At 31.7% G+C, this 72,089-nt stretch overlaps 2 protein-coding genes, 1 non-coding gene and 1 pseudogene across 4 annotated transcripts; 1 reads left to right on the top strand and 3 right to left on the bottom strand.

Moving 5' to 3' along the window:
- Positions 1–17,035: 17,035 nt before the first annotated feature.
- LOC102661371 (protein LURP-one-related 15) lies at positions 17,036–27,754 on the bottom strand. 2 transcript variants are annotated; one of them, XM_041011711.1, is made up of 3 exons: positions 27,257–27,754; positions 26,758–26,991; positions 17,036–17,433 (listed from the first exon to the last, which is right to left on the bottom strand). In XM_041011711.1, the coding sequence occupies exons 1-3, from the start codon at positions 27,455–27,457 to the stop codon at positions 17,272–17,274; spliced, it is 597 nt and encodes a 198-aa protein (XP_040867645.1). In that variant the 5' UTR covers positions 27,458–27,754; the 3' UTR covers positions 17,036–17,271. The 2 variants fall into 2 exon arrangements, with proteins under 2 accessions (XP_040867645.1, XP_040867646.1); XM_041011712.1 differs by lacking the exon at positions 17,036–17,433 and adding an exon at positions 24,258–24,915 and having other exon boundaries at positions 27,257–27,587.
- Positions 27,755–28,626: 872 nt separating this feature from the next.
- Positions 28,627–31,892, bottom strand: LOC100795989 (protein LURP-one-related 10). Its single transcript, XM_003552244.5, has 3 exons — positions 31,306–31,892; positions 29,441–29,668; positions 28,627–28,907 (listed from the first exon to the last, which is right to left on the bottom strand). Exons 1-3 carry the CDS (start codon positions 31,582–31,584, stop codon positions 28,764–28,766), a joined length of 651 nt encoding a protein of 216 aa, XP_003552292.1. The 5' UTR covers positions 31,585–31,892; the 3' UTR covers positions 28,627–28,763.
- An 8,042-nt stretch (positions 31,893–39,934) lies between these two features.
- Positions 39,935–41,647, top strand: LOC100776498 (pentatricopeptide repeat-containing protein At2g38420, mitochondrial-like; annotated as a pseudogene).
- Positions 41,648–51,975: 10,328 nt separating this feature from the next.
- Positions 51,976–52,132, bottom strand: MIR164I (microRNA MIR164i). The gene has a single exon (NR_126718.1). It is a non-coding gene; the product is annotated as a microRNA MIR164i (primary transcript).
- Positions 52,133–72,089: the final 19,957 nt, after the last annotated feature.

Below are 72,089 nucleotides of genomic sequence, written 5' to 3'. Positions count from 1 at the left end.
GAGTCTGAATGCAGTTGTTGATTGGCAAGTGCAATGTGGTTATCTGGTATATGATTCTTATTTTATTATTCTTAACCTAAAATATAAACTCTAATTCATCCCTTATATTGTGATGATTTTTTTTCCCGTTTTGATCCATGTGACATTTATGCATTCCAGTATGCATCGGGTGAGATATCATCTATTATGCTATGGGATCTTGATAAAGAGCAGCTTGTTAATTCTATACCTTCATCATCAGATTTCTCAGCGTTGGTAAGTCTTACATACGTGTGATGTGGTTTGTGGTGGTAATTTTTATGATTGATTTAATTATTTTGGCATGATAGCTATGCAGATTTGGTACTTTAAGAGACATGTGCTAAGTTGTATTCTAAGACATTTGGGCTAATAAAGCTCCAAACAACACTGTTATAATAGGTAAAAGTGGGTTTCCATATCCTATCAGGCTATCTCTATAGAATCGCAATCATATTCTAATTATTTTGTGGTCTTGAACCAAAGGGTCGGCTCAATGTTTACGAAGAACTTAAACAAATTTTAAGATAAATTTTATTACTTTAAACAAGAGTTATATGTAAGTCTTTTTTGTTAATATATGTGATTTTTTGCCCACGTATGAGACCTTTTTTGTTTTTATAAAAACTAACAAATAATATTTTTGTCCGTGGACCTCAAAATTGGACTTTAACGGCTTTACTTTTGAGTTAATACTGGAAAAAATGACTTCTATGGTGGTCCAGCTTTGCAATGCTGCTATGGCATTCTATTAAGTATTATGCTCTAGAGTTCAATTCTTTGAATGCCCATGTGTTTGGATGGAGCAATTCAGTAGGAGAATTCATTTTTTAAGGAATTTAAAATGATTCATGATAAAATAGCTTGTTTGGATAAAATATTTGAAAGAAGATTTAAATTTTGGTATTTTTATGAATCATTTTGATTGACTAAAACAATGAGATTTCAAATTCTCTAAAAAAATATAGAATTTGAATTTTTTTTCTGAGATGCTCACTCTAACTCAAATTCTTGCTCGCGACTTTTTCTCGCTCAACACTCGCAATTATAAGTGACCAAAGTTTTTACGACAGACATCGACATAAGTTGTTTTTCACTAACATTGGACGAGGTTTTTTCGATCAGAATTTTTTTGTATCATGTCAACCAAAGTTATTTTTTTGTCAATATTGACTAAGATTTTTTTTAGATGATGTTGGTTAGGGTTATTTTCTCACTGACGTCAGTCATGGGAATTTTTTGCTAACGTCGGCCAATGATTTTTTTTGCCGTTGTCATCCAGATTTTTTCATTTGAGTTGACCAATGATTTTTTTGGCTGACGTCGGCTATATTTTTCCTATTCACATTGGTCATGACCAACTTTTGAGTAGACATATACTAGGGTTTTTCAGTCGGCGTCAACTAGGTTTTTTCAACCAACATCAACCAAAGCTATTTTTTAGCCAATATCGGCTAGGGTTATTTTCCAGCCGATGTTAGTTAGGGTGTTTTGACTGATGTCAACTAAATTTTCTTAGTCGACATCGATTATGATTTTTTTTTGTTGACATCGACTAGGGTTTTCTGGCTGACATTAGCCAGAACTATTTTTTAACCACATTTGCTAGGTTTTTTGGTTGATGTTGGTTAGGGTTTTTTCTGCTAACACCAACTAGGTATTTTTGATTGACAATGAGTATGGTTATTTTTAGTCGACATCGACTAGGTTCTTACCGTCGACATCCACTAAAATTTTTTCGGTCGACATCAGTTAGAACTATTTTTTAGCCAACATTAGCCAAGGCTATTTTATAACCGATGTTGGGCAGGGTTTTTTGTGCAACATTGGTCAGGACTATTTTTTAGCCAACTTCGACTAGAGATTTTTCGGTCAACGTTGACCAATGATGTTTTTCGATCGACATTTGGTAGGTTCTATTGGTCGGTATTGACCAAACTATTTTTTATTCGATATTGGATATATTTTTTTTATCAATGTCTACTAGGATTTTTTAGGCTAACGTTGACTAAAAATAGCCTTAGTCAATGTCGTTCGAAAAGACTCTAGCCAGTGTTAGTCAAACAAACCCTAGCTGATGTTGGTAAAAAACCTAGTCAACATCGGCTGAAAAATAAACTCAACCAATGTTAGCCAAAAAATAGTCCCGACTGATGTCAACTGATAAATATTCTTAGCATACTTTGTCAAAAAAATCCTATTTGATGTCGACCGAAAAATAGCCTTGATTGATGTCGATTTAAAAATATCATTGGTTCTGGTCAAACAAAACAACCTTAATTAAAATTATCAATATTTTGTATTTTTAAATTATTAAAAATTGAAAAATATTTTTTAATTAATATTTCAAAATTAGATTTAGTTTGTTTTCTATAAAGTTTAATATTAAAATTTCATCTATTTAAAATATAAAATTGAAATTTTGCATATGAAGGAAATTGAATTACCCTATCCAAACAAAAAATGTAAAATTCAAGAAATTTGAATTAATTTATCCAAACAAAACATTTGAAAAATAAAGAAAATTAAAATCAAAACAATTCAAATTTTAGGTATTTCAAATTCCCTAAAATTTTGAAATTCCTAATCCAAACACAAGGTTAGGGCATACCATTTTTGAAAATTATAAGTTAGCTAGGTTACCTTCTCATATGGACAATTCTTCTTCAAACATTCTCCCTTTGAAGAACTATGGAAGATAGTGTTCTTTACAATCTGTAACCAAGTCAAAATAGTGTTCTTTACAAACAAAATTAATTCCTTGATTTATAAACAAATTTTATCATGTGTTTCAGGCAGCATCTCAAGTTCACGGGAGACAATTTAAAGCTGGTGTCGTTGATGGTTCTGTCAGACTTTATGATGTCAGAACACCTGAAATGTAAGCACCTCATGAATTTCTTCAATCATGATGCAAATACGAACATGGTTATTAGTTCTCTTTAATTGGCACGACTGAACAACATAATATTATTTTATTTCTATATGATATTCTTTTGAAATGGTTAACTGCATGCATCTAATTATGAATTTAGACTTTAACTACTACCTTGATGAATACTAGTAGACAGTAGTAGTATTTCAATTCTCAAGTTTTATGAGGCTCTTAACATTCAGTGTCTCAGTAATCACTAATGACAATGATGCTTCTTAGGCTCGCCTCTGAATTAAGCCTTCATAGACAAAGAGTAAAAGAAGTTGTGGGATTGGCTTTAATTCAACCAGGATTAGACCAAGGAAAGGTAAGAGCATCTCTAATGGGGTTTATTGAAGGGTTTCTTATGTAAAAAAAACATCTTGCTGATTTCATATTTTTTTTTATTCAATGACTTGTAATTCCTAGAACTTGGTAGAAATCCAGTGACTATGATATATGAATTTGATTTAAAATGGATGACGCAATTATGTCTCAGGCTGGAGATATCCAATTTCTTGATATAAGAAATCATAGCAGTGCCTATCTTACTATTGAAGCTCATAGGGTGTTCACTCACAGCTTTAGCGGTAGATAGACATATATGCCCCAATTATTGCCAGTGGTTCAGCGAAACAACTGATTAAAGTCTTTAGTCTGGAGGGTGATCAGCTAGGCACCATTCGATACTATCCTACCCTAATGGCCCAGAAAATTGGTTCTGTAAGCTGCCTCAATTTCCATCCATATATATCAAGGATTGCTTGCTGCTGGTGCTGTAGATGCATCAGTTGGTATCTACGCTGGATAGCAGTTTCTGCAAATAATTATGTCATCTTTGTAAATGTGTGTAAATATCAGTTTCCACAGAATTGTTTTTAATTCCTGTTTTGCTTGCTATTCTCACCTTTATGGATTTGTAAATGTTTTAGTCAGAATTCATATAAGCTAGTTTGTTGACAAATGTGGGTGATTGACTCCTGAAAAATGGGGTTTGTATGTAACTTATGATTGTAGTTTCTGTTGGATTGGGGGACTCTTGTTTTTAATCAACATGTAATAATTGAACTCAAGTTTGTCTTACCCTGCGATCTTTATATCAATTCAGGAGGTCTGACTTTGATTCAATATTTGCGTGAGTCAGGTCCTAGGTCTTGTTTGGAGGTGTGATGGCATAGAGCTCATAACTAAATGAGACCATTTTTTTTAATATAGTAGTATAATAATTTTGTATATTATTTATGTTATTTTTATAATTAAATTAAAACCATTATTTATTAATTTTATGTATTTTTATTCAAATTAAGATATGAGATGTGATTAAATATATTATGTAAGAAACATATCAACATGTAATTGAATTCAATTATGATAATAGATTTAAAATATATTTTTTAATAAAATAAGAAACACAAAAAAAAATTCAAATTATAAATAAATAAAATTAATTTATGAAATACAACTAGCAGTTTGAGGATGTGTCCATCATTACAGAAGGCCTAGCAGTTTGAGGAGGAATTGGAAGAACTTGTAAAATCATCCGGTCAGGACGAGCATACTTAGGATTAAAGCCCAATAACTGACAGTCCTCGTCACTTATCCTTTTCAGAACACTAAGAACCATCAACAGATATAACAAGTCACAAACTACATCAGTTCCTGTATGTAACAGTAAACATAAAATAAAAAAGTGCTCGTACGATAAATTCAGAATTTAGATCAATCACCCTTTCTGCAGAAAGAGTCTGTTTTTTTTTCAAAGGGTTCAGGAAGCTGTTCTTGGTCATCACTTTTCTTCCTCTCAGCTTTGTACTCTGTATTTATTTTCATCCCTCAATAGTAATCTTTGGCTGCTGAGCACCGCAGCCACCACGACTCTTTTTAACCAGCTCCCCGATATCTTTACCATGAATGTCAATATCATCTCCCCCTTCACACTTGCTTTTGTTTTTGCAGGCATCCAGAATCTTTCTCATCCTATTTTTGGGATTCCGGATTCTTAAGGCTAGCTTGAACTTGTGATCATCCAGCATAAAACGTAATCAATTTAAAAACACACATAACATTTCACTCTCCTAAACTTATAAGTATAAACAATAATTCAGATAACAATTTTCACTCTAGCTCCTTCCTTCTATCTTTATTCGATCAATATTATGCAAAGTACCTCATTAGCTAGAATTTTAGAGCAGTTGAAGCAAGCACAACGCATTATAGCTAAGACTGATTGGCAAGGGAACATGAGGCCCTAAAGGAAAAGCAACCCACCCAAGTATTTGGCAGATTTCGTGTGAAAGGAATGAGCTGTGATGCCCTAGCCTCCAGACAATGAGAATAATTCTGTTAGGAGTAGTGCTATGCTTTTAGTGCCCTAGTGTTTTCCCATATAGCTGTACTGAGGTCATGAATGATAAGCAGAAAATTATCATCCTCTTATCCTTCTTCTTATTCTTAGGATGTCCTTTGTTCCTCGAAATCTAAGGAGCATTTCTCGTTTCCTAACAAAGACCGTCTTCAAAAACCCAATATGAAACATTGGCTTGGCAAGCTCCAAGTGGCCAAAATGGCCCGGGCACTCAGCTAGCCATACTTCCCCTACAAGTCTCACACTTAAGCTTTCTGTCAATAGTTCCAAGCCAAGGGTCCTTCAATCCTCCGAACTTCGGCTTCCCTCTCTTCGTTGTCTCACTGTGCTCGATTTGCACCACAGACATTTGCCTCTGAAAAACTCACAAGAACAAACAAATTCACAAACAAATCAACAAGCAGCAATTGCTTCATGATTAAAAAAATCATAAAACTGGAACGAAAGACTCAATTCCAATTCACAAACCAATCAACAAGCAGCAATTGTTTCGATGAGAGATTTGGGAATTGTAGAGAATTTTAAATTTTAGAAATTTCAATTGCTTTAATTAAAATTCTTTCATGGTAAAAATTTCTTGTTTGGATAAAGAATTTTTATTTTTTTTTTATCTTTACTTTACCAAATTATCCCTCTATCCCTTGGACCATCGTCTCCATCACCAGCCCACTGCCCCGTCTTGGACTTCAGAAACCCGCAAACCAACAGAATCCTACAAACCAGATGGCTCTCATACCCTCCACGTCTTAGCCTTGCCAAGCCTCCACGTAGCAAGCAATAGCAGCAATCGATGAGAATGACAACCGCGTTGCCTTAGAGACAGTATCCCACGATCGTGTTGCCGTAGAGACAGTACCGCACGACAGCGTCAAATAGATATGAGAATTCATCGTTGTTGCTTGATTGACAACGAAGACATCGTTGTTACAACAACCACAAAGATGTTGATTAGATCTGAGAAGTCACCACCATCGAATAGATCTACCGCGGTAATGAAGGAGAGGCCAAGAGTGAGGATCTACGAGAGCAAGCAAACAATGTGACATTGAGAGCATTTGAGAGTGAGAGCAAACAACGCGACTCGAGAGCGAGCAAGCGTCCATCTCTCTAAAATCACTAGGAATTTTAGAATTCCTTCATCTTTAAAAGAATTTAAATCTCTAAGCTTACAGTCAAAAACAAATTTCATTTTAAAATGCCATAATTTTAAATTAATTCTAAATGAGCATCAAAATAGATTATTTAGGGGGGATTTTAAACCGGATAATTACTTTTTCCATTTTAATTTCCTCATCCAAATACATTGTTCAAGAAGTATATTCTTAATTTAAATTTGCATAATTGTAGTTGTATATTTATCATATTGTATGCGTATGGTATTCGTGCATCATAGTATGGGGGGACAATAAATTAACCAAACCATAAAACTGGAAAGAAAGACTATTCCATTTCGATTTGAGAATTTCCGACACGGAGAAATAATCATATAAATAACAATCTCGTCAGGAATGAGAATTCCAAACTGAACCATGCGGACTTTGGCGACCTCAGCCGGAGAGAAAGGGAATCGAACATCCATAATGGTGACAAAGAAATGTCGGGGTTTTCGGAGTTCACATTCAGTGATATGCCAGTGTTAAAAGAGATCTCGGATCAGAGAATTTCTCCTCAAGAAACAAGAACGCAAAATGATCCCTAGGGTTGTTGTTATAGACGGAGAGCACTCGTATTGTGCGCGCGCAGCTATGTTATCGTGCATGTGCATGTGCATGCACCGCGTGCATACTATAATGCTGTTAATCACGCAGCTTATGGAGGATGGATCTTGTGTAGTGCAACTTATTTTAATCTAATTTACATTAATAATATTGCTAATAATTCTTTCAAAATAATGTTTATTGTTTCCTCTATTGTTGATAATTGTTGTCTTAGATGTTTTTTTTATACATAATAAGAAAACCTAAAATAACCTTATTATTATTAATTTAAGTTTGGTTGCATATCATTAATCTATAATAGATATAGTACAAGAATATTTTCAAAAAGGAATATGGGCACGCTGTATTTTTTAGAATTGTAAGCAAATCATTCTTTTTTAATTTTAATTTTAAATTAAAAATTGATTTATATAGTTAATATTATAGTAATATAATAAATACATACAGCAATATTTTTTGAAAGGAATATTGACACATGTCATTTTTCAGAATTGTAAGTAATTAATTCTTTGTTAATTTTAATTTTAAATTAAAAAATTGATTTATATATAGTTAATGAGTACCAATCCAAATGACATAATTAAACAAATTAATTATTAATTGATTACAATATATGAATTAATTTATAATCGTCGTAATCATCTAATTTTATAATTGACTAATATATTATAAATATTAATTCTATAAAGTTCAAATTAAATCAATAAAAAATTATGAAAATAAAAAATAAAAAAGTCATATTCAACCTCTAATTATTAAATAAATTGGTAGGAATATAATTACACGATCACATATATCCTTTTAAGTCTCTAATCCTCACCAATTCTATAACAGGAGAAGAGATCTAGCAAATTATAGAATTTATAACAGAAATTTTTTTATATTATTGTAATTAAAGTAATTAATAATTATTATAAAACATATTTTATAATTAATGACTATCAATTCAAACCACTAATTTTTTATGAAGTTACATCCTTAATTGTATTTAAAATACCTTGAATACTTATAGTTATATTATAATTCTATTCTATTGTAATTTTGTCATCGTTATTATAACAATTCATACATCCTTAATTATATTTAAAATATCTAAAAAAATTTCACAATATATAAATATAATAATAATAATAATAATAATAATAATAATAATGATTGTTAAAATTGATTGATAGCAATCAAATTTTTAATAATTTTTTTAAAAATAATTTAGAACACTTTTACTAAAATCGATGTCATAATTAAATCAATTTATAAGTATATCAATATTAATTAAATTGATGTCACAATTAAAAAAATTAAATTTTGGTGCAATGACTTATGTACACTTTCATTATTTTTCTTTTAAATTCAAATTGCAAATGAAAGTTCATACCATACACTCTTCCTCTCCCATTTTCACACCTCTTATTCCTCTTCTTCTTCCCAACTCTATGGTATGCTTTCATTTTTTTATGATATGATGTCATTTCATTCTCTTTTGATCCTCTCCTATTCGACTCTTTTGGTAACACTAACATATTCCTTTCAACTAATTTGATGTTTTTTTAATAATTTTTCCGTTGAGATTCACTTATTTAACCTATTAGCATTATGTTGTGCACATGAGTAAAGGGAGAGAAAGATGGAAACATTATGCATTGGAGAGAAACAAAAAACTAGATTTGTCTAAGAAGCCTTTATCGTCATACAAGATCAATGGATGATAAAGACATAGATGTTTCAGATTTACTAATTGATTTTTTATATTTGCAAATTGTTCTTTTATTTTGTCTCTCTTTTTGTTATCTAATAGAAAAACGATAGATCTAATTTATTTCTTTCTTTTAATAATTTTGTTATCATAATTGAACAGAAGAAGAAACAATGAAATTGTTGGGATCTTTTTCTTAGTTGACTGCTTACATTTTTTTCTTCATATTTGTCCGATGCTTCTCATTGCCAATCTATTTTAATTTTTAATTAATATTTTTTTTATTCTTTCATAGGACATTATAGAAATCTTAGGATTTGTTTGATACGATATTAAAGGTTTTGACATTTTGTACTCTCGCTTGAGTTTCAGGTTTTGCAGGAAAAGATGAGTCTTTTTGAAGGATCTAAGGATGTGCGATTGACAAACACATTTATCTTGCTATGTAACCTGATTTATTTATTTGTGACAAAATTATTTTGAAACAAAGGGAGCATCTTTTCCTTATATAAATCAATAGGTTCACCCCAATCAAAATACTATGATTTTTTTAACAAAATATTTCAAGTTAACTTCTATCTTTTTTTATTAATTAAAAAGCTTGTTTGACAGTTTAATAAACTAAGTTTTTAAGTAGTTTTTAGTGTTTTTTTAAAATGCTACTTAAAATAATATTTTTAAAACACTAGCTTCTATAGTTCCTAACTTTTTATATTTACTTCCTTTTTGTCCTTAAACATTTTTTATTTAAGGTAAAATTTTATTATTTTTACCTTTTATGTAATATTACATTTATCAACTACTTCAACCGATATTTTTATCAAACACTTATGATTCAATAAGATATATTAAGGATAAAAATTGAAAAAAATATAAAAAAGTTAAAAACTTGGTGAAATATCTTACCAAACATAATCTTTATATGAGAAACATATGACTAATTCAAACAGACCATTAAAAATAGGTAACTTAGTTAATTTTAATTGATAATGTCATAATTTAAATTTTATTCTAAAAATACTCATAAAAACAAATGATTAAAGTAATAGTATTGTAATGTTCGAGGTCTACAAAATATATGTGACAAGCTACGTGACACTCCAATACACACGTCAATCCTCCATGTCAGCCCTGTCACAGGAGCATGAACGTCTCGTCCTTAGTAGTCAGACTCCTAAACCGACAAATTATCTCTAACCACTTCATTATTTGAATATGTTGTAACATTCTTATCACGTGTCAGGTATTCAATTATTTATAAGGTACACATGATCTATAAGCTACAATCATCTATTAGCTATTATCTACAAGCTAGTAATTATCTGTAAGGATTGTCACAAAATCGTAACAGTCCTTACAAACAAGGACCTGCAGCTCCGACTCCACTCTACAAGTACCAGGTTCTATCTCATCCTTTTCATCACTCACTCTCACCTAACTCACATACTTACTTGAGCGTTAGAATCATTTGTTTTACAAGTCTCCCCTCTTGTTCTCCTTAAAAAGGATACTCTCAGTCCAACCTGCGAGATCATGAAACTCACCTTGGCCACGTCCACCCTGACGTCGACCAATTCCAGATTTTAGTAAGTACAAGTATTAATATTTAATGACACTATACATAATTTAATGGATATTTTTTCCACCAATAAGTGTGACTTGTATTGTTAATAGGGATTGAGTGTTTTTATTTGAATTTTTTTATTTAACACCAAAAATAGGCACAAACGTCTATTAGAGAATATGACAATTTTCGTTGATTTTTTCTATCTAACTTATGTCATAATTTTATCTTAATTGTATTTACTTTTATTTAATGAAACTGAACAATTGAACAATATTTATTAAGAAGATATTTGAAGTATGCATCCACCTTCATAGGAAATGATGATATCTCGTTAATAGACTTAATAATAAATTAAAAATATATATTAAATAAAAATAAAAATCAATACATTAGTAAGTGATCATATGTTTCTTGTATTTTTTTTATGATAATGATTCATATAAAGGTAAAAAAAAAAGAAGAGAATCATCAAATATCAATTATTACTTAGACAAAAAAATGCATTATTTTTTTTGTGAAGTAAAAATGTACTTTATTTCTTATATAAAGAACTAGAGAAATTAATAAATATCTCTTTCATATTTATTAAATAGATTCATTTCTTACAATATCTCCCTGTCAAATCTCACCATATATTTTATTTCCTTTTATATATAGGATTTAAATCCCGTAATTAGGAGATTTGATCAACTGGATATTTTCTATATATGACCAGGAATCATTGACCCTTAATTATAAGAATTGGCAGCGGGTACAATGATGACCATTAGGAGTTCCCCTTTTTAGATTACCATGTATTCTATTTAAGAGCACATGCTCTTCTATCAATATAATCATAAAATTATCCTTTGACTTGGAATTAGCGCTCAAAAATCTGTGGGAGCCTATGTAAACATGTGGCCTACACTGCCACACATTTTTTCTTCTGTTGCACGGCCTGCATTGCCGTCTTCCTCTCCCTTTGACGACTTATATTGCCTTTTTTCGGCCCTAAAACACCCTCTATGCCTTTGAATCTCACCCAACAAAACTAAGAATGTCTACAACAACCAATAACCCCACCGAAGTCGAAAATACCAACACTATTGAGCTGCAAAATATTTAACCCAACCTTCATCTCAATGGCAAAAACCACCTCAAATGATCTCACTTTGTCCAAACCTTTCTAAAAGGGAGGTGAAAATTGAATCATCTTACTGGGAAAGATGCCCCAAAATCCACAGCCAATACCTTTGGTACATGGGATAAAGCAGATGTAGCAGTGATGTTGTGGCTATAGAATTCCATGGGCCAGAGGTGAGCGATGCTTGCATGTTCATGAAGACCACCAAGGATGTGTGGGAGAGCTGTGAACAAAACTATTCCAAGGTTGGTGATGCTGCTTAAATTTATGAAATTAAGATGAAGATCACGACTACCAAACAAGGAGACCGATCCGTTAGTGAATATGCCCAGACTCTATAGACGCTTTGGCTTGAGTTAGACCATTATGAACTATTTGAAGCAACATGCACAAAAGATGCTGATTTACTAAAACGTTACAAGGAGAAGGGCATAATCTATAAGTTCTTGACAAGGCTAAATAGTGAGTTTGATCCTATAAGAATTCTGGTTCTAGGAAAGGAGTTATCCTCACTCAATGAAACCATGGCTGCCTTCCGAGCAGAAGAATCACGTAAGGAGGGGTGATGATGAAGCCCTAATCCACTGAAAGTTCTACCTTAATTGCAAAAAGAGAAAGAAGATTGATCAATGGCAGACCAATCAACTTGGAGGTGTAGCCCCCAAGATGGAGATCGACAAAGGGAAGAACAAAGATTCTTTATGGTGTACCTTTTGTAAGAAGCCAAGACACACCCAAGACAGATGCTAGAAACTTTATGGTAAGCCTCCAAATCAGAACTGGAATTGGACCACCAAAGGTACTCAATGAGGAGAACCAACACAAGCCCACCTAGCTCAGTCAGGTGCTGCAGCAGACAATCCTTCCAAGCCCCTTACAGATTATAATACAGAAGAAATTAAAAAATTGAAGGAATTCCTAGAGACTTTAGTCAAACTAAAAAATACAGGTAGTTCTTCCTTGGCATTCTCAGGTACTTCCCAAGCCTATGCTCTCAGTGTCCTACAATATACTGCACAAGGGACATGGGTTGTTGATTCTGGAGCTACGAATCACATGACCCATTCTTGTATTGAATTCATCTCATATAGACCTTGTCCCAACAATAAAAAAATTGCAACTGCAGATGGCACATTTGTTACAATTGCTGGAAAGGGAGACATTCTCCGAAGTCAAAATTTAATTTTGAGAGATGTTTTACATGGGCCTAAATTATCTGTCAAATTTCTTTTTATTCATAAACTTACAATGTTTAGTGACATCTTCTCCCACACTTTGCAAATTTCAGGATCAAGGAATGGGGAAGATGATTGGATTTGTTAAGGAAGAAAATGGGTTCTACCTTCTTGAGTAAGGTCGTGGGACATGCAGCACTAAGAGTTAACTTCCATTGTCTTTGTTATCAGAGTCACTTCCTTCCCACAATAAAGACATCTTGTTATGTAACTATCATTTAGGTCACCCTTCATTTAGTACTCTAAAAATTATGTTTCCCAGCTTGTTTCAAGGACTAGACATAGAAGTGTTTCATTGGGATAATTGTGAATTTGCAAAACACAAACATGTTAGCTTTCCTATTAGTAATAAAAGAATGCGAGTTCCTTTTTCCTTGGTACATAGTAATGTTTGGGGTCCATCCAACATTCCAAATATATCTGGGGCCTACTTGTTTGTCATTTTTATTGATGATTATACTTGGGTATCCTGGGTGCATCTCTTGAAACAGAAAAGTGAAGTCTGTCAAATATTCCAAATTTTTTTCAGATGATAAGAAACTAGTTTGGGACAGTCATCAAACGATTCTATTATGATAGTGTCAAAGATTATTATAACCAAACAATGTCTTCCTTCTTCAATGAACATGGAATTATTTATGAATCATCATGTGTCCACACCACACAACAAAATGGGGTGGTTGACCAAAAAAATAGGCATCTTCTAGTTGTTACTCGAGCATCTTTATTCCACACAAATGTTCCAAAACAGTATTGGGGTGAGGCTGTCCTCGCAGCCGCCTACTTGATTAATCGTTTACCCTCTCAGACTCTTCAAAACAACAGTCTCATTCAACTGTTCTCCAATTTTTACCCACACTTCAAAACTTCAAATAACCCTGTTCCTAGAATCTTTGGGTGCATGTCCTCTGTCCATGTTCATTCTCCTTATTAAGGAAAACTTGATCCCCGAGCTATCAAATGCATATTTGTTGGTTACTCTCCTACCCAAAAGGGATACATGTGTTATCATCATGCCACAAAAAAGGTCTTTGTGTCTATTGATGTCACTTTTGTTGAAAATGTTTCTTTTCCTTATCTTCAAGGTGATAAATCATGCATGAAAGATAAGAATGATCTGGTCAAGAATCTTTCATTTATCTCCCCAAGTGAATCCAATATACATGAGTCAAGTCCTATACACATTTCTTCCAGTTCTATACACACTCCCCTTGCCCCTGCTATGAGTCCAAAGACAACCGAAACATAGACTCCAAGTGCTGCTTGTCCACTACAAGTTTACACGTGTAGGACAAAACCTATTATCCAAACTGCCTAAGTTCCATATTTTGAACTAATACCTGAAACTTAAACTAATGAGACTGTCTTGAAAGAGCAGAATATACTCCCTGAATTTGAAACTGATGGGATTGTTTTGGAGGAGCAGAATATGCCCACTGATGTTGAGGATTTTCCAATTGAAATAAGGAAGGGTGTTAGAATATGTACACAGAGGCCAAGGTATCCATTGCCTCACTTCATGTCATATGATAAACTATCCAACACTCATAGAAGTTTTCTTACTCATTTCAACACTATCACTATCCCAAAAACTGCTAATGAAGCATTGGATAGCAAAGAGTGGAGAGAAGCTATGAAAGTTGAAATGGATGCACTAGAGAAAAATGAAACTTGGGAGTTGGTAGAACTTGCTAAAGAAAAGAAACATGTTGGCTGTAAATGGGAATTCACTATTAAATATAAGGCAGATGGGACACTAGAAAGGTATAAGGCAAGGTTAGTAGCTAAGGGGTATAATCAAACATATGGGATTAACTACCTTTAAACCTTTTCTCTTGTTGCAAAAATGAACACTATTAGAATATTGTTATCTCTAGTAGCTAACTATAGATGGAATTTGTAGCAACTTGATGTCAAGAATGCTTTCCTACATGGCAACCTTGAAGAGGAAATTTACATGGAGGTCCCACCTAGGTTTAACTTTGAGAAAGAAAAAAAGGTTGTAAGCTAAGGAAGGCTCTCTATGGATTAAAATAGTTCCCTAGGGCTTGGATTGGCAGGTTTGCTACGGTGATGAAGGCAATGAGGTATAAACGAAGTCAAGGAGATCTCGCTTTGTTCATTAAGCATTCAGCTTTAGGGGGAGTTACTACACTAATTGTCTATGTGGATGATATAGTTGTAACAGGGAATAGAGGGCGAGCCCTGGTGCAGCGGTAAAGTTGTGCCTTGGTGACTTGTTGGTCATGGGTTCGAATCCGGAAACAGCCTCTTTGCATATGCAAGGGTAAGGCTGCGTACAACATCCCTCCCCCATACATTTGCATAGCGAAGAGCCTCTGGGCAATGGGGTACGTAGTTTTTTTATAGTTGTAACAGGGAATGACCAAGCAAAAATAGACATCCTAAAAGGGTGTCTGATAAGAGAGTTTGAGATTAAAGATTTAGGCAGATTAAAATACTTTATTGGGCTTGAGGTGGCACATTCTTGTCAAGTTATTTTCATCTCCCAACAAAATTATGTGTTGGATTTATTATCTGAAACTGATAAATTGGGATGCAAACCAATAGAAACTCCTATTGAGTAGAGTCACAGGCTAAGTGAATATGTTGAAGATGCAACTGTGGACAGAGAATCCTATCAAAAACTAGTTGGAAAATTAATCTATTTGTCTCATACCAGACCAGACATAGCTTATGCAGTAGGAGTGGTTAGTTCATGCATAATCCCAAAAAAAATCATCTTAGAGTTGTTTACTGCATTCTACAGTACTTGAAAGGTACTCCTGGAAAGGGATTTTTATTTAAAAAAGGGGAGGAAATGACTTTGGAGGCCTATACATAAGCTGACTATGTTGGATCTATAGATGACAGAAGATCCACCTTCGAACGCTACACTTTTCTTGGAGGAAACTTAGTAACTTAGAGGAGCAAAAAACAAGACGTTGTTGCATGGTCAAGTGCAGAAGCAGAATTCTGGGCTATGGCCTTAGGAATTTGTGAACTTCTGTGGCTGAAAATAATTTTGGATGACCTAAAGATTGAGTGGACCTATTACACTATACTATGATAACAAGTCGGCAATAAACATTGCACATAATCTAATGCAACATGATAGGACCAAGCATGTTGAAGTAGACAAACACTTAATGGGACAATTTGTACAACATTTCTATCCCCAACAAATCAGCCAACAGATGTTCTAACAAAAGGATTAAGTGGACCTACATTTCAATCCATTGTTAGCAAGTTCGGAATGGATAACATCCACTCACCAACTAGAGGGGGAGTGTCAGAAACCCATTATATATTTTATTTCCTTTTATAGATAGGATTTAAATCCCATAATTAGGATATTTGATTAACTGCATATTTTGTATTCATGACCAGGAATCATTGACCCTTAATTATAGGAATAGACAATTTAGGAGTTTTTTTTTTAGATTATCTTGTATTCTATTTAAGAGCACAAGCTCTTCTATCAATATAATCAACAAAATATCCTTTAACGCTCTCATTCCAAACAAAATATCGTCATTGCCTCCATTGTCACCACCGACATCACCATCATCACTAGCATTATTATCCCCACCACCACCATCAATGTCACCGTTGCCGTTATTGACACCACCATAATCATTACCAACAATATTACATCTATCACTAGCGCTGCCACTACAACCATCATCAACAACGCAACAACCACCATCGTTACTAACATTGTTACCACTACCACCACCACCAATACGACCTCTCTATCACCATTGCCCATGTCTCCACCACACCATTGACTGATACCATCATCGACATCGTCACCACCACTAATGTCATCTCCACTACTATCACCACTATCATCGTAATTGTTATTGTTGACATCATTATCATCATCATTGTAGTCACTATCATAAAAAAAACACTCTTAAATTATTTTAATATGATATGAAACTTTCAAAATGAGTTTATTTAAAATTAATTATATTTTAAAAATTAGTTTATTTTTTTAAATTAAATCTAAAAATTACTCCAAACATTCCAAATTTGAGTTTAAAAAAAAGACTAATATTACTTTGATTTGCATAGGTTTTATAACCCCTTCTAAATAAAATATTAGTTTTCTTATTTGATTACTTTGTGAAATTGTAATTGTTTTGTCAATAGGAACTTTGTAAAAAAAAAAATCCAAAGAAACAAGTAATTTCGCAAATCAGTGGCTCTAAAGCTAATTCCATAAGAAGAAACGCGATGGTAGTTACACTGTATGAAAACCTATACTGTTTAAAAACTTATACTAATGTTAACATAACCTTTATACATCTTTGTCGTTGGAAACTAAAAAGCTACCGAATTGTGGGAAATTATATATTGAAATTCATAAAAGGAAAGATGGATAATATGCAAATGATGATGTAAGGGTTATAACCCGACAAGTTTTAATTACCTTAGAAAGATTGTTTTCAAGCATTTGTTTTAAGAAATGATACTTGTACTGGTACAACAAAACTTAGATCTAAGGTACTGAAGTGGAAATAAACATTCCTCTAAAAACAAAAGTCAAACCCTATCTATTCTAACAGAAATCAAGCCCATGATTTAATTTTAATTAGGTCCATAATTGAGTAAAATTGTTTTGGAGCTCTGTTAAGTCATACTACTACCCAATGCAATTGTCATTCGGGCGGCCAAATTCACCATTTCATCAAAATAATGTTTCATCTCGCTAACAATCATAAGTAGTGCCACTATGAATGCGTAGTCCACATAGGGATCGACCAAAACATTGAAGCCGCCATTATTCTCCATCTGCGAGAGAGAGAAAGAAATTAAACAGATGCAGTGTACTAATTATATTCATTCAGATTTATCAAAAAGGCAGTTAAGTTTATGTGTATTGTGTGCTTGTGTATATATAAAACACACAAGAATTAACGCAGTACATACCGTGGCAACAATTCTAGGAGATTCACCGGCATAAACAGTGCATGATCTTTTATCTCTACAAATTAAACGTTGACTCTAAAGTCACAGGCACTTTCTCTTTGGTTGTTAGCGAGGAAGACCTCTAAGTTAACCATCCCACTCGGTATCATTGATGATCTCTTCACTGAAAAGAGCAATTGAGAGAAATCTTTGCTTTTATAACCCCTAAAAACTTGGCATCGCCCATGCAATGTCATTCTCTACATAAAAAAAATTAAGAATAATAACAATATATATGGATAATTTAGTAGCTTATATAAAAAAATTGCTGGAAATATTGAATTAATACAGTTAATGAACTAATTAGTTGAGGGAAATCAATAAGTAGAAGAATATAGATGGATAATTTAGTAGCTAAAACGAAAATTTTAAAAAGATTTTGCTGGGAATATCGAATCAATAAACCTAATTAACTAACTAACTTATTGAAGGAAATCAATGAGTATAAGATGCCTCAGTAGCCAAACCTTCTTGTATAGAGTGACAATGGGGTTTCCTTGATTATCACACAAGACACGTCGCTTGTGAAGTGTGAATAATTTATCTTCGATATAAAAGCGACAGGCATTGTTTGCGTCGTACGTGAAACCTGTTTTTGTATTGATTTGAAGATTGATAGCGTAAGGAGCACAGTAGTCACTGCTGATAACTGGGAATGCCATTTGGAGAGGGAGATATGTTATGGAACGAAACGGAGTCTCTTGTGGTTTAATTTATATGCTAGTTTATAAAGCATGTTCATTATTCCGTACATATATATACGTGTAAAAGTAAAAAAACCAATCATTATGTTCTTAGAAATATACTGACCAAGTAAAGGAGCATACATACCCGCGTAAAAAGTAAAAAACCAATCATTATCTATAGATACACGCGTTAAACACGAGTACGAGTGGTCAATCTCAAACACATAGCGACACCGACGTTCCCATTGTTTTAGGTTGTTAGGAAAGAGAATGAATTAAAATGTGAGAACAAAATTGAATGAAATAAAGAAGAAAGCAAAGTTGTTAAAAAAGTTCACATGCATGCCTCCTTTCTTTTACTGTGTAGCAACCTAATTGCGGGTTAATCGGTAATGGTGTACCTACTACTGTGACGAAACTAATTGTCTTCAACCAGAGTATTTTAAACCGAATTAAATTGCTTATAAATCACCAAATCGATTCAAATAAACCCAAAATTGCTTACATAAAAAAACTGCAAAAATAAAAAAAACCAAAAAATTACATATTTTTTACATTTTGATTTAATTTTTAGATCTTGTAATAAAAAATCAAACAAACTGCATATTATAATTATATTAATTTTTATTGTGATAAATAAGAATAAGTATTAAATAATTTATATATTATTTTTCTTTGTATTTTAATCAAGATATATATATATATATATATATATATATATATATATATATATATATATATATATATATATATATTATTTTTACATGTTAAAAAAAAGATGTACTAATATTGTTAAAAAGCAGTGTTAAATATTAAGTGATATACAAATTATTGTTATTAAAAAAGAGTTGGTAATTTCATTGCTAAATAGAAGAGAAAATAGTATCTTATAACTAAAATGTGTTAAATAAAATTCAATAAAATAAAAATCATTTTTTAAATAATATAGCATATATAATATATAATAATCACAAGTTTAATTTATAAATCTAAACTATGATAATATATTAAAAAAAGTGAAACCATACTAAATCAAACTGTAAAAATTGGTTTAATTTAGTTTGAATTTGATGTTATATTTAAATCAAACTAAACCAAACTGTATCTTTGTTTTATACTTCGTTTGAATCACCTTTTATCTAAAAATCGAATCAACCCTCATAGTGAATACCTCTATTTTCAACTATGTAAACGAGCCAATGTTTTTTGACAACTAAAGGTATTTGGTTTGGTGTTCAAAAATGATTTTGAGTTTATAATGAATTTTTGATATATTTTTACATGTTTGATTTTACATTAGAGAAAAATTCAAAATTGATTCTGGATTAAAACAACTTTCATTAACTTTTGCGTTGAATCTAAAATTTTGTACTGAATTTTAATCCTTACTTGATTATATAATAAAATATCCAAATATAAATTACATCACTTCAAAATTAATTTTACAAAATTAATTTTACCAACTCTCATCCAAACACACACATGGTCTTTATTGTGCTTTGATAACTTTTGAGGCATCAAACTAAAAACAACATACACATTCACATTTTTGGGATGAAATATTTCTATTTCATAGGATACATTTTATACTTCATTAACTACGACTAAACACATTCACTTTTCTTCTTTATATAATTTTCACTTTTATATTCCTCATAAAATCGCCCTCAACCATACAATCAATCTTTTCAATTAATCACTTCCATTGCCGGACCATCATGTGCTTTAACTATTATCCATTTTTTTACAGAAAAATGATGCTTGAACACCTAAAATACCATGTGACACCTATAAGAGAGAGAAAAAAATATAAGTATTATATATATATATATAATGAGATAAGAAGAGAGATAGAAAAGATTGATAAGTGTTGATTAAGTATTTGAAAAGATTGAATTTTCAAATATAATTTTTCTCTAATTTGTTACAAAAGAGCCACCTTAGTCATTATTATTTACAAAAATGATTTTTAGATACCTCAAATGTTATTCAACACATATTAGGAGAGATAAAACAAATAGATTGTGGTACAATAAATTATATGATGTGATAAGAAGACATATAAATAGAAACAATAAGTATTTAAATAAAGAAAATAAAATACTTTTTAGTTCGTATACTTTTAGTCAAATGTGATCTAGTCTTTTATTTTCATCTTAATAAATTTGATTTTCTTCAAACTTTAAAATACACGCGGATTTAGTAACTCTTAATTTAAAAAACTATGATAAATTCTTAAAATTGGATGAACTAAATCTACATGTTTTCTGAAATAAAGTTAAAAGACCAAATTTATTGGTATGAATGAATAAAGACCTTAACAACATTTGACTAAAAATAAGAACAAAAATTATTTTCCTTAAAAAATGTGGTGTATAAAAATCATTTTCTCTATTAATTATTATTCACTAAAGTTCATTTAAATAATAATTGTACTTTTCAGATCCCACTCAGCAATTTCCGAGTAAAAAACAATTTAACTTTTGAGCTAATTTGGTTGTTTAAGCTCATATATAGCTTGTGTATCTCCCGAATCTCACTTAATCCTATATATATATATATATATATATATATATATATATATATATATATATATATATATATATATATATTAAAAATTAATCTCCCTCTTAAGCTAGTGTAAACTTGTAACTTGAAAAGTTGCGTGTACTTTTTGGATCTTATGAATAAAACTTATTCTTGAATGTTGTTTCCTGTACTTCCACTATTACGTCCAGATTTTGCATTCCTGATTGAATTTCTGAAATGCAATGCGGTGTAGCAGAAAACAATGATGAAAGTGTGGGAAGTTTTAGTCTTGCTCTCTTGACCTTATTCGGCCTATACCCAAGCAATTTACCTTGATGTCATTTTGCCTAATTGAACGAAAAGAAATGATATTTGTACAATAATTTGTATAATAAATCTTACAATAAAGAGAGATAAGTGAAAGGAGAGAGAAAATTTTGAAAGATGATAAATGATAGAATAGAAATATAGACACAAAAATCATGTTGTATAAATTGTTGTAAGAATTATTATACATGTATTATATCTTTTGAACCAAATACTCTTTTGAGAAAGGATTTTAAGGGGTATAAAAAGATTCAATTTTTATGACCTTCGGATGACAAGTTCACTGATCGAGTGAAGTATAATTAGTACTACTAAATATAAGTATTGTTCGCTATAAATAAAAATAGAAGCGTTGTCGAGTCTCACGAGTTGTGCAAGTATCAATTTATGTCTAATTTATTATCAAAGGAAAATTTACTTCTAAAGGATGTAATATTTTAATTTTTAATATTTAACTTTATTCTAGGTATAACTTGGAGGGATAAAATCAATCTTCTGAAGTGCGCATGCCTTGAAGATTATTCCCCTTCCACTGGCTCCGCATTATGCATTTCTCTTAAAGGATGAAAAAAATTGTAGCTTTATGTATTCATAGTTCAGATAAGCTTAATTCACAGTAACCCAACAAAACTCAAGGTATCGCTAATCTTCCGTAGACAGTATCTAATTTTGGTCATATATTATGTTTAGAGATCCAAAAAACTCACAGATTCAATATGCCTTATTTCCCTACCTAAAAATATATGGTAAACGATTTATAGATATAACCTATGTTTAATATTCTTATTGTTTTATAATTAGTTATAAGTCATTCCAAAATAAAGGCAATATATTACTCAGATAACAGAGAGAAAAAAATGTCAAACTTTTAGAAAAACTAAGAGGGTTTGCCATTATATATGAGGCGTTGTTTCCCTTTGTCTTCTGACTTTGACCTCCTAGACCACTCTAAAAATCTCCATTGCTTTATTGCATATATTTGAATTAAAGTTTGTAAACTTAAGTTTAATAAATAACTACTGTGTTACTTCTAGAAGACCGAGTTTTTAAATAAAATTTTCATATGCAAACATACTTTTGGGTGTAACCAAATGAGTTTTCAAGAAAAATTTTCGTACGCAAACTAGAACATATGCAAAACTTTTTGAAACACAGAAATCTGTTCGGGGGAGCGCGCTTTACACGGGCTGACAACTACTAGCAGAAGAATGCAACTGTTGAAGGGTGCGATTATAACCAGCTGGCCCTATGCGATGAAAACAAGTTTAATATTAACTAAAGATAATATATGGAAGGAGCAATCGGCATTCTGAGTTAGATTTTAAGATTTGAATTAAGCTGAAATTCACATCCCTTTCTTGATCTCACTCGAACAATGATAGTGAACATCTCAATCACATGATTGGTAATGTATATATTCAATTAATGCGAAACCTTGAAAAGAACCACTACATATCATAGTGCCTAGTTGCTTTTGATGTGACTACGGTTAAGGAAACAGGATACCCGAATCTCAAAAAAGGCATAAATTTCTTGATGTTTTAGACATTCCACAATTTAGATGCAATTTAATATCTATCTCTCATATCCTAATTTTGTATGGGGACCATTATTTGGTGGCATGCAACCTTCGCTTGATCGCCTCGAGGTACTTAACCCCCATCGTTAGGCAATCCGTAAAGTTCCGCAAAATTCTGGAAGTAAAAAAGAAACATTGTTGCGCAATCCGTAAAGTTCCGCAACATTCCAGAAGTCAAAAAGAGTATTGTTGCATAATCCGTAAAGTTTCGCAACATTCCGAAAAGAAAACAGCCAAAAACACAAAAATGGGGGGTGAACTTATCAAGATAGGAGTGTAAATAGCAATTCGAGTCTATGCCCTTCTTTAATTTCACTTTAATATACCGTGTTCAGCAACTTTCACTTTAATTTCACTTACTTTCAGTTTTCTTTTCTTCTGTTTTTAACATACTTTAACTGTTTATTTAAGTCGTTTTCTCACCTAATAAATGATAAAATGAATTTCAACTGATCATTTGCGTTGTAATCTCATTTAATCACTGTTAAAACAAAATCTAACCGATTATTCACGCTGTAATCTTGGTTAAACAAAAAAAAAAGCAAAATAATAATAAAATAATCAAAATATATTGAAAAATAATAATAAAATAATCAAAATATCTTTGAATAAAATAATAAAAAAAATTCAATCGGGCGTTTTTCTTTGGAAGTTTTCTTGGATCAATTGACTAATAACCAAAGTGAAACTAAGGTTAAAATCAACTCACAAATCAAGCTTTGTCCGCAAAAAATCACTAAAAATCGTTTTAAGGTCCAACGCCTTAAACGATCCTCTTTGCTTTTATCGGTTAACATGGACCGTTCAAAAGCATAAAATCAACATGTAACTTTACCGCTTTTGCGAGAACTACGTAAGTCTGATTTCCTCTTCGATGGAGGATACGAAGGAGCAAAAGCCCCACTTTTGTCGACCTCGTGAGATGGTTAGAGGTCCAACGCCTTAACTTTCTCACCAAGTAAAATGGATCATTTTAAGGTCCAACGCCTTAAATGACCCCTTCCAAGTAAAAAGAATCACTTGATTCGCCCCTTTTGAAAGAATTACGTAGGCCTGATTTTCTTATCACAATTGAGGAATACGTAGGAGTAAGGAAAACACCCTTGTCGACCACAAAAAGATAAAAAATACAAAAAGGCATAAAAAGACATAAAAACGTAAAAAAGGGAAAATAAAACAATTTGAAGACATCTTTGCACACTTGATTAAAGGCTATCGTCCTTTGTGACGGACGCGTGGGGTGCTAATACCTTCCCCATGCGTAAATACAACTCTGGAACCTTTCACACTTAAAGTTCGTAAATCACATCTTTTCGATTTTTCCGACGTTTTTCTCGAATAAACATTGGTGGCGACTCCGCGCATCTTCCTCCCATGGAAGACGCACCCGTGAGCCCTCGTGTCGCCCTCCTGCCGAATGGTAGGTTGCGACACTATCCAAAAATTAATAAATCATTTAAATTACATTGTGACTTACAATGCTGATACTTGTATGCATGGTTTTAAATGGGGTTCTACAATCATAATTGCGGTCCTAATGTCAAAATATATTAACTCATCACAATGCAACAATTACAATCACAATTATGATCGCATCAGTCATATTTTTCATATTTTCCTACAATTACTTGTAATATAAAAGTTTTCTGACTCACTACAATGTAACTAGAAACCACCACCGCGATCGCAATTTAAAACTATGCTTGTATGATACAAGACCTACCCACAAAGAAGATAGATGATTTGATTAGGGAATTTGCATGACAGAGTGTTCGTGCTCAAGAGAGTGTAGCAAGGAACCTCTTTGATGGTCGTGGCTCATTGAAGATGCAAATGTTATTTGGCATCATCCATCCAACCAGACTTTGTTAACGCTTTTTTGTTCTCTCAAATTCATGCAATGAGGTGGAAATAAACATTCCTCTGAAAATGAAAACCAAACCCTATCTATTCTATAACAGAAATCAAGCCCATGATTTAATTTTAAATAGGTCCATAATTGAGTAAAATTACTTGGGAGCTCCTTTAATTCATACCAACTCCAAGTGGTGCCATTCCGGCGGCCAAATACACCATTTCGTCAAAATAATGTTTCATCTCGCTAACAATCATAAGTAGTGCCACTATGAATGCGTAGTCCGCATGGGGATAGACCAAAACATTGAAGCCGTCATTATTATCCATCTGCAAGAGAGAGAGAAAGAAAGAAATTAAACAGATGCAGTGTACTAATTATATTCATTCAGATTTATCAAAAAGTGTTTCAGGCTTAGGAAGGTAGTTAGGAACTGGTTGACATGTCTAGAGTTAGTTAAATTTGATTTTGTTAATTTTTATCATTTGGCAAGTTATTAGCCAGTTAGTGGTTAGAAACTATAAGTAGCAATTAGCAGTTAGGAAGCATTTTCAAGCCAGGATTTGTAAGCATTTTCCTTCTTATAATTTCTTTCTCTAATAATGAAAAGCATGACCACCATGCTCATTGAGTTCCTTTGTTTGTTCAAGAATTTTGAATTCTCTTATTTGATTTCCTAGTTTTACTATATCAATTGGTATCAGAGCCTGTTTTATCCTTGGTGATTAAGCAGTTGCAGAGAACACGCGCAATCAAACTTTCTTTTGTGAAATGGAAGAACGTCTTAACAACAAAATGGAATCGAGATTTGTCGAGCTTGTTGCTTCCAGTGCCACTCTATACAAGAAGGTTTGGCTGCTGAGGCATCTTATACTTATTGATTTCCCTTCAATAAGTTAGTTAATTAATTAGATTTATTGATTCCATATTTTCAGCAAAATCTTTTTAAAATTTTCGTAAAACATGATTTTTATATATATATATATATATATATATATATATATATATATGAGAGAAAAAGAAGGTAAAATAAGGTAATGAATTTCAATTCTTTCAACCAATATATTTAATAAAACTAACAAATTAACAATTATAAATAAAAGAAAAAAGCCAATAACATGCATCAAGTCAAGTCTTCTCTGGGTTCAAGTCCTTTAATTTCTTACTCATCCACTGTACACTATCACAGTTATGTGGGCTTCAATTAACTAACTAACTTATTGAAGGAAATCAAGCTTACCTTTTTTTGTATTGATTTGTAGATTGATAGGATAAGGAACACAGTAGGAATCACACTGATAACTGGGAATTGATGATTTTCCATTGGAGAGGGAAGTGTGCTGTGCGAAACCGAGCCTTTTGTTGTGTATATTGTATAAGCTAAGTTATAGAGGATGTTCTGTACATATGTGTATATAAACCAAATATTTATGTTCTACAATATCAAGCAAGCAGCAGCAACTTGCAAGATACGGTATAATCTACGGATACACGTGTTTATACGTAGTCATGGAGGACTAAGTCAAACTCAAGCCTATATATAAACACACAATTTAGTTTTGGTTGGTGCAAGACACCAGCATATGGTGACACTGACGTATGTGAAGAATGTGGTGCCTAATGAATTGAAGCCCACATAACTGTGATAGTGTACAGTGGATGAGTAAGAAATTAAAGGACTTGAACCCAGAGAAGACTTGACTTGATGCATGTTATTGGCTTTTTTTCTTTTATTTATAATTGTTAATTTGTTAGTTTTATTAAATATATTGGTTGAAAGAATTCAAATTCATTACCTTCTTTCTCTCTTCATTCTCCTCTTAACCACTAAACTAGTCTTATATCTCCTAATTAATATATATATATATATATATATATATATATATATATATATAATCATATATTACGAAAATTTAAAGATTTTGTTGGGAATATTGAATCAATAAACCTAATTAACTAACTAACTTATTGAAGGAAATCAATGAGTATAAGATGCCTCAGTAGCCAAATCTTCTTCTATAGATTAACAATGGAGTTTCTCTTGTTTGTTCAAGAACTTCGAATTCTTTTATTTAATTTCCTAATTCTGCTATATAAAAAAGGCACTTAAGTTTATGTGTATTGTGTGCTTGTGTATATATAAAACACACAAGAATTAACGCAGTACATACCGTGGCAACAATTCTAGGAGATTCACCGGCATAAACAGTGCATGATCTTTTATCTCTACAAACGTTGACTCTAAAGTCACAGGCACTTTCTCTTTGGTTGTTAGCGAGGAAGACCTCTAAGTTAATCATCCCACTCGGTATCATTGCTGATCTCTTCACTGAAAAGAGCAATTGAGAGAAATCTTTGCTTTTATAACCCCTAAAAACTTGGCATCGCCCATGCAATGTCATTCTCTACATTAAAAAAATTAAGAATAAGAACAATATATATGGATAATTGAGTAGCAATATAAAAAAAATTGCTGGAAATATTGAATTAATACAGTTAATGAACTAATTGAGGGAAATCAATAAGTAGAAGAATATATATGGACAATTTAGTAGCTAAAAAGAATATTTTAAAGAAATATTTTGCTGGGAATATTGAATCAATAAACATAATTAACTAACTAACTTATTGAAGGAAATCAACGAGCATAAGATGCCTCAGTAGTCAAACCTTCTTGTATAGAGTGACGATGGGGTTTCCTTGATTATCACACAGGACACGTCGCTTGTGAAGTGTGAATAATTTATCTTTGATATAAAAGTGACGGACATTGTTTGCGTCGTAAGTGATACCTTTTTCTGTATTGATTCGTAGATTGATAAGATAAGGAACACAGTAGGAATCACTGATAACTGGGAATTGATTTTCCATTGGAGAGGGAAGTGTGCTGTGCGAAACCGAGCCTTTTGTTGTGTATATTGTATAAGCTAAGTTATAGAGGATGTTCTGTACATATGTGTATATAAACCAAATATTTATGTTCTACAATATCAAGCAAGTCGCAGCAACTTGCAAGGTACGCTATAATCTACGGATACACGCGTTTATACGTAGTCATGGAGGACTAAGTCAAACTCAAGCCTATATATAAACACACACAATTTAGTTTTGGTTGGTGCAAGACACCAGCATATGGTGACACTGACGTATGTGAAGAATGTGGTGCCTAATGAATTGAAGCCCACATAACTCTGATAGTGTACGGTGGGTGAGTAAGAAATTAAAGGACTTGAACCCAGCTGAGAAGACTTGATTTGATGCATGTTATTGGCTTTTTTCTTTTATTTATAGTTGTTAATTTGTTAGTTTTATTAAATATATTGGTTGAAAGAATTCAAATTCATTAGCTTTTTTTACCTTCTTTCTCTCTTCATTGGTTAAACTAGTCTTATATCCCCTAATTAATATATAATATAAAATCATGCTTTACGATTTTTTTATTATCATTCTGTACTACGATTGATTACTCGTGGTTATAGCGGAGCTATATATAGATGACATTAATTCCTACACGGTTATATATATACTCAGCATGCTACAAAGTTGATTGATTGTTTTGTAAAGAGGTTTCGCATTGAACAAATACATGAGGATAGAGATATACTCGATCATACACCAACAATTTTTTAGAGGGATGAACTTAATGGATGATATTTTTCTATTTCCAATAATAAAAAAATAACACCGGACGGATCAAATTATCTATCAGCATAAAATCACTTTATAATTTTGGCGTGTCTCAATAAAAAAAAAATATCTTCTTTTAATTCCTTAATTAATGTCCTAAAGACAATTATTAACATTTGTCATAAATTTATTTTAAATTAATATTGATTATTGATAATCTTAATATAGTAAACAGAAAAGGAAAACTCAATGACAAAACCCTAATTTTAAGTATCTTACTATGAAGCAACTTGATTATTACTTTATGGCCAATAAAACTTACCTTAATCATAGGCCAGGTAATACCAAATCTGGCTGCTTCGTGGTTGAAAATTGAAATTGAATCCACACAAATGACATAATATGTTTTTGAATGCAGCTCGAATTTAAATATTTTTATTTACTCATAAATTAGAAAGACGAAACACCTAAACAAACACAATAGCTTCAGTGGAAATATGCCACCGTCGATAAAAAGTACAACACGATTTGCTGAATGTGTAGCATTTCTCTAATCTTCTTTCTCATCTTCGTTAATCTCGTCAAGAATAACAATTAGTGCCACAACGAACGCATAATCAATGTTGGGATACACTGTGACCATGAATTGGTCTTTCCCAATCAAAATACTCTGAACCGTGTGCTTTTTATGCATCTGCAATAACATTCCCACAAAATATTTTGAGTTTAATTTTCTTATATTATTTTATTGATCCGTATAAACAAAAACAAAGGTACCAGGAAGTTTAATTTTATTATATTACTATTAGTGTAAATTTTCACATTGTTAATTAATTAAAAAATGTTATTCTAAAAATTAACAATCTTACCAATAGTCTATTGTGAAGTATATTCTAATTAAATTCTTAGACTAAATACTGAAAGCTATAATTAATTGAAAGAAGTTAATCAAAGAAAAAAATACAATCCATATATGATTCTTAATTTTTTTAATTATTATATTAAAGTAATAATTAAATGATATTATACCATCAGCATAGATATATGATAAGTTTCTTAATTTTTTTTAATTATTATATTAAAGTAATAATTAAATGATATTATACCATCAGCATAGGCATTAAATTCTTAATTAAAACCTATTATGTTTTTTATAAAAAAAAAAAAAAAAAAAAAAAAGAAAAAGAGAGATTGTTTTGGTTATATAAACAGAGGAGATCGTTTTACCTGGGCTACGATGTTGTTAGATTCACCAGCATAAACAACGCAAGATCGTTCCAACCAACTACCTTTGACCTTAAAGTCACAAACATCTTCTTTTGTGTTATTGGCCAAAAACACATCTAATTTGGTCTTAAACTGGATAAGGGACGAACGCTTCAGAGTAAAGATTAGATCTTTGGCCTCTGTGCTTTCACCCCTGAAAGCTTGCCATCGATCATGCGCGGTCATTATCTGCATCATTAGCACAATTTACATTTAACATCAGACCCAATAATTATAGATTGTGAATTATGGGGCATAAAAGCAATTTTACAATTAAGAAATTAATAGAACAGTTATAGCAGTCCATAATTAAAGCGGGTTTTCTAGGAAGAGTAGCGTCAGTCCATAATTTAATTCATATATTTTGTCCCTCAGTTTTATAAATCCAATCAAATTTCATTGGAGAAATTGTATTTCAAATTTCAAACAAAAATATCATTGTCATACATAGGTCACTTAAGCAGTCGTATACACATAATATCACATGCAAGAACAAAAAAAGAAAAAAAAGGGGGGGGAGGGATTATCATAGAACCTGTTAAAGCAAGAGATCTGAAAATTTCAAACCCAGTTGGGATTCATGTGTCACTTTTCCAAGTTGAACAACCCTGGAAGTGGGAGAGAGACAAAGAGTAATTTTTCTCTGAATTTGAGGTGAGGGAAAAACTTGCGATGAAAAAGAAGTACAAGATTTATCGAGACCTACCATATCTCTAGCATCAATGATTAAATCATTCAAAAGACCAATTTTGCAAGACCAATTTATAAAGGGATTTATAAAACTGGAGGATCAAATATGTGAATTAAATTATAGAGGGACCAAAATCGAAATTGAAATAAAATTGGAGAACCAAAAATATAATTTTACCTACAAAAAATAAAGCATTTACATGGAACCACTCAAACATTGACACGTGACATTGACACGTAGACAGTTTGAGGTTAATGGTTCACGTCCAAATCGGACTTACAAGACCAATTTTATAAGGATTTATAAGAATAAGATACCAAATTTGTAAATTGAAGACAAAGTGAAAGAACAATTTACAATTTTGCCAAAAGTAGAAAACATTCATGTTATCCGTACAATGGTTTCACCCAAAAACATTCGTATCATCCAACTAGTTCCTATTTTAAGTATTTTTACTTACTTTCTTCTCATATTTTATTGATCTCTCGACCAAATTCATTTTTATTTATTTCTTGATCAAATTTTAAATTGGTCAAAATTACTTTTCTCTAATAAATCAAAAAATTAAAACAAAAAAGTATTTTCATACTTCATTCAAAAAAGGTTTGATAATTTAATTACAAGGTTGGTCGAGTGAAATGAAACAAAGTACAAATTTAAAGTTTTAACTCTTATTTGTCTCTTTAATTGAGGTAAATATAGTTTTTATAAGAATATAATTAATTAGTGTGGTGACAATACATATAAAATATATATAATCGTTCGATCACAAATTATATATAATAAACTTATTATATTTTATAATAATTAACTAAAAGATCATATTAACGATTATTTAACAGTATATTTATTTTACAAGTAACCGTTGACAGAATTTAAACTATTTTCATGAATACTTTTCTCGAGAAAAAAAACTTTGAAAACCTTTAGCAATATTTCGTATATATAAATTATGTACTAATAATATTTATTTTATCGTATAAATTTAAACAAACTTAGAGAAGAGATCAAGAAGTATTGGAAAAAAAAAAAAAAAAAACTAGCTATACACGCGTATGAAGCGTGTGGACTATGCAATTTAACTATACCCAAAATTAAATGAACACGTGTGCGTGAGAGAGAGTAGATAACAAACCTTCCGGCGTAGGGTGACGAGGGGGTTGCCGGCGGCGTCGACGAGGATGCGGCGGTCACGGAGGGTCATGAGCGATCCCTTAACTTTGAAGACGACGTTGCCGTTGACGTCGGTGACCACAAAGTTACCGTCGGAGAGCGTCATCACCTTCTTCACCACCGCCAGATCCAGCGGGTAGGGCGCACAGAACTGGGGGCCGATCACGGCGGTGGGCACCGCCGGCATCGGCACGGAGGTGGAGGGATACGGTTGCGCCGGATAAGGGTTTGGGTATGCCATCGATCACACTCAAATAAGATAATTTTTTTAAAAAAAAAAGTACTTTTCCTTTGTGACAGTGTTGTGATATGTGAGATGGGTGAAGGTTTGTACTTATATAGAAGACATGATTGAGGATCTACGAAGCTGCTTTGAAGTTTGGAAATTTAAAGAGCTGTGTATATAATTTAACGTGTATTCCTATGGAATGCTTTTTCGGCCTTTTCCTTCTCTGTGTGTTGGATAAGATGGTATTTATTTTCTATGTGAATTTGATCCTTTAGAATAATCTTTTTCCAACTAGTTAATTATTTAAGGAGTGACATAACATTTCATTTCGATATTGGGTGGATCAAAATTAAATTAGCTAGAGACCAATCCCTTGGAGAAACAGTAAAAAATGAGAGAGTAATGAAAGATAACATGTGTTTGTGAGAGAGAAAAAAAAAGTGACCCAGCACCAGCGATCAACACGTGTTTAAGCAAATTTGGTGACTTTGAAATGCATGAGATTCTATTTTATCTTCACCAAAATTATCATCACCAAGCCTATATTTAAACATATATTATCTTGTCTTTTACTACTATATGTTGAAATTAATGTTGGTCGTCTTTTCTTTTTTAATAAAATTAACTGTTGACTTTAAGAGATTGCATCTAGATTCTACAACTTTTTTTTATTCTTCTCCTGATTACAGTGTTATATCTAGTTATGACTTAATTTATCTCGTATTTGAAGTAATGCTATCATGCGTCTTTACTTTTATTAACTTTGTGTTTGATTAGTTTTTCTATTTTTATTATTTTTCTCACTTGGTCAATTGCTTTTTATAATTATCAATCTTACTAACTGTGCAGTAATTTTTAAGTCTAATATATATATATATATATATATATATATATATATATATATATATATAAAATAAATTATTTACTATAAGTCTAAAATAAATTTATAATATTATTTAATCATAATTTATCATTTATAATAAATTTATCAATTTTTATAATAACAATCCTTAAAATTATATTGATAATGATTTATGATTGAGAGTGTAAAATTTACACTATCACCATATGATCATATGTATATATATATATATATATATAATAGCAAAAAAAATATAACACTAATCTCTTATACGATAATTTAAATCTTCTTTATAATTTTAATAATAAATAATAAAATATTCTATGCTATTTTTAATGTAAATGCAAATCGGATAAAACAGATATTTGAATTTAATTTGTGTTTTTGTCATTCTGCGTTATTCTAACGCATGAGTCAACAGTGTTTGGGTGCGCACTACATGAAAATTGTTGTATTAACTATCAAAAAAGTTAATTAAAATGTATTCATAGTATAATTATATTTTATATTTCCAACCACTCTTGAATTGTTGTATTGTTCGAAATTATAACTTTTACATTATTTATATTTAAAATATCATTTAATTATTAATAACATAAATTTCTTTAATAACTATCATGTGGATTAAATCAAACTCTACTATATTTAATTATATTTTAAAATATGATATATGATTGTAAATTATTCTAATTCTAATATCACAATTTTATTCTATAAAAAAATATCACTATATTAAATTATTATGATTTTATTTCTTAAATATCGAGGAATAGACGAATAGTTATCATGTACATCATTTATTTATTAGAAACAAATTAAATTTAACTTTCAAAATGGTTTTTTAGGTCTTACAAGACGTATTTTGTTCATAATATCTGAGAGTCACCCAACATTAAGATTCTGTAGTCATTCAACAGAAACCATGATAAGATAATGGTATAACAAATTTGGTGCAACTTGCACCAAATTTGTATGCATGTTATCCATGATAAGATGATAATTGGTTTCGTAATATCAGCTCTGGTAGTTTATAATTTGTATGCATGTTATCCATGTGTCTGTCATTCGTGACTAACCAACAATAAAAAACAAAAATACTAACTAGTTGATTAAGAAGTTTATAATAGAAATATTTTTATTTGAAGATATAAAATTATATTATTTATGACTTTTTTATAATTTATATAATAAAAATTATTTTTTAATTAATATCTTAAAGAGCACTAGTCAACAAACCAAAAAAAAAAAACTATATGACATGTAGGGATGGCAGCTATGCTATACGTGTTTTTCTTGGAAGACGTAAAAAATAATTATATTACATCTAATTAGCAAGTTTGTACAAGTTCAGCTGTAGTAGTACATCCGAAGAAAGTGTCTATCCACTATACAGACTAAAATGACTTAAAGATCCCAAAAAATATATCCCCGTCAGATTCTAACTATATGAAATAAAACAAAGCAAGGGATTGATACACCAAGGAGAGAAAAAGATCACTAATTTGTTTGTACGAGAACCACTGTCATGAGATGATCTTGATATCTTCCAAGAATTTTATCCCATCAAAATGCTGTTCCCGAAAAGCTATGTTGTTCCTAGTGTTCCATATTCACCAGCAGGTGCCATGCCATAGCAAATGCTTTCGTCTTCAGAATTTCCTTCCTTTGATAACTAGGCCAAATTGATCATAAAGCTACTTATAATTTCCCCAGGGAGCATTGTATATATAAATTAACCATCAATAATTATATAAATGAATTTGACATTTTACCTTAATTTAACACTTTAATGTTTAGATTTATGGATTTTTTCTTGACTTATATGATATTCAATTTTTTTCATTTTTATTCAATGTGATCACACTTGTACTCTACTAATCCCTCCTTCAAGTGTAAGTCTTTTTCACATGATGAGTGTAAGCCATTATCATCTACTAGTATTCCATGGTAATTATTAGAGTTCACATGTTCTATATACTTGTACCGTCACTCTACCTAGAGACACGCCGCCTGAATCACTGCTAAAAAAAATTTCGATACAAAGGATCTACCGCTGTCATCTTACACGATCGAGTTGATCAACAAGTTGAACTATCAGCTCTAATACTAATTGTTATACAATAAAAAAAAATAAACACCAAAGAGATTTATACTAATGGAACCATGAGTACACCACATAAGTAAACTTGACACTACACTTCAACTCAAAACCTTAGACTTATGTTTATGAGTTTTCTTCTCACTTATATAATGCTTTACTTTTTCCTTTCTACTAAATATAAGACTTTACCTCACATTTATACTTTAATACTCTATTGTTGAAATAACACGAAACATCCAAATTTTGAATCTAAATCTATTGTTTGTGAAGCAGTTCACATGAAGGTAGTGTGTCTAATAATAGTCTCCAAGAGAAAACTAATACCTTAGAGGGTGCTTCACTCTCCCAGAATTTGTTATGAATATTGATAGACAATTCTTGAGATTGAATATAGAGGGAGATGAGATGATTATGGGCAACAACCACTAAAAAATCTTTATCTTTTTCCAACAGGAAGATCCACTTATCTATCATTAATGGGTTTAGCCTCACATGTTGAATCATGGCAGACAGCTGAATCCATTGTTCCTCTTCCCGTACAAACAATGATCCACACCAATCCCACTTCCACCTTGGACGATCTTCAAGATGATTAGAGTTATCAAACTTTCGAGTTAACTCGCTAATTCTTACGAGTTTACGAGTCTATTTGTACTCTGCGAGTTAACTCTTGAGTAAACTCTTTTTTTAGTAGACTCTGAGTAAACTCTATAAACTCTGTAGACTCTCGAGTTTACCACCGAGTCAACGAGTTAGCAAGTTAAAAAAATTAGACCAAAATGTAAGTCATTTTTTATTATTTTCTATGTGTTTAACATCCAACATATATTCATTTAGCGTGCTATTATCAAATAGAAATTTATTAACTTTAATAATACCAAATTTAATAACATCAAACTCTCGACGAGAATGTCTCACTACTATAACAACCATTATTGCCAGCAGTCGTTGGTGCAGTGAATGTCTCACTACCATTGAGATGTTATTTACCCAATTTCGAGTTGGTAGCTCAGGACAGTGTAAAGAGCCATATGAATTTCAGCAAAGGGAGCCAAAGAAGTCCTGTTCAGCGATGAACCTCCACTTCCATTTGGATTGCAAACTTAAATTGAACAACTCCATGTTCTTGATAACGAGACCACCTTAATTTATCCTTCGGAAAGCATACTTTGTCTCACTTGAGCCAATTGATTATACTTTGTTCTTTAAATTAAGCATTAAGCAATAGTATATCTTTTTTTGAAGAAAAAAAACAGAGTATATATTCAATGCATGTGATGCTTCCGTTTCTCATAGCTAGTCACAAGAAAGTAGGAACTTCTGCAAATGTTCATACTAACATGTAATTTAGTTAAAGCAACACATAAAATACAGTTATGTCATAAAATTTATTTTATAATTAATGGAAGGTTGGATCTAATAAAAGTGACAGGTCTCTCGTTGTATAATCAACAAAAATTTAAATCTCTTAGTTAAGAGATATTTATATTTAGTATTATCTTGAATAAGATTGATATATATTTCTCTGAAAAATAATTTTATTTTATCAATAAATATTAATTTATTAGTGAGAAAAACTTGAACCATGAATTTTCTCTCACTTTTCAATCACTGAATAATCTTATAATTCCATAAAATAAAATAAAATAAGTTTTATATATTATTCTGAAATTTATGATTAAACGACACTGCTCTTGGTGTGATCAGCCTCCTTTGTTCAATTAATCGCATCACTCGAGGCATGAGAGCTAGGTACATGTATACGAATTTTAGCTCTTAAACTTGTATCAACTAGATCGTGAATTAATTAACAAGGACATGGAATTGTTGTTATTGCTTTTGTTTTTTTAATTGAGAGAAAATAATTAATGTTGAAGGGAGTGAAGATCGAACGAATTCCGAACCCACCATGGTGAACAGTACTTCTGCCAGATTTTCTCTGATCATCAAGCATGACATGTATATGATTTAATTACCATAATGATTAACTTAAGTTGTTCAACTAAAATGTGTTAGATATTTTACGAGACATAGTTCAAAAAGCAAAGGTAATTAAAAAACATGAAACACATGCTTGCTTAGTACGTAAGCATAGTACATTAGTATACGCGTCATGAAATGAATGCCTGTGGATAAAAATCAAGTCTAGATCAGATTTGTGTGGACAGTAATTTGGCGATGCTTAGTGCAAAGTGCACATCAGGTATATGTTCAATTAATTCCTTTGATTTGAATACCCGTGAAGTTTATGATTGTTTTAGGGAACTGTGATCCAAAGAAAAGGACCCATATTTTTATCATGGAGAGTGGGGGCAATGTGCCTGCCACAGTGCCACTAACTTCTAAGTCCATATATATATATATATATATATATATATATTTTTTTTTTTTAAGATTCCAATACTAGTTTAATTTGCTAATTTTGCTTAAAGTTTTTTTTTTAAATTTCCTTCATATTCTCATGAGGTTTATTAAGTTGCTAATATTAAGTTTAAGTAAAATTGAGGTGGATCATGCATAAAGGTGTTTTTGGATTGAAGTATTGCCATATGATTCAAAATAGATGAAGGAAAAATAAATGAAAGAATCGAATACACACAAAAACATAAAATCTGAATAAACATGTTGAAGAAATTGAGATATTAACTACCATCCACCAGAAAGTAAGGTTAAAGACTTAAGGTGAACTACATTTGCTCATGTCGTGGTAGTAGAGTCACAATTAGCGACACAATGAAAGCATAATCGATGTTCGGGCACACAGTGACCATGTACTTCTCTCTCTCTCTGCTAAACATAGTGCCAGGCTTCTTATTTATCTGCAATAACAATCATTTCCATAAATTTTATTTTCAACTTTGTTCTCCTTTATTTATCATAGATATAAAGTTGGGCCTAACAGTAAAAGAGGGAAGGTTGAAATCTCCAACTAATAAAAAGTAACAAATAACTATTAACATTTATCAATAAAAAAAATCTCTTTGAATTATTTATTTTGTTTTCAAAAATACTCTTTAATTTTTCAATTGAACCCCAAAATTATACATGATTTTTTTATATTAGACTTTTGTGTTGAGATTCCGTTAGAGTTAGACAAAATATTCTTTATTCCTGGTAAAGTATATAAACTTATTTGAAAACTAATATTTGAGTAAATAAATTATATTATGATTAAAATTTGTAAGAAATCATTTTTAACACATAAATTGCATTTTAAATTTGTGATAAATAATTTATATTGTGATACAATGTTATTTTTAATTATTAATAATTTATTTTCAAAATATTAAAATTTAATTTAGAACTAAATAATTTGAAATGATAGTTTGAACGAAATAAGGTTAAAAATAATCATTTAAAATGTTTTCATTAATAAAAAAAAAAACTCATACAAACGCTCTTATTGAAGAAACACAGTTAAAAATGCTCTAAATCAATATAGCTAGTCTAATTATATATGGATTTTTTTTTCAAATAATCATTTATACTTTAACAAAGATAAAGAATAGTCCTTCCAAATTATTACTATATTTTACTGAGTCCAATTAATTTTATCGAAATCCCAATCTACAAATTAAATTAGAACAATTTATAAATTCTGAGATCTATTTATTATAAATTTTTAAAATATAGATATTTATTTACTTTGCAAATTGCAAACCACCTTACTTTCATATTATGATACTTTAATTAGTTTTCAAGATCGGTGACCCAAAAACTGCTTTCATATTGTGATAATTACTTTCATATTGTGCCGCCCGTGCTACTGGCGAGACACATATGTTGTGCCGCCGGTAGCTCCAGCAAGAGTAGGGTAATTATTGTTTATTCGTGGAATCATTAAAAACACTCCTCGCCAAAGGATCTTATGCTTCCTTCACACCAGTTATAATAAATAAATAAACATTGTCATATGCATTCGATTTTGTAAGTGAAGAAAAATTTCCGTTAATTATTATGTATTAATTGGAATTTAAGAAATCAATTTCTTTTTATTCAAACTGTGAATCTCTTGTGATAATTTTTCAGGAAACGCTAGAAGATTAAATTAATCATATTTTAATTCATTCCTTAGTTTTGGACGGACCGAAACTCGTATAAAAGTGAAATATACATAATAAATTCCATATATTTATTATATAAGTATATACTCAGTACTCACGCAGGCTCAGGCATTGGCCAAATTAATTGTTAAGGCCACCTTTCTATTTTTCATATCTTTATTATTGTTAATTTTATTAAGAAAATAAAAAATGATAAAGACATATTATCAATGAAACACTAATAATAAATATGTTTTTTATTTTATACCTAAATTATTATTATTATTTTTATAATTTTTAAAATAAGTATTTTGTCCTTTTAGTTTGTTTTAATAATGTTGCTGCACGTACGTAGAAATTAAAATGGTTTTTGTTGTTAAATGTTTGTTGCACTTAGGTACTGTAGTGTGTGTCTCGTTGGAAGATGTGTCTGATAATTAGTTTTTAAAATTAATCCCCTTTCGTAAATTTGCCTATTGATTACATGCTCACTCAAAGTTAGAAGATGGTAGTTTGAAGGTTAAAAAATTGATTTATTACTTTGATAAAAATTATATGTTAAAATAATTAAAAATATAAAATAATAAAAAAAATTATGATTTATTTTTTTTAAAAAAATATAATAATTTTTTTTTTGATAAATATGTTGAGTATAAAAAAGAAAAAAAAAAGATTATAAACTCCTTGATATTTTAAAAAATATTATTTTAAGTAACATTTAAAAAAAAACGTTAAAATCTATTAAAAAGTTATTTAAAAAAATATTTATTAAATACTCAAATAATTTTTTTACTTAATAAAAAATATTAAAAGATAACTAAAACATTTTGATGAACATAATTCAAAAACAAAAGTCAACAGAAGTATTTTCTAGTAAGGTTGTTGATTGCCTAAGATATTTGTTTTCAATATAATTAAAATATATAATAAATAAATATTTATATGTATATGTATGTAAAATTTTATAATTAAAATCCTCTCTATATAAATTAAAATATTTATTTTGAGTGATAAAATTTTTAGCTATCATTTTTTAATGATATAACATTTTTGAAATTTTTTCCAACAACAACAGTGTTTTTATGAATTTTTCTTAACTCTTTATCTATTTTACTTTATAATTTTTAATATATTTATTTCTAAATTAAATTCAATATTTTAAAACAAATTATGAATAATTAAAATAATATGGTATCGTTATTAATAAATTAATTTACTTATTTATCTGATTTTAATTTTTAATATTATCCGTGCATTACGTGGATACTGAGATACATACACACACCAGGAATCATATAATCGTACGGCTATGATTTTGTCTAAGCCAATTTCTGTTTATGGTTTTGGTTTGTAACGTCTGATTTTGCTAATTCTTGTCCGTTCTTGCTCTGTTCCTCGTCAAATCCAAATGGTGAGACACCCTTTATCCAAGAGAGGCAACAAATACCTAAGAAAATTCATGAAATGGCCACACTCTCCTTACAAGACTTCATGGCACCACAACTTCGGTGAAGAACAAGCCATGAAAAATCTCAAACAAGCAACCCTAGAAATGGGTTCTTCCCAACATCCCCAAAGACCCAACCTTCCCTACCCTTTTCTCCTCTCCACTCTCCTTGACTCCTTCAAAGCCTATAGCATTGACCCAACTCCAAAAGCTTACACCTTGACTCCTCAAAACCCTAACCAGCACCTCCCAGTTGCAGGGCATTGCTCCTGTCCTCGACCACCTTAAACACTTGGAGAAGTTTGAAACACCCGAGTCCATCCTGGTGTACCTTATTAGGTTCTATGGTCTTGCTGACAGGGTCCAAGATGCTGTTGATTTGTTCTTCAGAATCCCCAGGTTCAGGTGCACACCAACTGTTTGCTCATTGAACTTGGTTCTCTCACTGCTTTGTAGGAAGAGGGAGTGTCTCGAGATGGTTCCACGGATCTTGCTGAAGAGCCAGCATATGAATATTCATGTCGAGGAATCGACTTTCCGGGTTTTGATCAGGGCCTTGTTTAGAATTAAGAAGGTGGGTTATGCCGTTAAGATGCTGAATTGTATGATAGAAGATGGGTGTGGTTTGGATGAGAAGATATGTTCTTTGATAATATCTGCATTGTGTGAGCAAAAGGATTTGACCAGTGTTGAGGCTTTGGTTGTTTGGAGGGATATGAGGAAACTAGGATTTTGTCCTGGTGTCATGGATTATACAAACATGATTAGGTTCTTGGTGAAGGAAGGGAGGGGCATGGATTCTTTCCACATTCTGAACCAGCAGAAACAGGATGGAATTAATCCTGATATTGTTTCTTATACTATGGTCTTGAGTGGGATTGTAGCAGAAGGGGAGTATGTGATGCTAGGTGAACTATTTGATGAAATGCTTGTAATTGGACTCATTCCTGATGTTTATACTTATAATGTGTATATAAATGGTCTGTGTAAGCAGAATAAGGTAGACAAGGCGCTTCAGATTGTTGCTTCTATGGAGGAGTTAGAATGCAAATCGAATGTGGTTACTTACAATACTATATTGGGTGCCTTGTGTGTAGCAGGGGACTTAGTTAAGGCAAGGGGGCTAATGAAGGAGATGGGGTGGAAGGGTGTAGGGCACAACTTGCATACATACAGGATCGTGCTTGATGGTTTGGTTGGGATAGGTGAGATTGGTGAAGCTTGTCTTTTGTTGGAGGAAATGTTGGAGAAGTGTTTATTTCCTAGATCTTCAACATTTGACGACATCATACTTCATCTGTGTGCCAAAAGGACTTGTTTTACTGAAGCGATGGAATTGACCAAGAAAATGGTTGCAAAAAGTTTTGTTCCTGGGTCCAGTACTTGGGAAGCACTTCTTTTTAACTCAGGATGTAAAGTTGGGTATTCAGAAACCACATTTTCTCGCTTGTTGGGCCCAAATTAATCTCAGTTGTTAAACTGGTCCAGGTGATAGATATGTTATTGAAACATTTAGGCTCTCTTATTGGTTGAAGAGCTAAACCATATCAGCAGTTAACAAACTAAAGAGACATGAAATCTTCAGCCCGCATGTGGAAAGCAAATCTCTAATTGTTTAATTTCATGCTTCGTGTATAAGCCATATTTGAGTAACATTCATGAGGTAGCTCCTTTCACAACTCAACATAAAACCTTTGTATTCACAAGTTTTGATGTAACCCGGGATTTCATGTTCAGAATATAATTAGTCTTGGTGGTGATGATGTATTCATTAAAGAGTGTATAGAATTTATGAGGGATGCAAAGATGCTATCAAATCACATGGTGACCCCAAAAAAAAAACTTATTTGGTGCTCCTGTGGGAAAGGTGATAACTCCTCAGTCAAATGCACAATCTTGGTTGTAGTCAGATTCATGACTTTAAGACAAGTTCACAAGAGGCAGTTGGTCCAATGCAATTAGAGCTGGATGATATCTGGGCGAGTCTTGACGGTTCAAGGTTTATCTCTAATCCTCTGCATCAGGAGGATGGTCACACTCAATGCATCAAGAGAAAAATTATTTGGGGATATTTCTAGAAATGGCATTAGAGAAATCCTTGGAAGATCAAATTCAATCGATGGCTGTCATTCAATTCCCAGAGATGACCAAGAATATGCGGAGGAACTTTTGGTTGGCCTCCCGGAAAGCCATCTGAAGACAAGCCTGGAAAGGCTATATTCTTTCTTCTGCTCTCTTATAAGGAGTTCCACAACTTCTCATTGCAACCAAAATATTGGAAGACACTCACTATGTCTTGTATCTTAATCTGACAAAGTCCAACTCAAATGTGTTTGCAGGGTTACCCAGGTCTTCCAATTGTTCATTGATTTTGAGCTTGTCTGCTAACTTATTTTTGTCCTTGTTCAAGTTATTTCATTGCTGTAAAGTTTGTGATATTAAATTTGAATTTTGTATTGAATACGAGTATACAACTCTTTTTAGTAGAAGCCAATATCCTTACTCTAAACGTATTGCTATATCTTAATATATCTTTTATGGGTAAATGGCTATAATGGTTCCTGAATGGGTAAATCAGTGGTAAATCAGTGACAATTTAGTCTTTAAAAGAACGGAAATTATGGTTTAGTTCCTAGATGTTTAAAAAGTGCGACCATTATGTTATGTTGTTAAGTTTTATGGGATCATTTTGTCATTTGGTATTAAAGTTCAAGAATCGATTTGAACTTTAAGTTGTACAACACAAAGTAATTGTCACATTTTATACATTTAGCGACTAAATTAGAATTTTTATACTGGATTAAATTGTCATTGGTGTTGCCTCCCATTAAATTATAAATTTTTTATACAAGTTTTCTTTTTTATACCAAAATTAGAATTAGAAAATTGAAATTAGAAAATTGTCATTACAAATTAGAAATTAGAAAATTGTCATTAGAAAATTGAAAATAGATCATTTTTTAGAAAATTAGATCATTTTTTAGACAAGTTTTCTTTTTATACCGAAAAAAGATTGGGTTGCCTCCCATTAAATTAGAAATTTTTTATACTGGATTAAATTGTTCATTTTTCTGTTTTATTTTTGTGTTTTTAGTTTTGAATAAAACTTGTCTAATTTCAATTCCTATGATTCTTTTGATGCAGATGGCCTCTAGGAAGAGGAAAGCAACTGCCTCTTGACCTCGGGAACCATATGACACGACCATATTTATTTCTGAGGTTGCTTGGGAGCATTACAAGCAGAACGTTCACTCCCGGAACATCCTTCTGGAGAGGAACGTCACTTTATCTGTCATGGAGTACGATGAGTTCCGCAGGGAGCGTTACAAGGCCTTGACGAGGCAGCTTGATGATCGCATTGATGTAGCCTTGGTCAAGGAATTCTATGCTAATTTGTTCGATCCAGAGAATAAGTCCCTGAGGCAGGTTAGAGTGAGGGGCAAGCTGATAAAGTTCGATGCTGAGACGCTTAACATTCTGGGAGACCCTGGTGGTTTTGGAGCCAAGGGAGAGGTACTTCGCTTACTCCAGGTTCTGCCATTCACACCTAGACCCTTAGGAGCTCGCCACCAGATTGTGTATTCTAGGGCGAGGTTTTGTATTGAATGTTGAGGGAGCACCCTGAAAGCTCTTGAGGAAGGATCTTACCACATTGGCGCAGACCTGAAGTGTGTTATCATACTCCAACCTCCCCCCCACCTCTCATACGTCCGATCTTAATATGGACAGGGCGAGGTTGGTAAACGGGTTGGTGATGAAGATGGACATGGACTTGGGCTCCATCATCTCTGGAGAGATCTCACAGATGGCCCAGTCCAACTCCTCTCGGCTAGGCTTCCCTGCACTCATTACAGCCCTATGCATCGCCAGAGGAGTGGTCCCTAACTCACTCACTTTTGAGTCCTTGAGCCCTGCCATTAATTTGGCATATATCCTGAAGAATTATTGGAACCCGGATGATCCCACGATCATATTTTTGGGGACCCATAAGACTTGGGCTCGAGGACCTGATGCTTTTTCTTTTGCTCCCCCTGCTCCAGCTCTAGCACCACCAACTCCCACTCCTGCACCTCCAGCACACTCCGGCACCTCCGCTCAAAGCACAAAGATTTTAGTAAGTGCTGATGTTGTAGAGTCTTCACCATGGCTTATGCCTGGTGATGTAGAGCATTCACGACCTGACTTAGCATCGGCCCATTATGAGCATGGAGGATTTCAGGGCTCAGGTGGCCTGACCAGGAGTCTAGTCTTCTCCTCTTGGGGGAGGTGAGGCTCCTACAGCCCAGGAGCCACATCCAGAGCCGGAGGCATCACCCAAGGCCACTATGGAGGAGACACCAGAGGTCACCCCTACTGCCTCACCACTTGTGGAGGCTACTGAGAAAGAGGATGGCACTGCAGACACAAATTATGCAGCTGATATAGAGGTGGCGTAGAGCACCTAGGATCCTTGGCCCACTCCAGCTTAGCACACATCATTGTCAGCCCGGGATGCTCCCTCTTCACCTCATGATGAGCCCACACCAGCATAGGATGACTGAAGACAGGACTTCATTTATTTTTCTGTTTTTTAGATACAATTTTTAAATTTCAATATTAGTTTAGTTTATTTACTTATTTAGCAAACTTTACAGTTTTTAAAACAATATACATTTATATGCACAGTGGATTGTTTTGGTTTGAAATTTTGGTGTTTGTGATTGGTTTTGAAATTGGTTGATTGCATGATGTGAGTGAATTGCGATGTTAGATCACGTGCTTTGAATAAGTATGGAGTAATTAGAAGAGAAGAAAACATGAATTAGGGACGTGAGTGAAAATGTTAGTATGTTTGACAGGTAAATTGTGAAGGTAATCATTAGCCATAACCCGGTAAGTTGTGTGAACCTTAATTGTGAGAGAACGACTAGCATTGGGTACCAATTTTTTCATGAATCTCTTAATACTGAATGAATGCATGATTTTGGAAATGATGAAGGCTGTGATTGATTGAATTAGCCAAACAGCTTACCCTGTTCATGAATGATGAATCCTTTGCACCAATGTTGAACTTAAATATGATTAATTGAGTTGAACCTTAAGCCTGTTGAATTATAATCTCCATCGACCTTTCTTTAGGTTGTAGGAGAGCATCATGGTTCAAAGCAAATTTGTCCCAAATTTGGGGGAAGATATTGGGTGATGATAATTATGGTAGGACAAGTAACAACCACACAAAAAAATTGTGTCAAGAAGCAGTAAGTAAAAATGCTAAAATAAAATATAAAAAAGAGAGAAGTTTCAAGAATAAAAGTTTGTGTGTGTGTTTACTTAAGTTAAGTGTCTTATATGTTGGTGGCATTTCAATAGAAGCTAGGAATAAAAGGAAAGAGTTGATCTAAGGATGAATGCTCTCCTAGAACCGAAGTTTTTGCATCCTAAAAAAACCATGAATTGTTTGTAGCCCAACCTCATTATAAGCCAAGAAAGTCCTTCAGATTCAAATTGTGTGTTTGTGATTGTATGGCATGAGATGAAATGCAAAAGTTGAGACTTGTGTTTGCTGTTGATTTGAAGAATTGCCTTAAACACTTGTGCTTATGAGTGAAACAATGACCGTGAGGATTATGCTTGATGAACCTTCCTTAATACTTGTCTTGCTTGCTAGCTTATTTCACTTGTGCTGCTTAATGATCATGTTCATATCTTTAAAATTCTGCACATCTTTATGAAGAGTTGTTGGTTGAAGTATTGCTTGCCACTTATGTCATGTGATTGAATGTTTTGAAACAAACACATTTTTGAGTAACCATTGTGAATTCTGTCACTTGAGGACAAGTAAATTGTTATTTCTTTGCTTGAGGACAAACAAAACTGTAAATTTGAGGGAGTTTGTCAGTCGTTATTTACGACTAACTTTTGCATTGAATAATTACATGAAATTAGCCTTCCCCCCCCCCCCCAATTTTAGGTTCTTTTTATAGGAATTATACATATTTTCATGTTTAGTTTGATTTTATACAATAGATACTCCCATTTTGTGAATTAATGTTGAAACCACTTCAATTTCAGGCCAAAAGAAGAGAAGGTTCTTGCAGCTGGTGTCTCGCTAAGCGAGACATATGCGCTTAGCGAGTGACATCCGCTAAGCGAGGCACACAGCTTGCTTAGTGTGATGGAAAACCCTAGAAGAGGATCAGTCAGAGATGTGCTTGCCCAGCGCGCCGCAAGCTCGCCCAATGCGTCATTTGTCTCTTTCGCGCTCAGCGCGCCCAGATCGCTAAGCCAAATTTTACTAACTCGCGCTTAACGAGCCAATCTCGCTAAGCGAGCCTTCAGAATTTGAAACGTCAAGGAGCTTTTAAAACACTGAAGTTGACGGAAACTAAGAGAGGAGTCAAAAAATAGAGCCAAGGGAGAAGCTAGAACGACAGAAACAAGTCTCCAAGAGAGTTTAGGTTAGAGGAGTGAGATTAGGGTTCTAGAGGTTGGAGGAGACATCCTCAACCATTTTTAGCCATTTTCTTCCCTCAAAATCCATCCTTTGTGTTGAAAGTTCATTACTTGTAATGGAAGCCTAAACCTTTTGTTGGGAAGTTCTGTTGAACCTTTGATGTAAAATTATTCTCTTATCTATTTAATGTTGTTTTTATGTGTTCATTGCTTCTATCTATGCTTATTTTTGCATGCTTGTGGCTTGATCACCCATTTGTATGTATAGTACTGGGAAATGCTTTAAAACCTTAGAACTTGATAGAGCAAGCTACAAAACTATATGCATAGGAATAAAGTGCAGTGATTTAGTCCTTATTATGCTGTAATCTTAATGCAACTCGTTTAAACTAAGTTTGTTGAGGGATTAAGGACGAGATTTAAATAGAGTTAGGCTCATTCACTCGAGGGATCTTGGTTTGGGTAATCTTTCAACATAAGAACACTAAGATAACATTAAATAGAAAAAAATACATAGCAACATCAAAGTAGATTCAGTAGAACAATCCGATGCTTTTAACTTGACTGTTTTTACTTCTCAATCTCTAGATATTTTAGTTTGTATTTAACTAGATTTCTACACAAAAATCCAACTTGACATTTACTTTGTTTTTAATGGTGTACAAATATTTGCGATTGAACATATATTTTCTGAGTGAAACAAATTTCCTGTGGATTTGATATTCGGTTCTTATCATTTTATATTACTTGTACGACTTGGTACATTTGCCGATTAGCATCGCAGAAGAGCGAACATATGTGCATAAGGTTTCACAAGAGTATTTGGTAAAAATTATTAAAAATAAAAAGAACTCATATTACATGCATAATAAAAAAAATGAATAATTTTTACACATGCCACAACTAAGGCACAAAGATCCATGTTTATATATATATATATATATATATATATATATATATATATATATATATATATATATGTAAAAAAAACATTTTGGTTAATGGCCGGTAGAATGCTAATGACACATTCTAGTATATTTCCTTAAAATTACTGGTTAAAATTTATAGAAAATTACAAAAGATATAAATTTGTTAAAAAAAACAAATGTTATAAAATTTTATAATTTTTAATAAATTTGAGCTAATAATAATTTAGTTAATGTATGTTCCCACTTCTCATTCAAGATGATTTCACCGAAAAATTATTTTCATTTAAGAACTTGGAATTTAAGCGTCCAATTAAACTTTCTTGAAAAGGTTGTGTGTAGTAATATATAAATAATTAAGATTTGTTGTGAATTGACTATGAGAATTCAGGAAGAAGAGGTTTTAGATAGAACATTCATTGGAGATCGAATAAATATCATTCTAATGGTGGGAGAGAGATTGGAGAGGGATAGACTAGAGAGGTTCTCCAAATGTAGGCCTAAAGTTATGTCGAAAACCTCTTTAAATCCTCGTAGTTAGTTCATGGGAAGATTTTTGTTAATATATTACCTTGTGGAAATATTAACTCTCTGTTAAAAGGGTGCTAAAACTGACGAGTAATTGGAAATAGAATTTTCGGAGACAATTAAATATGACTTGAAAGCTCATTAGGTATAGAATGATGCATAGATTCTACCATGACAAGCAATATGTATATTCTTTTTTCTTTTTATGTATACTGAAGTTTAAAATTAAAATTTCTTGTTCACTACTCAAATTCTTTATTATTAAATCAACTCTAATGAATTTATAATAAGAACTATATACCCACGATTGTCTCGCGATTCGCTTATTTTCTTTTTCTTTCAAAGAAAACTCTTAATTAGGAGTTAAAATGTTTGTCTCTTGAGACCTCTAAGGATAAGGAGTGAAAATGTTCAAGTAAAATGGCATATCTTAAATGAATTTTATTTATATCTTTAAATTAAAAATTTAAATCTAACTTACTTAATATATAAATTTTTTTAAGACAACCCATTTAACAGGTTAATTTAACCAAAAATATATTAAAAAATTTAATAAATTTTGAAAAAGCTAATAAGTTTACTTTTTTTTTTTATTTCGTTAATTGGCTTATTTTAAAATAAGCTAAGAGACTTAAGTTTTCGCGTAAGCTAATACTTAATTAAAAATTTCGAAAAGTCAATAAGTATATATAAAAAATACTTCAAAGTATAATGTAATAAATTATTATTATTTACTTAGTTAAACCTATCTGTAAAGCATAGAAAGACTTTCCTTTTATAGTTTGACATAAATATATTGACAAACCTACTTACTAGATATGCCTATATGTACTAAGTGAGACCCAATATGTACTAAATTATAGACTTGCAACTACGGATGAGAGTAGGTTAACCCTCTCATAAAAGCTTATGACTGAAGTCCCATATTTATTTTTATTTTTGATAAAACTGAAGCTCCATATATTAAACTTGTTTTACCTTGAGTTATTTTATAAACTAGCGTTGGTCCCCGTGCAAATGTACTGTTATTGAAGGAAAAGCAAAGAAAAAAAAAAAGAAGCAATTGGGTGAACAAAAAAACTGAAAAATTGTTCAGTCAACATGTAGCAACGACGGGATAATTTTTATATAACTATTGACTAGTTCAATATTATTGTAAAACATTTAATAATAAGACTTTAGGTCACTCAAACCTATTAATTAGATAAATATTGAAATGATATATTTATTAACTGATTAAAAAAATTGAAGTCCATTTATTTACACAAAGACGTAAACCTATTAGCTTATTCAAAATAAAATTAATTTATGTGTATTTTTAAATCTTTATAAAATAGACGTACATTTGATTACATTTTTAGGTCAACTTAGAACTTAAACTTTTAAACAGATAGAAAGGTAATAACTATATCAAGAAAGTAAAGTTTAAACTTCGAGTTTAATAAGTAATTAAACCAAAAAACACATTTAAGGTATGACTTAATTTAACTTGAACCCGTTTTTTCGCTACTTTTAAACTTAACAAGATGCTTGCCACAATCTAAAACACAGAAAGCCAAGAAAAGATGTAGAAAAGAAAATAAATGTAATTAATTTGGGTTTCTCATTTGAAGGTAGAGCTTGTCGGTGTAAAGAAACTAAACTACTTTATTACAAGGCCCACGTATCTTAATTATTAGTATGAATATGAAAACTCTTAGAACACAATTACAGTCTAGGACGAGGCAAGTAATTAAAAAACAAATTTTCTTACATTTTAAAAAAGGAAATTTGATTGATATTTTCCCACAGAAGCATGCGAGTCAATCACTAATTAGCAGACTTAAGCATCATGTGACATTAATGTAGCAATAAAGGCTCATAAAATGAAGTTAAATTTAGGGTTTAATGGAAATGGAATGGTCCTATTGTGTTCCAAAATGAGAGTGAGTTAATGAATATTATCATAAATTGGCATCTCAATTAATATGAGCAAATAATTATGCTAAAACTCTCAAGTCTTATCCCATCTCAGCTGTATCCACGACCCCATGTTTCCTAAGATGCTATTTATGCAAACAAAACGGGCAGTCACTGAAACAATTAATAGGGTATCAAAGCACATACATAAATACCACCACATATTTCCAAAATTTTCAAAAGCCTTTTTGTGTGGTTAATTAAAGAGAGATCCTTTAAGTAGGTATACGGAAAGGGTAAGGCCAAAGCATGATATGGGGACTCCTCACTATGCCATTTACATGTGCTGTCTGTTGGACACATTATTGTTTTGTTCATATCCTTTTCTTCTTTTTTTTTTCTTTTTTGAACATCACCATCAATTCTTGTTACATAATTATTAATAATGAGTTTGGTAAATATGCTCAAGTAATTTTTATTTCTTAATTTCATGTGAAGAATATGCAGACTATGATCACAGAATATCATACTATCCAACTACCCAGTAGACAGTTTTAGATGCTTACTAGTTAGAAAACTGATGAAGTTGGGATAATTATATCATACTTGCATTTCAAAAAGTGATATTGAAGTTATATTTTATGTAATTTTGGTAAGTTTCTCGCTTGTATTGCCAAAAAAATCTTGCCCGTCTCTCATGATGGAGTTTCTATAATTGTCTCAACAAGCAAAATTCAAATAAACAAATTAATTAATATGAAGATATAGTGAATAACTGGATAACCTTAAGTTCCATAACTGAATTTATGACAAGGTGTTAACTATCCACCACTGTGACTACCAAAATTGTAAAAATTTACCAGTAATTGGAGTTGATGAAGTATAATTGAGATCTCTCTAATTGCAAATATTGCAACCATAATTGCATATAAAGATTGCAAGTTCAAGCCATAGATGATACCAGAAAAAAAAATAAAATTAAGCACCACTAATACAATTATAAGCAAGAAGAACCTGAGGCTTGACAAAAACCTAGCTACTACAAACTAGGCATGCATTTGCCATATTGCGGAAATAAACACAATAACTAGTAGTGGAATGGAATAACTGCATTTCTTTTTAACCCTGTTCACTTCCTATATGTATATTACAAAAACAAAAGTTAAAATTCCTTCTCCTCATTTTGTCTTGTTCAAAGGCTTCATTTCAATTGACATGACAATGATTGCATATGCATGCAAAACGATCAAATTTTTTTCTATGCACATAAATTAAAGGTGTAAAATTATAGGGCAACATGTGCTAGAATTTTTTTCTAAAATTCATTAACCCATGAAAAAGCATGCCACTATGTCAATACTTCCTAAGTGCGCCCAACAAATGAGCTTTTTCTTTTGCGGAAGGATAAACCGGGCACCGACTCATATACCACTTTGGTCAATTTCTACAATAAAAGCATAAGAAATTGAGGTCGAGGCAAGGTCATTAACATTAGCTAGTGCTTCATTGAGAATGACCTTTTCAGTTGACACAAAGTAAGATGAAACTGAAGCCAAATAAGTTTTTTACATCATGATATATAGTCTTGCATGGTGATCTTTATGCAAGATTTGGGTTTAGTTTCCACATCAAAGAAAATTCTTTTGTGCGTTGAGTGATTGGGGGGAAGAAAGAAAGGGAAACCTACGAATTAGAATGTGACTCACACTAACACCCTTCATCATTTTGATTAATATACATGCTTAATATGTCATGTTCTTTGACTAAACACAATTAAAATAGTTCACTTCAATGTTTATCCACCATAATATTTATATAGAAATTATGTTCTTTTTCTTTCCCAATATTTCTAAGAAAACTTAAAATAACATATATAATTATTATTTTTCTAATCTTAAACGTCACCAAATCTATGCACACTTATTATATATCCTTTACACTGATTTCAAATACTAATTAATAGTGTTGTCAATCTCATCATGCGTGGAGTGGAAGACATGCTAGTGTTGAATAAAGGGGGGAAAGATGAAGAATATGTTAATGATAAACAACTACTCACCTTCAATATGGAGCATAAACCATTAAAACTCGGTGCTGAATTTTGAGCAGAAGCCAAGCAAACCTCATCCTTCAACATTTCCAAATGCAATATATATAAGGTGCTGTTGTCATGATGGGGAAGAGGGGCACATGAAGAACTAACTAATAGGATCTCTCTTGTTGGTGAAATGAAGCAGAAGAGAATATGATTCTCCGAGTTCACGCCCCGTGTAGTGTTCATGAGTTAGTATTGCACGTGCCCTGCTTCTCCATCTTGCACAACATGCACCTAATTCAATTCTGATGATCATGTCACTTGATATAGTGATACTTTTCTGACTCTCACAAGAAAATTAAAGGAGCTATAGGGAAAGAAAAAATGGTATGAGAAAGAGAAACACAAAGGTTAAAGAAGCGGTGAATTTAATCTGTGACTCCCCCGACTGCAACTTTGGTGCTTCAAGCTTACTCATGTATAACAAAAGAGGGAATTGAGAGTGTTTTTAAAGGTGGGAATGGGAGATGGGAACAAGAAATGAAAAAAGCTTTAGTTGGGTGCGGGGCCTGAGTTTTTAACCCAAACAGCTTGTCACAAGTCATAAATAACAGGACCACACACCACTTGATCACTCGGCCTATACACAATGAATTACTCATATATCCCACGAAGTGCTCCAAAATTAGGGTGGCAACAAGATTTACAGACAATTTTTTTTTTTTGAAGTGTACACAACTAATCAAGAGTTTCTGATATATTAAAATAAAGATTTAATTAAAATATATCATAAAAATTATGTTGTTGTTTAATTTTAATTTTTATAATAATTAATTCAAAAGTCATATTTTTTTCTTTCGGTGACTAATTAATGTCAACAATAAGACTTGAATTTAAAATCTCGTACAAATCACTTAATTGAACCATTTTCTATTAAGTTAAATTTAAAAGTCATATCAATTATTAAGAATGGTTTTTAATTGATTGTGTAAAGAATTTATATGAATGGAAATTGAATTCTTAAAATAATAGTAAAATCTATTTTAATAAAAACTGTGATCAAATTATTTTAATATTAGTTTAAGTTTTTTTATTGGTTTTGTCTGTAAATCTTGTATTCGTGCGAGAATTGTACTTTTTATAAATATATTCCCACTATGCCAAATCTAATTTAATTATTATACTGATACCACCTGAACTACACCATACCTGAACTACACCATGGCATAAAATTATTATTAAACCATATTGAACATGTATACTTAGGACAAGGAAGACAAACACAAATAATATATTAGAAAAATAAATTAGTCATTTATTGACGTAGTATATAATATGGTTAACAGATAATTACGTAAATTTTGGTCAAGTGTTTCATTATATTCTCATCATTTTTGTGTATATGAAACAATGTGTATTGGAAAAAGTTAATCCTTTAAATAAATTTCAAAACTGAGAGATTTTTCTCTAAATCTCAGCTAGGGAATAATTTGGAATAAATAAAAACCATTTGCAAGGGATTCATCAAATTAGAGACTTGAATTTAATTAGATTTTATATGAGATTCACTCAAAATAGAAATTTATTTTATTATTGTTAAAGGTCAAAGCTTCCTTGGGAAGGTTTGAACTGAAGTTGAGGTTGAAGGATCCAACCATGTATAAATAAATATACACACTAAAATAAACAGAAAAAGAAAAGGGCGAGTTAGTCAAAGGCTATATAGCATTTAACTCGTAATAATAATAATAAAAAAACAGAAGAAAAAATAGAGGGGGGCCCAAGGGGGTTGGATAGTAGAACTTATCGTACAAGATCATTAATTTCTGTTCATTGAACTAAAGGAAAAGCGTACACACACAAGAGTTACACTTCAAATCTAGAACATTTTCTAATTTTTAAATTTATTAAAAGAGAAAGTCACTACTAGAAAAAAATATTTTCTACAACACCGAAATTAAGACGGTTCCCGTATATAGGCAGTGACAATTTTATAAATACGAAAGTTTTCAACGAAGACGATTTTACGAAAACCATCTTAAAAGACTGTCATTTTAAGACGGTTTTGTAAAAAAATCGTCTTAGAAGGTTTTATGCTTTTTTTTTAATATTTGATGTCTAGCTCTCTGTACTCTCTTGCGCTCTGCATTTTCACTCTTCGACTCCCCTCTAGGGTTCCCAAGCTGTCATGAGAGGAACCAAGGTCACCTCTCCGTCAAAGCCTCCAAGACCAGATTCACTGTGACGACGTGCTCGTGCTAAGCTTGCACTGTGCTACGAGATTCTCCAAGACCAGATCCTCAAGCTCCATGCATGTCGCGAGCTCACTAATGTTAAAATGGAAGCGTTCGCGAAGAATTGCAAAGGATTGTTAAAGGTCTTCTGCTAATCGTGCACATTCAGGTCAAGCCTTTCTCTAGACCCTGTATTTAATTGATGATAAACTATAAAAGTCATAGTCTTGAAATCCTAGAAAAGAGTGCGGCAAAGAGATTTGAAATCCCACTATAAAGTACAAATCTCTTTGCCGCACTCTTTATTGGAATTTCAAGACTACGACTATTATAATTTATCATCAATTAAATACATCTGTGGCCAAAATAGAAAACCTTGTCATTTTCATATCTCACCATGATATACACATAACCGAGTGAGTAGTAAAGCTAAACTTTCTTTAACCATCATAACTGCCAAATGTATGTGTTGGTCTAGTGCAATTTTCACCAGTTGCAGCACGCCTAGTCTAATAGGAAAATAACATTGCAGCATGCATATGTATGAAAAATCACAAGAATCTTACCCGTATATATAGAAAATCACAATAATATAATAAACCCTTACCTTTATTTTATTTTTATTTTTTTACATTATGTGTCATTGTCTATGTTGATATCGATTTGGAATGAGAAAGGTAATAAATATGTGGGGAGAAGGAGGATTTAGAAATAGACCAATCTTTCTGAACCATATTCTTCCCCTCATTGAGAAGTGGACAATATATGATGAGCCATTCTTTAGCACGAGGTTGTTAGCATAATATTTTCATGTCCACACATTCAGACAGCTGATTGCCACATAACATGCCCAAATTGTGTGTCATGATCACAAATGTTGCTGTCTCAAGTTTGGCGACACTTCTTTTCTTAAAAAAATTACTATAAATAAGGAGAAAAAAGGGTAAGGTTAACTCCCTCCATAGAACATTTGAGCAATTGGAAGTTGATTACTTCATCAAATGCACCTTATTATTATGATTAAGAATTGGCACAATTACAAAATGTTCTATTGTTAGCACTATTGTTCCACCAATTATGTTTGAAAGTGACTTTAACTAGTACTATAGTACATGGAACTGCAGATAGCGCTCTTGTGCATGGTATCCACAATGAGTTTATCATGCTTACAAAACCCATGATTTGACAAACAATCTAAAGTACTTGCATAGTGGGAAATTTTTCTTTGTTTCAATATTAATCAATCACTTGATAGCTAGCTTTTTTTGTTTTCTTGTTTTTGTGGTCAGGAATATTCTTTTCCAATCAACAAGCTAACTGCTGCTTTTTTTGAATTGAATTATTCAAAATATCTCGTATAGAATAGCGAGTTTATGGAGCATAAGGACATAATAATAATGAGGCAATTAGCTTATTATTTAATTTCTTATATGATTTCTTTTTCTTTGTCTTCTTTCTAAGGAGGATAAAAATGGTTAAGGTTTTAAAGCTTCGTGATTTTACTGAATGTATTTTTTACTATGCTAACTTTTGATTTCCATGTCTCTTTCCTGGTTAGTCCATTCCCATGAGAAGACCACAGAAGTTTTTCTTGCCTAACTCATACGGAAGAATTAATGTACAAAGAAAAGAGCAACTTCCAAATTCCCATATGTAGTGTTTCACTCATAAGTTTAAGGAAGAATGTATTAAGCTCTGAAGTGTGATTATGCATCAAATCTCATCTTTTTCTTGGAGCTATATATAAAGAAGAAAAAATAATAATGTAACTTCAAGGCTCCAAACGTTTGTTCCCCACCTTAGGGAGGGAAACATGATTTCTTTAATTTACTTTGGCAGATCGAAAATGACATCTCTCTTTCTCTCAAAAAGTCAACAACTTGAAAGATTTTTATTTCTTTGGCCAACTCATGATAATGCAACACGTTTTAGAATCAGATAGAAGAGATTCAGGGTATCAAATTTTGGAATTCCACCACTTGAGTTTTGTCCATGAGTCACCATACCAAAGGTCATGAGGAGGCAAAGTTCGATTGTATCCTCTAGCATTTTTTATATCAAAAAGTTTGGATGATATTAGTTTTGATCCTTCTTTAAATTGGATTTAGTTACAATTTTTTTAAAAAAAAATTAGTTTCTTTATTTTCACATAAACACATATTTTTAGGTCTTGATAGTAGGGGACTAAAATCATATTATTTTTGGTAAATATAAAATTAATATACTAAATTTTTATAGGGACCAAAATTGAATCTCAAAATATTTTAAGAGAGCAAAAGTTTTTTTAAGGGGTTTGCATAGATATATTTAGCTCCTGAGTGTGCCAATTTCCTAAATTTTCACATCAACAAAAATATAGCAAGCAATTCATAGTAAGTTAGGATAGTCAAGAAAATCTCCAGTAACCTATTAGACAGAAACAGGAAGCAGCAATGCCTATATGTAGCAACCTATGATGGAAGGTAGAGAGAGGTTAAAAAAGAGCCATGTAGAAACAATATAGAGACACATATATGAGCTATATGATTCCTAGACCCCTATAGATTTGTTTTATAATTAGCTAGCTCTACAAAATGGTTTGATTTAGAAAAAGTTTGTGCTATTCCACAGCATGCATAGGTATTAACATGGTGCCACTCTTTTGGTTTGAAGAAAGACCCCATAGTAAGTGTAAAAAGGCATTAGTGGGGCATTTTTTTCCAACAAGACATGTTATGTGTGAAAACAAAAGATTAGTGTGTCCGTAAAATTTATTCCTTTGGGTCCTGCATGAGGCTCAAATCACACATTTTTGGATTTTTGGAACCACCCAAGTCATGACATTTGGCAAAATTAGATAATAAAAAGCCAATCATAGAGAATGCAGCATCACACTGCAATGGTATGGCCAAACCTTGTAGTATATTAATTATGACTGACATATTCATTATGTTTATTAGCCATGTAGTTAACACTTTCTAGGTCCAACAATAAAGGCTAGCTTTTTGGCTGGATGGTATTGATATATAATATGTGGATGCAGCCCATTGACATGGCTTTCCACTCCACCAGGACATTGATAATGATGTGAGTAGAAGAAGACAATATTAACCGAATATACTATAGTATAAAATATAGATATATGATATATGATATATGATATATGAAAAATAATTATTAGATTATAATATAAAAGTATAGGAATATATAAAAAGAGAGTAAGATTTTGGAAGGCCTTTTGAGATTTACAAATATATAATCCCAGACACGTCAATTTTGTAAGCTACACTTGACATCACACTCTAAAAAGAAATAGTTAACTAACAAATGAGATTAGTGCTTTATTTGGTGTTAACCAAAATAGGGAGTTGAACAAGAAAGTAGGTATGGTGGCATTGGACTCTGTTTAATGGGCATGTCACTTGTAAGCACAATGTCAAATAGTGGAGCCAAAGAATAATTAAAACTAGTTTTATTTAATAAGTGGGAAGTAATTATATTTTGAAAGGAGAACACTACTGAACACATCTTGTGACTAGTTTTACTCTTATCAAAAGTCACGTGATCAAGAATATTCACTATTGATTTTCAATAGTGTGTTTCTCTGGGGTAAATAGTTATTGTTACAATATTAACTTCAATTGCTAAAAAAACAATAATAACTCCAATAATAACAACGTTTTTACAACAGTATTGCACTGTAAACAAATTGGAGGAAACTTTGGCCTGCTTTTGTATCGGCAACATTTCAATCATAAGCCTTCATAAAGTTGGGAACGTGCGGATCTAATTGAACCCCAAATTCATATAATCTACCCTGTAGTGTGAATATATCTTTTTCTTCTTCCAAAGTTTGGAACAAAGAATTATGGTTTAGTAACTGGCACCATCATATCGTCATGATGGCGCGAGCAAGTCAAGAAATGAACAAATTCTTATAAATTAAATTTAAATCTAATTCAAATTCAAAAATTAATTATTATAAAAAAAATCCAAAAATTAGTTTATAACAGAGAATTATTTCTTATTTATATATGCTATTTTACCCATATCACAATTGTACATATTATTTTGATCATATTACGAGTTAATATAGAATCCTTAACCAGGGAGGGAGTCACGAATTTAATTTAAGGGGAGCTAACTTAAAAAAAAAATAACATAACTTCAAAAAGAACAATTAAATTTTCGCATGCAAAATATATGTAAGAAATTTAACATTTTTTATGAGCAGAAAAAATATATAATTGTATTAAGTATAAAAGATATTAACCAACAAGTGTGATAGGTACACAAATATCAATTGATCAATAGAAAAAAGTACGAGAAAGTAGCGAAATAATAGTAGCATCCTTCTCAAGAAAAAGTAGCATTCCTTATCTTTGAAAAAAGAGATTAACCTATCAAATACAAGACCAACAATAAGTCACTTTTCTCATTATCATCAAAAAATGAACTTTGAATAATGTCAATAAAAAATTAACCAACATGCAAAGAATTTGAAAAGGATCAAGACAATATATAACTATAGTTAATATTATAAAAGATATAAAATGATTGAACATAAACCTTCACTTCTGAAGTTGTGCTTGTCTTTTTTTCATAGATGTAAAACAATCAATTGTTATATTTGTGGTAAATTTTTAACAATCTCTTTTTCAATGTAAACAATCATGTAATCAGTGAAAAAAATCATCTTTCATCTTGTTGGGTAACCTTGTTTTTATAATTTTCATAACTGAAAAAGCAAGTTCTATGGTTGTTGGTGACACCAGAAGAGTCAAAACAAGTCGTAGTAATTTGCCAACCAAAGGATAACAAATTGATTTCCCAGTCTCAAGCTAATTTTTGGCATAATTCACTAATAGTGAACAAACTTGTGAAGTTGACATCTTTTGGCAAGTCAAATTCATAATGTCACAATTCATATTCCAATTGAATCTTTTCCTCGTTAGAAAAATCTAAAAAGTAGAATTTCTCAATAAGAGTATAAATGTCTCTAGCATTAAATGACTTGAATGCATCTTTAGGATCTAAAGTTGTGCTCAATTTTAGAAGCTTAGTTGCTTGCTCATTAAATCTACTATTCAACTCTTTCACTGATAATTTATGAAAGTATTAAATATATTTACATGATAATGATGCTCAACTGTCACATAATCCTTTTGACAACGAGATCGAATTATGTGAGAAAAAAGAAGCACTCATATCAGGAATTTGAATAGCTTCTTTATTGAAAAAAGATGTGCCTTTTTCTAAAAGTGCATCCCAACCAGAATCTCTTAGCTCTTGAATTAAAGATTTTGTGTTAGAAACCAAATAGATAGCATTCAAAATGCCTTGAGATTTTTGCTACAAAGTTTGACAAATTTTATCAGTAAATCCCATGATTTCTTTCATCACATATAGAGTAAAAATAAAATCAAATGAAATCAATGCTTTCGGGGAATAAGTAGCATACCTCATTGAGTAGAAGTAGATCCTTTAGCAGCTAAATCTTCAAGAACTGAAGTAGTTGCATTATACATGCATAAAAGAATACAAATTGAATTGAAATGAGAACTCCATCTGGTATCTCCAAGTCTCTGTAATGTGTCAATTTGATTAGTTCCCCTTCCAATCTCAATCTCATCATTGGCAATCAAATGAGAAATTTTAGTTACATAAGCAACTTGTAACTCATGATTGTGTTTACAAGAAGAACACACAACATTTACAATCATATTCAAGTTTAAAAAAAAGCGCGTACATCAACTACCCATCTAGTTGAAGCAACAAGAGCAAGTTGTAATTGATGAGCAAAACAATGTATATAATATACATAAGGACATTCTTGAAAAATTGAAGCTTGTAAACCATTCTATTCTCCACGCATATTACTAGCTCCATCACATCCTTACCCTGAATATTTTGAATGTTGAGATTATGATGAGACAATATTGATCATATCTCATGCTTAAGAGTGGATGATGTAGTATCTTGCACATGTATCATATCCAAAAAACACTCCTTAATTAACATATTCATTATTATCAACAAATCTAAGAACTAGAGTCATTTGTTCTCTTTTAGATTCATCACGAGTTTCATCAACAATTAAACAAAATTTTGCATTACCAATCTCTTAACGAATTTCATATTTCACCTTCTTAGCAAAGACATGTAGAATATTTTTTTGGATAATGGGTGAAGTGTATCTTGCATTTTAAGGGACATTAAGACAACTTCATCTATTTCCTTATTATAAGAAACCAAGAGCTTTATCATTTCAAGAAAGTTACCTCGGTTTCTAGATCCCACACTTTCATCATGTCCCCTAAAAGCACAAGCTTGAAATGTAAATCATCTAACAATGTCTATAGAAGCTTTAAGATGCAACCGATTACTCAAAATTTGTCGTGAATTTTGTCTAGTAACACACTATCAATAAGGCAATATTGCTTTTTAAAATCTTCACAACATCTAAGAGCAACATTATGAGGTGAATTAGGATTATTTCCTATATGAGATAAAAATGCATAATCTTTTCCACTATTCACCTTTTTCCAATTTCTAAATCCTTTCAGAGTAAATGAACTTGATTTTTTAGAAAATAGATAACATGGAAAGCAAAAGGCAACATCTTCTTCTAGTGAATACTCTAACCAAGGAAAAGTTCTAAATGAATAAGCTTGAAATCGATGAGGATGATCTTCTTGACCAGAAAGTGGAAATACACCCATCAAAAATTGATATGGTCCAAACTTTATATACGCTCTATGAATTTAATCTTTTTGATTAGCATGATAATTCCAATTGGTGGATGTTTTCCATGATCACATATCAATATTAATTATCCCTTGTTCAATCCTCAATTTAAAAGTAGGTGGTTGGACAAGTTGTTCTATGGTTGACACTCTAGGTTATTCTTCTTCATCAATACTTTGAACATTAGTATCTAACTTGGAAGCAAATGCATTAGACACCGGTTGTGGCTCTTCGTTATATCTCTTTATTTTCTCTTATAAAATGAGTACATAGTTGTCTTCTTAAACATCTTTCAACCTAAAAATACATAGAAATTAACCACAATATATTTTAATTAAATTTAGTACAATTAGATGAGTAATTTCATTGTATGAAAGCATTACAAAAAAATCTGACAAAAATAAAATTGATAAAATTATTGTTGAAAAAGAAAAAAAAAAGTGTGCACTGAAGGTAAAAAAATGCTATCCTGATATGCACAAAGGGATTGAAAGCATTAAAACAAATTGTGACAAAATTTTATTCCACGTTTTAAACTACTCATTGTTAAAATGTCAATGATAAGTTAAGGAACAAGAGGCAACAATATAATAGATGCATAATAGTCAAGGGAGATCAAAATCATCTCAACTGAAAAAGGAAACTAGAATAATGTCTACCCAATAGTTAAATTCAAAGAAGAATTGCAACTTGACATTTGACAAATAAAAGCGCACACAATGCAAATACAATAATAATAATAATAATAATAATAATTAATAATAATAATAATAATAATAATAATAATAATAATAATAATAAATAAATAAATAAATAAATAAATAAATAAATAAATTATGAACGGGAGAAAGAGAAGTAGGAGACAAATGAAGTGTGTTAAAGGCAACAAGTGGTCCCGTTCCTTGAGTTGAATGACTACAAGTGATAAGAAGAACTAACAATTGGTGACACCTTGTCCGTGTTACCGTGTAGCAATATTGGCAAAGACAATAAAAATGAGAGAAGAGAAAAGATCGAGAGAAGAGAGAAATATTGGATGTTGACAAAAACAAAAAAAAGCTTATGAGAAAAGTTACCAAAGCCTACAAGAGAAGTCACTAAATATAATATTAAACAAAAGATAAAATATTAATTTTAAAATAAAATATTATATTTTAAAATATTAAACATAAGTTAGAAAATTGGAGGGGGACATATTATATTTATGCATAGTACTGTAAAAGAAATTCAGAACATGGGGTGGTCGTGGCCCTCTTGGGCAAGAGGGCCACCCCACTCCCTCTACTCGTGTCCTCAACACCTTACTATGAGGATTGATTATATTGAACAAAGCATTATTGAGTGATTCGATTGCAGAACTAAGCATTATTGAGTGATTCGATTGCAGAACTAAGCATTACTGAGTGATTCGATGACATGTGGATAACCGGTGACTTAATATACAAGTCCAATAATAATCCTTAGATTTTGCTACTATCTTAAAATTTGAATTTAAGCTTAATTTAACTAAAAAAATTGAAAACTAGTTCATAAAGAGAGTTATTCCTCACTTATTTTAATCATATCACTTGTGAGATTTCCCAACACACATTTTTCTCAATATTTTTACTTGATTTATTGATGAGAGACTCAAATTAAGCAAATACTTTTAGGGTAGGGACAAGAGGCATTTTCCTAGTGAATAGCATGATTGCTAATCTTGTTCAATCAAATGGAAAAAAGCAAGAAAAGATTATTCAGAGATTTCCAATTTTCTTATCATGTCTCTAATGAGATAAGGATAGTGTAAATCAGAATTATCTATATTAATTGACCTCATCATAATATGCAATTGAGTATGAATCCGGTAAACCATGTATAGTAGTTTAGCCACTAGCTAGATTAACTTAGTAATTGTCATATACGGAAAATTTCACTCATCTAAAGAGAATATAGGCCACTCTTTTCACGTATATGGCTAATGGCTGCATAATTCAATCAATACCTTTCAACGTTGAAAGGGAAGGAAGTTTTTTCCCATAGAATACCTTTCAGCAATGTTTTTTGTTTCCATGAGATGGACCAAACTTTGCTTAAGACTTGGAAACATAAGGTTATTCTACCAAGCACGTAACCTTGTTATTACTTTGAATTCAAGGGTACCAAAATGACCAAAATGAGCACCTCAATCATTTCATGTTCTGTAGGAAATGCTGATTTCTGTTGCACTAATTAAACTCTGATAATGGAATCCTCCACCCATTTTAAGAAAGTGGAACTTTGGGATCAAATCATAGGATTTCTAATGATTAAAAGAAGAAAAAGAAAACAGGTGCGAGAGTATTTTTTTTTTATGAAAAGATTTCCATTGTGCCTTTCGGGTTAAAATGATCGTAACAACATTCCAATCTCTGCTAAATTTATCCATAAACTTATTGGTATAAATGTAAGTTAGATCCTACATAGTTAAATAATTCTTTTGACAAATTAATTACTACCATATTAGTTTATTTTTATGGACGAACCATTAAAACTTAGTTTGCACCATCTTCTAACTCCATCCTTTATAATTTTCTGCTGTCTTCTTGAAGTGGCCTTGTGTTTGAGACTGTTTGAAAACTGTTTCTTATCACATTTCCTTAACACGATTGAAGTTTCCTAAAGTTCTTAAAGTTAATTCCCCCAACTCTGTTTTTTTACCTAGCCAAAAGAACCGCTCTAATTTTTCTTCAATTGTTCTTATAAATGTCCCACAACTTGAATCAAACTCAATAAAAAAGTATGTACCTTACAAGTACAGGAAGAATTATGAAGAACTTCTACATATATAGAGTGATTTTCCTTTTTGTATTTGTAACTAGTCAACATTGTAATTAAGTATATAATACTACAATCTTCTAGAATATGTTGAGATAGGTAAACAAATACCATACTTTTAGCAAAAGAAGAAATATGAAAGACTGTCATTATCAATTTTTAATTTGATGTTCTTACTCAAATATCATAAAGACAAGCTAATATCACTGACTTGGACTGGTTACCAAAATGCACCCCACCACAGAGTTGCCAGGTCCATCAAGGTCAACCGGATGGTAAATTCTTTTATATCCAATGTTTTTAATTGCAATCCTAGTTACAATTATATTTCAGAAAATGGGATTGAAGCCACAACAGTTGTTAGCGGTCACACATAGGCATAAAAAGTAAAAACCTAATGTTATAGTTGTAATTGTGATTATGTTATGGACCATTTTTTAAAACCTTATATTATGATTTTACATATTTATTTAGCTTTTATGTGAAGGCAAGCCTCGGAACACTAGTAAAGTTGTGCTTTTGGGGAACCCATTGGTCATGTGTCTGATTCTGAAAATAACTTTTTTTCATATGCAAAAATAAGGTTGTGTACAATAAAACTCTCACATACTTTTGTATAACGAGGAGCCTTCGAACAATGAAATACATAAGTGTTTTTATCGGGTCCTCCAAAATCCCACTTGATGGACAGTCTTCCTTAGAAAGATTCCCTAACACCAAGGAATTATTTAAAAAAAAAGTGTTCAAGAACTAGTTAAGTAATTATGATTATATAAAATTATTTACTTGTTTAGGTTTCTGGTAAATTTTTAGATAAATTTATGTTGATAATATTAACATGTCATTGACACCTTGCTTAATGATATTGGGGATGTTTCTATGCTCTACCACTTTTGCCAACCCATCAACGGGGAAAAATTGGATTGTAACCCAAAGAGAATAATGGCAAAAAAAAAAAAAAGAAAAACAAGGGAACCCATGTTTGAGTAACAAACGACCGATCCCGCTAATATAGGTTTTTAACTTCTCAATCTCATGAGTGTGTAATATTAGTGGTTGAATGGTCCTACTTTGACATGTGCAAGTGTTGTGCATGGCCAAAACCAACTTCAAAATAACCATCAGTTGTTGCTTCCCTCATAGGGTTTTTTTCGCTTCTTCCATGTATATGAAACTTGGTCATCCGTAATCCATATACACACATAGAAAACTAAGCACATAATATAGTGGTCCTGCTTGGACTAAGTGACTAACAAAATAGTGGCCAAATTACTTTCAAAGTCGTAATTATATGGTCCTATTAACACTTAAATGTTATACAATTTACTTTTAAAATAAATTATATAACAAGCAGGGGTTCCTAATCCTGTATGGGCCCCCCAAAATAAAGAAAAGAAAAAAAAAGAGAAGAAAGAAAACAAAAAATGAATGATGAAAAAAAGAGAAAGAAAACGTGCAAAAAAGAAGAAGAAGAACAATAAAAAAAGAAGAACAATGAAAAGAAAGAAGAAAGAAAGTGTAAAAGAAAAAAACAGCAGAAAAAAAGAAGAAGAAAGAAAACTAATTGTGTGACCTATTGGGCTTTCAAGGAGAACCCATTAGGTCAAGAAGAGGATAGCACTGCATCAAAAAAGGGAAAGAAGGAAAGTCTGGGATTAATGATAGAGAGTAGCACAGATCTCTTAAGGGAGGGAATTGGCCAATGGAAGGTTGACACTTGGCACCGCTATCAGAGAAGGGAGAGGGATCTCCAGGTATCCCTCGTTCCCTTCCTTCACTGTCTGTCTTCCCCTTTTTTTTCTTTCTTTTCTCCTTTCGCTTTCCCTCTTTCTCTTCTTTTGCGCTTGATCCTTTCACTTCATTTTTTTTTCACTTCATCTCGCCGGTGAGCACATGGGCCATCGGCAACACCTGCATAGACAGTTTTCATTTGATTCTTTTATTTCGCTACATTGTTCAAGTGTTTTCTTTTCTTCGTTAGGCGTCTTTGTGTTTTTTTTTCTTCCTTTTGCCAACTCCGACGAGGTCGTGGTGCCTCTGTCCATGTCATCACCGCCATTCGCCGCTATCCCATGGTAGCTTCACGCCTATGGGTTCTTCGCCAGTGGCATTAAGGGCCCTATCACTTTCATTTTTTCTTGGTTTCTTTTCTCTCTTTTTTGTTTACACCACCACGAAACCTTCTTCGTTGTCATTGTCGTGCCGTCATTGGCCCCGTGGCAGCCTCGTGCCGCTAGACCTTGTACCAGTGGTGCTATGGCCAACGCACCACCCTCCACGACATTTTCTACACGAGGCAACTAGGGTTTTCCACACATGCACCATTTTCATTTTGGGTCCAGCCTTTTTTTTTTTTGAAGTCCGAAATAAAATAAAACTAATGGTTACACTCCTTTCTTTATATGTGCATCCCTGTCACTTAGGATGGTGACTAGGCCTGCCATGTCAGCACTCCGTGAGTGTTGATTAAGTCCAAGTCAACCCTTTGACTTTGACAAAAATAAAAATAATTATACATGTTAGTAAATAGCTCTTTATTTTATTTTATTTCTTTATTGTCTCTATCGTTTATTCTTCAATGTGTTTTTTTATTCATTGTCTAGCTAGTTAGTTTGATTAATAATACATTGTAAATATCTCGTTATTCATTTTATTTTCTCCCATGTTTTAATCTTGCATCCTTAATTACTAAGTGTACTCCCCACTTCTATTATATCCCTTTCTATTCTCATTCTATTTATCTGATTTCATAGCACTATGTCAATTATTTATTTATTTTTGCAAATCTGCATTAGCATTCTTTAGTACACGCTTACACTATGTGCACTCCATGTTGGGTCTTTGACTTGCTTGAGTTCACAAAGTTTACCACAATACTAAAATATTTTCCAAAAAGGTAACATTCTCAAATAAATGATCACTTAATTCCCCTTTTTCATGTTACACGCACTCCAAGCTGGGTCTTCGACTTGTTTGGCAGTATTTAAAAAAAGTGTGAGTAAATGTTGTGAATCTTATGCTGGATCTGCGACTTACTTGACTTCACAAAGCTTACCACAAACCAAAATCTTTCAAAAAAAATAATAAAATAAAATCAACCCAACACACAAGCTCTTTTTCTTCAAAGAACTACATAAGTCTGATTTTTTTCATCTCACCTGCGGATACGTAGGAGCAAGGAAAAATCCCTTGTCGACCCAAAAAAAAACTAAAAATAAAATAAAATCCTTTTTGTTTCTAAAAATAAAATTTTGATTTTCTTTTCTAAATAAGAAAAACTAATATAACAAAATATAATTCATGTTTTCATGGGAAGATAAATAATTAAAAATTACTTTATTTTTAGCACACTTGATTAAAGGTTGTCATCTTTATGACAGACGCGTGGGGTGCTAACACCTTCCATGTGTGTAAACAATTCACGAATCATTTTTCTCAAATCGTAGACCATTTCTTATCCTTTTTTGGTTTTCTCAACTTTTTCCTTAAATAAACGTTGGTGGTGACTCCCTAAGTTTTTCATTTTTTGGAAAATATTTTTTATTTATCTAATATTTTATTTCCCCTTCCTGTCGTGGCCCACGTTGCGAAAAATGACAACTATATAAAATCAAACTAATCATGAAAATATGTACAATTCCTACAAAAAGAATCACAAATTGGAGGAAAGAGGCTAAATTCATGTAACTATTCAATGCAAAAGTTAGTCGTAAATAACGATTAACAATGACAATGAAACCTTATCTAGAGTTTTCCTCTTTTGGTGATCCATTGCTGCTAGTAGTCCCTATCGCCACAGTGTTTTTACCTAAGAGGGTGATATCTCTAGAGGCCGGTGAGGTTACATGAAACTATCCTTGGAAGTTGTCACTAGATAGTGGACTTTTAGACCATTTTCGTTAGGTTCCTAAATTAGGGACACGGAGCAAACTCACCATGTCTTATTTACTTGATTGCATCATGCATCTCTTCATGGCATCATGATGGACATATCATTCTTGCATTCATCATTTAACATATTCATGCACTGCATTTGCATAAGTCATTGCATTTCCATACATATTCATTTAGCATGTTTTTTGTTGAGACAATTACATACATTATGTTGTCATCATTCTCATGTTATGTTCACTCGTGCATAATCCTGCCATATAGTTACTCATGCCTTGCATTTTCCTCTTCATCACCAAAAAGTCACAATGAATCGTGAAAGTTTACACCGCGTTCTTAGTTACATGTGTTGGGTACCATGGTGATAGCTATAAACAAACCATGTTGGGATTATACAATCCTTTCTCTTGAAAATCACATAAACATGATACCTAATGTATTGTTGACAAGAAAAGGTGGTCTTTCGAGCATCTCATGTCAATATCATAAATACATTTGTCATGCATATCATAAGTATGTTCTGATCATTCATCTCTATGATAGGTTGTCGAGGTATTGACGATAAAAATTTCTATTCCTAGGATCATGGGGTTGAACCAAGTCATATTTGATTTATAAAATATTATTGTATGACAAGTTAAAAATTATTTATGTGAGGTTGGATTTGATTTATAAAATATTATTGTATGGGTAATAAACATGATTAAAATATTTCAAAATATGATCATTAGAAGCTTTCAATTTTAAAAAATATTAACAATTAGTTTAGTTGGTAAAATATCATTTTATTGTTAATTTATAAAATATTGATTAAAAACTTAGTATTGGTTTAAAAAATTCAAGGAACCAAACTATTATTTTAAGTTTAAATTGAACAACTATAATATTTCTATATAAAAATTTGAAACACATGTCATAAAATGAAGAAAAAAGTACAGGGTTGAATAAGAATAGAATTGCATATAATTTAATTTTTTATTTTGAAGAATGAAGACTTATGTTTATTATATATCAAGGAGTTATTATATATGCATGTATGTTTAGTCTTGTTATTATATAAGGGAAAAATATTTGATACATACTATTTACACCTCCATTTTTGTGACACCCCATCTCCCCTTTTTATATTTTAATTAATACCCTTTTCCTTAAAGGGTTACATCCCTTGCAACCTCTTTTTTCTATTACAGAAATATATTTATGAAATAACATATTGCAAAAATGTATTTCCATAACTATTGTGACACCATCTACCCCAACATTCATATAAATGAAAAAAAAACATGTATAAAATGCAGAATCTAAATAAATCAATTTTATTCAATAAAATCATAAGTAAAACCACGTGGATAAAAAAAGATTTACATCCACTTCACTATTACCAAATAAAATTTCTTAGAAACATTTTCGGCTCAAAACAAGGTCATTATTCAAGTTTACAAAAAAAAAAAAACTCAAGTTAAACATAAGAATCAAATAAAGTAAAATGACATGTTTAGAACATCATGCAATTAAAATAGAACTCATGTCCTAATGTCACATCCTATCATAGCATTGTGTTCCGATGTCTTCCAACACAAGGTTCTTAAAGCAATTCACTTAGTCATCTGCTCCCACACACAAGGTTTGAGATTATCACATGATCCAAACACAAACAACACACGAGGAGTGAGTTATCACATTCCTAACAGATAAAGATAAACGAAGGCACATATATATAGTATAAGTATCACAAGTTCAACTTAACACAATTTGCATCATTTTACCACTCATTGCATAACATCACTTGCCCCAAGGATTTAATCACAAAATCACATTTCACACATTCACATTAATCATGTGTTCAAAACAACACATATGAAGTACAACACAACATCTATCACTCACACAATTCATTACCCACCATCACATAGCAAGTTACAATGATCATTACACATGCGTTAAGCAACATATACACTAAGACTCAATCCTATATGCAATGTGATACCATGTCAATGAAAAACAACACCAAGGCACCTAGGAGTACATAACAAGACACATCACACAATGGGTATGTCAAGTCACTCTCACTAAGTGAAATCATAAGGTGACCAATCAAGGTCACTCTATTTTGTGAGAATGTTCCAACCATATTGTGACACCCTCTATCCCGATATACATATTTATATAATAAAATACATGAAAATACAGAATTACATAAAATGAGATTTTGTTTTCTAAGAATAAAAGAGTTCACGTGAGTAAAAGGTTCACATTCACTTCACTGTTATCAAATAAAACTTATCAGAAACATTTTAGGCTCAAAATAAGGTCATTTAATGTAACAAAAGAACTCAAGTTAGGCAGTAGAATAAAATAAAGTAAAATAACATGTTGAAAACATCATGCAATTAAAATAGAAACTCATGTTCCAATGTTACATCTTATCAGAACATTGCGTCTTGACATCTTCTAGCACAAGGTTTCTTAAAGCAATCCACCTAGCCATTTATTCCCATGAACGCAAGGTTTGATATCATCACATGATCCAAACACAAACAACACACAGGGAGTAAGTTATCACATTCATAAACATGTAGAGATAAACTAAAGCACATATATACATATAATATAAGTATAACAAGCTCAACTTAGCACAATTCGCATTATTTTATCACTCATTGCATAACATCACTTGTCCCTAAGGATTTAATCACAAATTACATTCCACACTTCCACATTGATCACATGTTCAGAACAACACATCTCTAGTACAACACAATATCTCACACTCACACAATTCATTGTCCACCATCACGTAACAAGTCAAAATGAGCATTACACATGCATTATGCAATAGATACACTAAGACTCAATCCTATATGCAATGTAGTACCATGTCAGTGAAAAACAACACTAGGATGCCTAGGAGTACATAACAAGACACACCACACAATGGGTATGTTAGGTCACTCTCACTAAGTGAAAGCATAAGGTGATCAGTCAGGGTCACTCTGTTTTGCGAGAATGCTCCAACCATATGGGATCAACATGTGCTTAAAGAAGCACTCAAACCGAGTGTATTTACTCCCAAGGCCTAGACTCCGAAGAATACGTTAGGGCCTCATGTTCTTGATTCGGGTCCAACCCCTAAAACAACTTTTGCATGCAAACACTACTCATGATCTCACACTTATTTTCAAAATACGTTTGACATAACGTGCTACAGTTTAACACCTCGAGTTCTTAACTTGAAACCCTACATTTTCCTTTTAACACCTCACGCATTATGTTACAATTTAACACCTCAGGTTCCTAACTTGAAACCCTACATTTCCCTTTTAACAACCTGCACATTATGCTACAATTTAACACCTCAGGCTCCTAACTTGGAACCCTACACTTTCCTTTTAACACCTCGCAGATAAACATTTTTTTGAAGGTAAACACCAGTCGATTATTGTATAATTCATAACTCAAAATACAAGTAATATCACATCAAATATTAACACACACTTATTCACAATCATATCCCATATCCATAATTTAACACCTCCCAATGTCACAATCCACTATCACATGCTCACGTGTATCTCACAAATTAACGCATACTCAACTTGCCAATACTCAATCTCAATCACGATTCATAATATACAAATAGTATTAAATATATAAATTCACATAGTATACAAATAACTAAACACACAAATATTCTAATCATGAATTTACAAAGTGAAATATAATCAAACAAAATTCCACTAAGTATTCACTAAAACTTTCAAAGAATCTTATAGTTAAATAGACGTTGACCAATTTTAAAGAATAACAGTAGGAAACAATATATAAACTCATACTAAATATTAAAACTAAAACAATAATCGAGAATGTCATTATGTTAGCATATTCTAATTTCAAATTATAATATTAATTTCAAACTATATAAAAAAAACTCTAAAATGAACGAAAAGGGGAAAAATACAAAATCAATATCTCACTCCCTCTTACGATAAATCTCTCCTTACTTAATTTCATCAATTCATGCTAATTAGAAAATGTCTAATTTTTAGGTTTCACACTCAACACAAGAACATATCAATTTCACAACAATTTCGCATCAATGATAATTACTAATTATGAGTATATTTTGGAGTTAACTTATATAGGAATTTGTAATTTTTCCCTTCTATTTTTTCCTTTTTGAGCAAATAATTGTTAAATTAACATCATTTATGTTTTTATGCAAAGAATATTAAAAGTGATGGAAATAAAGCCCAGAAATGCAGGAATAATTAAGGAAAACAAGTTAATTGAGGAAAGAATGACTAATTAAGGAAAAAAGACTAATTGAGGAAAGAATGACTGGTTAAGAAAAGAAGACTAATTGAGGAAAGCATGGTTAATTAAAGGAAAGTGGAATAATTAAGGAAAGCATGGTTAATTAAAGGAAAATGGAATAATTAAGGAAAGCAAAATAATTAAAAAAAGAGGCTAATTAAGGAAAGAATGACTAATTAAGGAAATCAAACTAATTCGAAAGCCCCTTAATCTACATCTATAAAAGAAGAAGAGAAAAGAAGGAGAGAAGACACACATAAATTTCAACAGAATACAATTCCTT

Source organism: Glycine max, chromosome 18, assembly GCF_000004515.6.
Source record: "Glycine max cultivar Williams 82 chromosome 18, Glycine_max_v4.0, whole genome shotgun sequence".
NCBI lineage: Eukaryota > Viridiplantae > Streptophyta > Magnoliopsida > Fabales > Fabaceae > Glycine > Glycine max.
The sequence above is the reverse complement of the archived record's forward strand: the minus strand, read 5'-3'. Positions and strand labels throughout refer to the sequence as shown.

Excerpts from the sequence above, each read along its gene's own strand:
- LOC102661371 (XM_041011711.1), bottom strand. The coding sequence starts at position 27,457 with ATGGAAAATCAATTCCCAGTTATCAGTGATTCCTACTGTGTTCCTTAT. Across the intron at positions 26,992-27,256 it reads TCGTCACTCTATACAAGAAG|AGAATGACATTGCATGGGCG; the intron begins GTTTGACTACTG and ends TTTTTAATGTAG. Across the intron at positions 17,434-26,757 it reads CTCCTAGAATTGTTGCCACG|ATGGAGAATAATGGCGGCTT; the intron begins GTATGTACTGCG and ends TCTCTCTCGCAG.
- LOC100795989 (XM_003552244.5), bottom strand. The coding sequence starts at position 31,584 with ATGGCATACCCAAACCCTTATCCGGCGCAACCGTATCCCTCCACCTCC. Across the intron at positions 29,669-31,305 it reads TCGTCACCCTACGCCGGAAG|ATAATGACCGCGCATGATCG; the intron begins GTTTGTTATCTA and ends CTAATGATGCAG. Across the intron at positions 28,908-29,440 it reads CTAACAACATCGTAGCCCAG|ATGCATAAAAAGCACACGGT; the intron begins GTAAAACGATCT and ends ATGTTATTGCAG.